The sequence below is a fragment of the Gossypium hirsutum genome, chromosome D07 (genome assembly GCF_007990345.1).
Source record: "Gossypium hirsutum isolate 1008001.06 chromosome D07, Gossypium_hirsutum_v2.1, whole genome shotgun sequence".
NCBI classification, from domain to species: domain Eukaryota; kingdom Viridiplantae; phylum Streptophyta; class Magnoliopsida; order Malvales; family Malvaceae; genus Gossypium; species Gossypium hirsutum.
Genome location: NC_053443.1, coordinates 27,384,481 through 27,456,569, shown reverse-complemented (window position 1 = coordinate 27,456,569; position 72,089 = coordinate 27,384,481). Strand labels below are relative to the sequence as shown.

General features: G+C 33.3%; 2 protein-coding genes and 2 non-coding genes across 4 annotated transcripts; 1 reads left to right on the top strand and 3 right to left on the bottom strand.

The window, feature by feature from the left end:
* Nucleotides 1-15,562: 15,562 nt before the first annotated feature.
* LOC121219662 (small nucleolar RNA R71) lies at nt 15,563-15,669 on the bottom strand. Its single transcript, XR_005916552.1, has one exon. It is a non-coding gene; the product is annotated as a small nucleolar RNA R71 (small nucleolar RNA).
* Nucleotides 15,670-27,523: 11,854 nt separating this feature from the next.
* Nucleotides 27,524-29,211, top strand: LOC107956136 (uncharacterized). The gene is made up of 4 exons (XM_016891872.1): nt 27,524-27,658; nt 28,179-28,278; nt 28,384-28,977; nt 29,066-29,211. Exons 1-4 carry the CDS (start codon nt 27,524-27,526, stop codon nt 29,209-29,211), a joined length of 975 nt encoding a protein of 324 aa, XP_016747361.1.
* A 2,315-nt stretch (nt 29,212-31,526) lies between these two features.
* Nucleotides 31,527-33,276, bottom strand: LOC107954613 (protein LIGHT-DEPENDENT SHORT HYPOCOTYLS 4). Its single transcript, XM_016890223.2, has one exon. The coding sequence runs from the start codon at nt 32,486-32,488 to the stop codon at nt 31,919-31,921; it is 570 nt and encodes a 189-aa protein (XP_016745712.1). The 5' UTR covers nt 32,489-33,276; the 3' UTR covers nt 31,527-31,918.
* A 6,717-nt stretch (nt 33,277-39,993) lies between these two features.
* Nucleotides 39,994-40,099, bottom strand: LOC121219714 (small nucleolar RNA R71). The gene has a single exon (XR_005916605.1). It is a non-coding gene; the product is annotated as a small nucleolar RNA R71 (small nucleolar RNA).
* Nucleotides 40,100-72,089: the final 31,990 nt, after the last annotated feature.

Sequence of the window (72,089 nt, the reverse complement as noted above, 5' to 3'; positions counted from 1 at the left end):
TAGTGAGGGAATGTTAGTAATGCAAAATGGAATCCAACATTGGTTAAGAATAAGCTTCTAAGAGGGTTTATATACAAACTGGCCTCTTTCCTCACTGAGTAATTGGGGTTAAGGCCCCAGTCCGTGTCTGTCTATGTTAACACTTTTAGGATAATTTTTTTATTATTTTTAATATTTAAATAAGTACTTTTAAAAATCAATCTTTTACTATTTTTACCTTCGATGAATAGTATAAATAGTATGCCTTTTTTAATTTTTATACGAAAAGAAAAACAGAAAACACTATTCTATTTTCCTCTTTGTTTCCTCCCAGTTTTTAAAGTTCTTTTCCTGATTATATTTCTCGATTTTTTTGCCTAAGTCCCCTGTTCTATTTTTTGGTTGATTGTTTCATTCCTTTGAGAAGAGCAATTCCACTTGTTGTTCTACCTTCTTTATTCGAGTGTATGAATATATAAGTACTATGCTAACCTTAAGGGCAACGTCCACAACTCAATTACACTGATCAAGATGACTTTTCTTCTAAGGTAGTGGTTCTTCAACGACACAATTATGATTTATTTATGCTAAATTTATTCTTCCAGTCAGTGCTAATGAGTTTGTTTTGAAATAGTTATTATCCAATAGTTTAGAAGCAACTTTCATACTACAGGTTAAACTTGTCTGTCCCGATGAACAAGTTCATTCCTGGCCTCTCCAAGCTCGAGCCTCTCGATAGAACCAACTATCATTGCTAGTCTCAAAGAATGGTCATATTTTTCAAGCAACTTAAAGTCGACTACATCCTCTTAAATCCACTTGGTACTGAAGAATTCAGAGACTCTATCACCTTTCTTAGAGACTCAAACATCAATGCCAGTAAAAAAGCTAAGTATGACAAGGACAACAAGTAATAAAGTAGTAATTATAGAGTTATTGTCTCCATGGGACTGTATAAGTAAGGCAAAAATTGTGAAACTATCAATTGGTGATTGAAATAATTAGAAGTGAATTCAATTAACTAATTAACCTAACTAAGATTACTCAGTATTCAAGAAAAATAAGAATTTTAACAAATAATAATGAGCAATATACAATAACACAAGTTTAATCACAATGACATCAAGGAGCTAGAATAATTGCTTTCCTTAACTTAAAATTATTAAAAACAATGTTGATAATGTTAAGGCAGAACCATGACAATTTAGCTATTTACTAACCAAGAATTTATAAGTTATTAGTCATACTTTTTAACCTTTAAGTTTCTTTAGCATACTTCCATTCAATTAACTTCAAAGTTTCATAAGTAGACATCATATTTAAGGGTTATGCAAGGTAACAATATTGCAAAATATAATTACTAATTCAATCATTAAAGGTATTCAAATATTGCTTCTACTAATTACCATCTTTTTTGGATTAAGTAATTAGTTCATATGTTTCCCTACATTATTTATGCATGAGTAAGCATGTTCATGATACCATTTGAATGAATAAACAACCAATACACATAACAACGTCAACATATTATTAATAACATAAGTTAAGGGATTGCAATCAATCTAGCATCAATATGATTAAGTCATTATTATTAATTTGAAAGAAAAAGAGTATATTGAAATGATGTTTATCAACTTGAAAAAAATAAAAGATTAAAGGAAAAGAAATTCTAAACCGATTTCGGTGCTTTTCGTGGCACTACTCTTGTTGCTTTTCCTCCTCTCTTCTCATTTGCTTGGATGCACAAATTCTCTTAAAGTGTCGAATTTGGCTGCTCTCAAAAACCTATGAATTTCTCTTAATTCTATGTTGCTTGCTCTCAAATGTGGTGTAAGTAAAGATAGATTAATGAATGAGTGATGATTGAAGTGTAGTTAGTGCCCCTCTTTTATACTAGTGAAACCCCTTGAGTCTTTACTATTTTTAGCACAGTCATCCCATGAATATCTCCATGTAGGTGGTTGGTCCTTCATTTGTGGAAGGATGTGGGCGGCCACTTTGATTTGTGGCGATTTTGGCACCTCAAGTGGACTGTTTGGGCTCCATCTTCCCTTAGTTGGTTGTCCAGACTTGTTAACCCACTTTAGATTTGGCTCAAGTGGAATTCTGAAGTCCAATAAACATCTTTGGGGCATCCAAATATGGCAACACATCAGCCCAATCCCATAGGTTTTTTGCTGCAACACTGAGAATCCATAAGTGAGTTTCAAGTCCTTCTTTCCTCCTAGGGCACTAACTACCTTCAAAACTATAAAAATAATGCATTTAGCATATAAATTAAACAAGATAACAAATTTACCTTAAAATTATCCAATAGGACAGAATTATAATAAAAACTATGAAAATTGTTATCAACCACTCAAAATTTACATGAATTATTAGTCTAAAAGTACTGAAGATAACTCTATACTCAGACATATATGCCTTAGGTCATCCCTAAGTATTTCAATACATATATTCAATTAATTGAATTTTAACATTCTAACAACCTATAATTCTAACAAACATATATGCTTTTTGTGTATCTATTTTTCATTTGGTATACTTAACACACTTTCACCTATTTACAATTTAACAAAGTGAACTAACTAGTTTTGAATATAGTCTAAGCCTACTTTAGCTCAGCCTAAGCTTTCCTATTTATAGGCATAATTAGTTGCCCTAATTAGGTCAAATACAAGCCTAAAATCTAATAAATATTAATTGTGTAAACGAAAACACCTTTGCTTAATTTCTGGCCCTCGTCACATTTGTGTCGCAACATAACTTCGAACCTAAATTCTAGAAGTCCTTCTGCTGTGCTGCAACCTTGGAAACTTGTATTACGACCCAATTATTGTTCTTGATCCTCCTAGGCTGAAAATAGTTGTCTTGCACGCTCATTTAAGCTCATTAAAACTATCTTAGGCCCGTATTGGCCCAATAGGTTAAGTAACACAAAATTATTGCGTAAAAATGCTTATTTGCAAGAAATTTAAGTTACACTAATAAAATTGAAAATGCATTAAAATAACATAACATAGCCTACAAACAAGCTCGTTAAGTGCTGGAAAGAGTCTGATTTGCCACAAAAAAATTATGGCAGGTTGTAAAATCTAAAATATATAGATATTTTAAACATTTTTTATGTATAATTTATGCAAATTTTGAGTAAATAAATCACTTTTTGTGGTTTTATACCTAATTTTGTAATATTTTATGATTTTTATGGGAATGTGTTAGCTTAGTGAAATTTATGCTAAATGCATATTATTTTATTATTTTTTGATAATAATTGGGCTACGAGAAAGTATAGCAAAATTTTTATTGTTTTAGGGCTTAGACAGGTACAACTTGGAGGAGCCAGATCTAGTCATGTTGGGCTTCAAAGCAACTTCATTCCAAACCCAATTACATGGAGGCCCAGAATTGTCCAGATGGAAGCCCAAAATCATCCACCTATCATCCATTGGACCTTGTCCATTTACCTACTTCCCAAACAGGGATGACAACAGCCACTGCTAAAATTAGCAGTCCAAAATCGGCCATACACCATCCACCACTCAAAGACCAATCATCCTACTCCCAAAATAGCAAAACTTCATTCCATTCACCCTTAAGCAAGAACTGATAACCTCTCCCCTTGATTCAAACATCAACCACCCACACTACTATTAAAAATAGCAGTCAAACCACCCACCTTTCCACTAAGTAAGGGTCGAGCACACAAAGGAAGAAATCAAGCAACCACCTTTGCTAAAAATAGCCATGATGCCACCTATTCCTCCACACATCAAGGATGACTCAACCGTAGGAGGAAATTAAGGTATTCCTTTACTAAAAATAGCAAGGGACTTTGGGACTTAACAACTATAAAAGGAGGCCTTCATTTATTAGTTAAGCACACTATTTTTTAGAGAAAAAGCATTTGAGTGCAGCTAGAAAGTGTAACTTGAGAGCGTATAGGTGATTTAACATAAAGAAGAGGAGGAGAGCCACCATGGGAAGCTGCAAGGAGTAGTCAAAAGTAACCCCTTGCAATCCAATTTTTTTCTCTTCATATTTTACAATGGTCTTGGATAACCCCCTCGACTACAATGGTCTTGGATAATCCCCTCGACTACTCTTCTTCCTTTTCTCTTTATTGTTAATTGTTTCTTTTTGTGTTAAAAAACAAGTTGGTATCTCATATTTCTGTTTTCAATTCAATAAAGCATGACTTGATTTTATTTATTTAGAATGAGTATGAATCATGATTTGAGTTTATTGGTTTTTGTAATATGAATATTATGTGCAAATGATTGTTTCATTCAATTAGATTTAATTCATATTAATACTTATAAGTGTAAGGCCAACATTTGTAGGTTAAAGAATTAGGTATTTAATCTAAGAAGAGGTAATAGTTAATAGACGAAAGATCTAAATGGTGCATAACCTGTCGATATCGAAAGATGATTGTTGTGTGTATAAACTATATGAAAAGGTCAAAAGGGTTATTTCTACGTTAATTTGACATAGACATATGCAAGGTGACTTAGGGACATAGTAGGACTTCGAGAGAAGCCTATACCTAATATAAAATGGGGTTTAATGAATTTTCATATTGCCACGATATTTCGTGATAATGAAATTACTTGTATGATTTATCGATGGATCCATATATTTGAAATGCATGTTGACCATTAGATTTTAGTTTTATTTATATATTGATTATTTTTTATAAAAACGTATGTGATTATTTTTGTTTACTATTGTAGCATCCTGTAGCTTGAGTCAAGTGTCTGGACTGGGCATGGGGTGTTACACTCTTGTTGAATAAAATACTTGTTCTAGTTTATTCATGTTATGTTTATTAAATCTTGGGTTTAATCATTTTGTTGCGATTACTTTTTTGCAATATGTGTTGTTTTATTTTGTGGGTATTTGAAATATGATTACATTCATATTATAATTTTTGTCTCTCAATAGCATTATTCTTTACTTGTTTCTTCCAAATTGTTTTATAGTTGACTTTTCAAATAATTTACAAATTTAGTCCCTATGGAGACGATAACTCTTTACTTACTACTTAATACTTGAAACGATCGTGTCCACTTGCACGTAACCCCAATCCAAGTTTTCGGCGTCGTTGTCAGGGACTATATTTTGTCATTATTTGTGAAGATAAAATTTTTGAAATTTGGTTATCTTTTGTTTTTGTTAATTTTCATTTTATTATTTTTGTGATATTTTAGAGTAAATGAATGTAGATCGAATTATCGATCTATTGCCAACTGACCTAGAAATTGAATGCACTTTTAAGCAAATAAGAAGGGAATGATTAGCCCAAAGAAAAGTCAAAGAAATTAATCAAAATCCAAAAGAATGCACAGCCAATAATACTCGAAATCTAATCCTTGTTGCTGATTACAAACATCGAGCTATTCGACAGTATGCAATGCCCCTAAGGGTGTGCAAATTTTAGATAAAACTGAATTAATTAGGTTAATTGGTCGATTAACTGGATTGATTCGATCGGGGGTCAGTTAATAAATTTTTGGAAGTTTGGTTAACGGTTAATTTGGCTTGAAATCGGGTAATTAACCGAATTAACCAAAAATTTACATTTTTTATATACATTTGACATATATTAAATTTAGTTAATTTGGTTAATTCAATTAATTTTTTATATGTTTTATACTTGTTTTAACCAAAAAAACCATATAAATTTCGGGTAATTCAGTTAATGTTGCATGTAAATAACTAATGCAATAGTGCAAGTGTACACGCATTCAAGTAATAAAGTGATAAGTATCGTCTCCATAGGGATCGAAAATTAGTAAGAAATTAAGTAAGTTATTATAATCCTCTTAACTATACTAAATAACAGGAAATACTCTCAAATTGAATAGGATGTTTGTATAATGAATTAATGAAATCAAATGCTAAAAACAAATAATTGATATGGCAAATAAAATGTAGTGGCGAATTACAGAGAAAAGCAAGAGTAATTTTGGTGCTGAATAGGGCTGGAATTAGTCAGGTGAAATGCTCATATCAAAGTAATGCCATGGCAAAATATTTTCTCATCAATTACTCAGAGAGTTACCACTGTAACCTACCTCTTTTAATAGCTTGATCTTAAGTTAAAAATCTGATTTATTGTATGTCTACAGAACTCTTGATTAATGGCTACAATGAACGTTCTTCTCTGTACAACTTGCAACATTTATGTCTAGAGTGCTACAAATATTTTGTCGAATATTCCTTTGCATCAAATGATTTAAGATTCAATATATTTAAACTTATCAGAATTAAAAATACATCAAAGAACACAGCACACAATCAACTATGTCTAGAGCTTGGATGCATGTATTTAGAATAAGCAGAAATCGAATGAAACAGTGACATAGACAATCTCAAATCATGAGCATTAAAGATGATAAAACATTCACCCAAATAACTCCAACCCAGAAAAGATTTAGTTCATAGGTGTAAAAGTTAACACCAAATTAAAATCATTCATCAACATTAAACCAGTTTTGAATCACAGAAATCAGGAAAACAAAGGTAGAAATCACAGGATTTCTCACCACACTCCAGCCTCTCTTTTATCTTCCAATTATACGTGAACCCAACTAAGATGTCCCTTCCCCTGCTTCACGTCTGTATTCTATTGTCTATAGCTGCTACCTTTTCTTTCTCTAGAATTCTCCAATAGAGTTCTTCTTTACCCAGAGAGAGGATTGTTGTCACCAATCTCTTTCTCACGCTAATTCTCCTCCTCTTTTTATTCTTCTCTCTCCTTCTTTTATTAGATAGATCCGTCCCACCTCAGCACACATTTTTTATTCCTCTTTTTAGGTTGGGTTTTCTGGTACACGCACAGTTGGCTGAGAGTGACGTGGATAGAGTGTTGAGTCATCTTCCCAGAATTTTCATGGCAAATCTATAGGAAATCAATCTCACAATTTGCCACGGCAATGTTTCACTTCCCTTATTTTCCTTCTTCACTTCTTCCTCTTCCTACACTTGTGTTCACACAAAACCATACATTTCCTCCCCAAGTGATAAAAGCAACAAATAATAACGATTATATCGCAATCCAAGCTTTGTTATGAGGTGTTCTAAAAACATCCTAAAAATACAAATGTATTCACTTAATTACAAACAAGTAATTCCATTTAGAGACCTTAAATATTACTCTTTTCAAGAGTTATCACACCCCCAAACTTGAATTATTTCTTTTCTTCAAGCAAATGATGTATGAATATGCATAAATGCATGGAATTGCCAAAACAATCATTCACCAATTATACTATCAAATCATAATGAGCATACTGTATCCTTCTATTCTCAACAATCTTCTACTAAAATGAAGAAAAATTGCTTACAGTTCTTGTAAACTTGTTTAGCAAATGCACTGCAGAAAATGGTTCCTAAAGGTAAAATTTTCTAAACATTTCAGTAATTAAAACTATAGCAAATTTCTTCTAAATATATTTGGGTTATCTCTCTCCTAAGATCTATTTTTTTTAGACACTTATGCAATTTCCAACACAAAATTCTCCTAAGGAATTCATATTGTCATATGATTTTACACTTGACAACCTCAATGGAGCATACACTAGACTGCCATGTATATATCATGTCACAATTTGAATATAAATCACTTATGAAACAAAAGCTTTTAACTAAAAAATGGATGGAGTAAACAACTACCTTCTTAGCAATTTAGCCTCAAGATTCAGTTGAGTGTCCCTAAAATATGTACAGTTTTTTTAAACAAACACTCATATCTGAACTTATTTTTCTGGTCAACAATATAATTGAGCAAACAAAACATTACTGACCTACTCAACACGTTCAAATATTGTAGTATTCATATTATTTTACCATGACATATACCCTATTACTATATTGAATTTAAGTCAAGAAGTCTTAAATTTATTCAAAGAATGCTACAATAGCCTAATTGCATTTATATTTCAATTATTCTACTTTTAGAAATTCATTTCAACAACTGTCCTATACTAAACATGCCTAAACAACTATCACCATTTTTTCTAAGCTCACAAAGAAAAGTTATTATCCTCATTAAACATCATTGATAACCATATACTTACATAATCAGACAGTTGAATGGCAAATGAATGTTATGACAAAAGGACTGTATGAACAATTAACAATGCAATATATATGCACAACACACCCCCAAACCTAGGGGATGCATTGTCCTCAATGCATGAACATGATAAAATAAAACGAATGAAAGCTATATGAATGCATGAAATAGATAAAACCCAAAATGAATGATCATGAAAATATAAAAAATCAAAGCTTGGAAGGGACGAAAATTACTTCACTTGGGTTGTATGGATTTCCTTGCAGCTCTATTGTAACATTGTGGCATGTCCTGGTCATTACTATCAGCTTGAACAGTTTTACCAACAGCCTTCTTGAATCTTTTTCTCTTAAGCTAGTTGATGGGCACCTCTTCCTCATCATCGTCGGTAACGAAATTTGGGATTTCATCAATCAGTTGAAGAACTGTATGTTCCTAGGTATTCATAGAGGCCTTAGATTGTGGTGCAGATGCAGTACTCTGAGTGGTATCCATTCCATTATCATCAGATTCAATGTGGATAGATTCTATCCTGACTTTATTTTCCTGTGAGTCTTGGTTGTGCGTGGGGGCAGTAGTAGGTTCTTCATCTTCTGCTTCAGGATTCAATAGCAATTCTTTAGGAAAAATAGGGAATGGTGGCATTGGGCGCTAGAAGTTCTTTTATAGGGATTTATGAATGGAAATATCATGTTGGCAGGCATATTCCCAAAAGATATTCATTTCCTCTTGAGCTTTGCCAAATTCAATGACAAGCATTTTCTGATGTTTTTCCAACCTTCTACAGCTTCAATCATTCACTGCTCAAACTTAGTATGAGAAGTTGAGGGGAAAACAGAAGCAATCCTAGGAGGAGAAGATGGAGGTGTACCAGTTTGCCTTGGCATTTCCTCGCCAGCCAGTTTCTATACAATGTGCATAGTAATAGCTCCTTTGTTAGGAAGGTGGTCTTCATTTTGTGACAAGGGAACCTTGAATCTTTGGCAAAGTGTAGCGATCAGTGAATATAAATTTAATGTGCCAGCATTCTTTTAGGCACAGCGATGAATCTCAAGAAAGATAATTTTTCCAACATTAATCTTTCGGCCTACCATTATGGAGTGGAGAAGCAATTATCAATCTTTAGAAATTGTAGCATTATGTGTAGAAGGAATGAGATGAGTTTTTAAGAAGTGGTACCAAATCTTGCATTGAGGCTTCAATGAGACTCTGTCGATGGTGTAATAGTATTTCTTGAGATTAACCATTGTGCACCTTTTACACAAACATCAGTGAGAACCTGGGCTAAATGGTCTGAGGACATTGTCTTCACAAAGTCAACATGCTCGTCAGGACCTTCAGACAATCCATATTGAGCATTGATAGAGTCCTCATCAAATAGAACTGATGTGCCACATACATATATAAATGCATTGTCAAGAGAAGTAATGTGGGCATAAAACTCTTTCACTACCTCTAGAAAACATCATCAGGATGGAGACAGAAGATTCCCCACCCATGCTTTTCGAAAATTGATGATATGGCCTCTGTATACCCCATGAAGGGAGCATCTAGAAAAATGAATCCTTTCTCCATGCAGAATGGTCGTTTGGAAATATTTTTATTGTATTTCTCTTCAACAAGTTTACTGAAGACGGTGCATGGAGAGGTAGAGGTTGAAGCAAAAGTTGTTTGGGAAGTCATTGAAGACAATATAGACGACTGAAAAATAAAAAAGGTAAGATTTTATTGCGGTTATAAGTGAAATAAAGAGTAAAAGAAAATAATAAAGTGGGATGAAAATGTGGCAAGAAACTGAATCGGCTAGGTTAAAACATGAGAGAGAAGAGATTGTGACGTGTGCGATAAGATTGGACTCAATCATAGGTTGTAAGCAAAACAATTGACATTTAACGGGAAAATAAAATGGAATTAGCACAAATTTGTGAGAATTAAAATCATTTGGGCTAATGGCTCCAATTTGTACATATTCTGGCCTAACGAGAAACCTGTAATAAAGAAAAAAATAAACAGTTAAATAAATTTATTGGGTAACAAATAAGAAAAAGTAAAAATAAAATAAACAAAGAAAATTTTCTACAAGAGAACAATTATTAAGTATTGTGAAGAGAAATGAAATTTCTGGCATGCATTATAGGAGCTCCAAAATAATGTTTCAGGCGTTGACCATTGACTTTGAAAATGGATCCTATTTTTCCATCTTTAACATTGACAGCTCCATGAGGATATATACACTCAACTTCGAATGGTCCAAACCATCTCAACTTTAATTTGCCAAGAAATAGTTTAAGGCTAAAATTGAATAGCAAGACCTGTTGTCCAGGTACAAATTGCCGTGGCAAAATTTTTTTGTCATGCCGTGGTAGCACCCCAGTCCATGTATAGTTTTTTGATTGCCCAAAATGCTTTGTGTTCTAGATCAATTGGCAAATGACATGTTTACCATAGTCAAGCTTGAAATGTGACATTCCTAACGATGTCTTGAAAGTTGTGCTATAAGCCCACAAAGCTTCATCCAACCTTACTGATCAGTCTTTGCGTTTAGGATTGACAACTTTCTCCAGAATCTTCTTGATTTCTCTGTTGAAAATTTTAGGTTGTCCATTTTTCTGTAGGTGATATGCCGTGGCAATTTTATGTTTAACCCCATATCTGTTTAAAGCATTGACAACTAATCTATAATCAAAATATAAGCCTTCATCACTAATTAAACCACGAGGCGTACCAAACCTGGTAAAAATATTTGTATGCAAAAATCTTAGAACTGATTTGGCATCATGTGTAGGTAAAGCCACAACTTCAACCCATATGGAGACATAATCCACCGCGACAAGAATGCAGATTTTTCCCCAGAATGGTGGGAATGGACCCATGAAATCAATTCCCCAAACATCAAATAATTCCACCTCTAAAATATTTTTGCAATGGTATTTCGTGTCTTCTTAAAAACTTACCAGTTCTTTGACAGCGATTACAGTTTTGATAGAACTTATTAGCATCTTTAAACATGGTAGCCCAATAAAAACCAAATTGAAGAACCTTTGCAGCAGTTCGCATGCTTCCAAAATGTCCACCATAAGGTGCAAAATGTCAGTGATGCAGGATACTTTGAAATTCAACATTTGGAATACATCTCTAAATTACTTGATCTAAATTACTTACATCACACACTAGTTCGAACAATAAAGTCCAGTCTGGTGTAGTAACTATAGGTGCTGTAATTAATTATTCCTTTAACTCTTTGAACGCCTTTAAGGATAACTCATCAAAATGAAATAGTATGTTTTGTTCTAACAATTGACATAGAGGTTTTGATGTCTTAGAAAAATCCTTGATAAAGCGACGATAAAATCCAGAATAACCAATGAAGCTTCTGATTCCTTTCACTGAAGTGGGTGGTGGCAACTTTTCAATGACTTATATTTTTTCTTTATTGATAGAAATTCCTTGCTATGAAATCTTACGGCCCAAAAAACAATGCCTTCACAAACCATGAAGTGGCATTTTTCCTAATTCAGCACTAGATTTGTTTCTTGACATCGGTAAAGTACTAACTCCAAATTTTTAAGCAATCTTCAAAAGTGTCACCAAACACCGAGAAATCATCCATGAATACTTCAAGGGACTTCTCCACCATGTCGAAAAAATATTACCATCATGTAACGCTGGAAGGTTGATGGTGCATTACATAAGCCAAATAGCATTCTTTTGAAAGAAAATGTTCCATAAGGACATGTGAATGTAGTCTTTCCTTGATCAGTAGGAGATATGGAAATTTGGTTATGCCCTGAGTAGCCATCTAAAAAACAGTAAAAGGCTTTCCCTGTTGTGCACCCTTTAGTAAAAGCAACAGTTTCGAACTCCCCTAACTTTATCTTCTTGGATAGGATATCTTTCATGAATTTTATATATTTAGGCATTTGTTCTAATGCTTTCACCAAAGGTATGTTGGTGTGTAATTGCCTCAATACCTCTAAAAATTTCTTGAATTGAGCATTCTATTTCGAATTTTGGAAATGTTGGGGAAAATGTGGTAGTGGCCTTCCTTTCATTTGTTGAGGTTGCTTTGCCATGGCATTTGTATTGGCTCTACGAGATGAATTTTCTTTTGTATGCTTTTGTCTACTCCCATCTTTTGTAGTTTATTCCACTTCTGGTTCAAAAGTTGTGCTTTCAGGAACTTCTGAACTTTCCTCCTTAGAAAAGGCATCATTCACAACTCATGTCAACTGAGTGCCACTCCAAAGTGTTATGGCTTTACATTGTTCCTTTCCTTGAGATTGATAAGTTTCATTGTCACTAAGCAATGCTTCTTGTTGTCTGGAACTTAATGCAATGGAATTTTGTCCCACTTGATTCTCCAGAGCTCTTAAAGAAATTTTCTAGCTCTAAATAATCGCATCATTCATAGCCATATACTCTTTTAATAGAGCTTTCATAGATGATGTTGAAGATGACGAACTTTGTTGCACATTTTGCCGTGGCATTGGTTGATTGTATCCAGGTGGTACAACAGCCGCATTCTATCTATTAACAATGTTGGCATTTCCCATTCCCTGATTACTCTAGCTGAAATTTGGATGTTGTTTCCACCCTGGATTGTAGGTGTTGTTGTAGGGATTGTTGTTGCTACGATTAAAATTCCCCATGTAATATGCAGAGGTTAGCTTGGTTGGGCATTCATCAAAAACATGATCTTCTCCATAGTATATACATGCTAGTTCTACAATTTTTATCTTCTGCACCGCAAAGGGTCTTTTTAGAGTTTTACTCATATTTGTTAAAGATGATACCTGAGCTGTTAAAGGTGTAATTGTATCAAGTTCTATTGCTCCAGCAACTCTTCTACTAGTACCAACTCTGGTAATCGGGTATCGATAATCTTTATTTGTTATTCTTTCTAGAATTTTGTATGCTTCATTATAGGATTTGTCAAGCAACGTCCCATTAACATATCCATCCTCCACCATTTGCTTATGAGCATTTAATCCATTGTAGAACATTTACATCTGTGTCCAATGCTGAAACCATGCATCGAACATTTTCTAATTACTTTCTTGAAACGCTCCCACCCTTCGTATAATGTCTCATCTTCAGATTGCTTGAACGATGTAATGTCGTACCTCATCTTGGCATTCATGTTGGGAGGATTTTCCCTAAGTAGAAATCTCTGACACAGTTCATTCCAAGATGCCACCGTACCTGATGGTAATGCATTCAACTGTGATCTGGCACGATCTCACAATGAATAAAGGAATAATTATAATTTAAGGGAATATTCAAGACCACCATGCTGCCTAAATGAGTCACAGGCTTCAAGAAAAAGTCTCAAGTGCAATCTAGGATCTTCAGTCGATAAACCACTAAATTGTCCTACCATCTGCAGCCTCTGAAACATTACTGGTTTTAATTCAAAATGTTGAGCTTGAATATGTGGCCTAACAATTCCTAGAGTTAGATCATCCAAAATAGGCCCTACATGTTCTCTGATGGGTCTGTCTCTGTCATTTATGATTCGAGGAATATCAACATTCCTTTCATTATGCAGTACTTGGTCTTCTCTGATTGGATCATTTATAATCCTCTCCATTTCTCTTAACTTTTTTCTTCTTCGCCTTAATCTCCTTTCAATTTTGGGATCAAAATAATATTCTGTGTCATCCTGAATACTTCTTCTCATACACTAATACAAACCTGAAAAATCAAATCAAATATAATTAATTGTTCTAACAAAATAACAAGAATAATAAAAAATAAACTTTTCACCAATGTTGTTGATCCCCGGCACTTGCGCCAAAAGCTTGTTGCGTGTAAATAACTAATGCAATTTTGCAAGTGTACACGTCATTCAAGTAATAAAGTGATAAGTAAGTATTGTCTCTATAGGGATCGAAAATTGGTAAGAAATTGAGTAAGCTATTATAATCCTATTAACTATACTAAATAACAGGAAATACTCTCAAATTGAATATGATGTTTGTATAATGAATTAATGAAATCAAATGCTAAAAATAAATAATTGAGTTGGCAAATAAAATGTAGTGACAAATTACAAATAAAAGCAAGAGTAATTCTATTGCTGAATGAATAGGGTTGGAATTATTCAGGTGAAATGCTCATATCAAAGTAATGTCATGGAAAAATATTGTCTAATCAACTGATTAGAGAGTCACCACTGTAACCTACCTCTTTTGATAGCTAGATCTTAAGCTAAAAATTTAAGTTACTATATGTCTACAGAACTCCAGTTTAAAAACTACAATGAACATGCTTCTCTATACAACTCGCAACATCTATGTTTAGAGTACTACGAATATTTTGTTGAATATTCGCTTGCATCAAACGATTTAAGATCCAGTATATTTAAAATTTTCAGAATTAAAAATGCATCAAAGAACACAGCACACAATCAACTATGTCTAGAGCTTGCATGCATGTATTTAGAATAAGCAAAAATTGAATGAAATAGTGACATAGACAATCTCAAATCATGAGCACTAAAGATGATAAAACATTCACCCAAATAACTCCAACCCAGAAAAAATTTAGTTCATGGGTGGAAAATTTAACACCAAATTAAAATCATTCATCAACATTAAAACAAGTTTGAATCACAAAAATCAGGAAAACAAAGGCAGAAATTGCAGGATTTCTCGCCACACTCCAGACCCAGGTTAGATGTCTCTTCCCCTACTTCACATATGTGTTATGCTCAATGTAGCTGTTACCCTTTCTTTCTCTGAAATTCTCCAATGGAGTTCTTCTTTGCGTAGAGAGAGGGTCGCTATCACTAGTCTCTTTCTCATGCTGATTCTCCTCATCTTTTCTTCTTCTCTCCCCTTTTTTATTGGGTAGATCCGTCCCAACTCAACACACATTTTTCATTCCTCTTTTCAGGTTGGTTTTTCTAGTACACCTACAGTTGGCTAAGAGTAATGTGGATAGAGTGTTGAGTCATCTTCCCGGAATTGCCATGGCAATTCTATTGGCAATCAATCTCAACATTTGTCACGGTAATATTTCACTTCCCTTATTTTCCTTCTTCATCTTCTTTCTCTTCCTACACCTGTGTTCATACAAAACCACACATTTCCTCCCTAAGTGATAAAAGTAACAAATAATGACCATTATATCGCAATCCAAGCTTTGTTATGTAATGTTCTAAAAACATTCTAAAAATGCAAATGTATTCAATTAATTACAAACAATTAATTCCATTTAGAGGCCTTAAATGTAACTCTTTTCAAGAGTTATTAGTTAACCAATTGAATTAATTGAAAAAGTTCGGTTCAAATAATTTTTTAAAAAAACTCAGCTTGGTTAATTCTTAAAGGTTTAAAAGGGTTGATTAATTCGGTTAATGGTGGTTCAGGTCGGTTAACCAATTGAACACCTAGTGAACTCAATCTAGGGATCGTAAGACCCGAAATTGAGGCCCCTTAGTTTGAGTTAAAGTCGGTGATGTTCCAGATGAAGTACTTTCCACCAAGTAAGAATGCTAAGCTTAGAAATGAAATTACTACGTTTCAGCAATTTGATGATCAGTCCTTGTATGAGGCATGAGAACGATTTAAGGAATTATTATGAAAATGTGCTCATCATGGTATTCCTCACTACATCCAATCGGAGACCTTTTACAGTGGCCTCAATACTCACACAAGAATGGTAGTGGATGCTTCAACTAACAGAGCTATTCTTTTGAAGTCACACAATGAATCTTATGAGATTTTTTAAATAATTTCAAGCAACAACTATCAATGGCCAACCAATCGAGCAGCCACAAGAAGAAGAGTGACAGGAGTTCATGAAGTCGATGCTCTTACATCTTTAGCATTTCAAGTATCTATTATGACTTCCATGCTTAAAAATATTACTACTAATGGTTGCAACACTAACCTGACAAGTCAACAACCAAGTCAGTTTGAAAACATCTCGTGTATGTACTGTAGAGATGGTCATATATTTGAGGATTATCCATCAAACCCAGAATCGATCTACTATATGGGAAACCAACATCAAAATAGGAATGGTATAGGTCCATAATCGAATCATCACAACCCTTCATGGCAAAATCATCCCAATTTCTCCTACAGTAATCAAGGGACTAGCATAGGTAATCCTTGTATGCCTTCATGATCAAATCATTTGCCAGGTTTTTCTCAACAAATGTTGAAACCTCAGAGAGCTAAGTCTTCAAGTAGTTTGGAGAACTTACTAAAAGCATATATGGCTAAGAATGATACAACTCTAAGGAATCTAGATAACCAAATGGACAGCTAGCCAACAAGCTAAAAAATAGACCTCAAGGTGCTTTGCCAAGTGATACAGAGAATCCAAGAAGTACAGGCAAAGAGTAGTGTAAAATTATCACTTTGAGAATCCAATAAGGTTGCATTTCATCTTTATTGTTAATTGTTGCTTTCTGTGTTGAAATACATGTTTGCATCTCATCTTTATGTTTTCAATTTAATAAAGTATGACTTGATTTTGTTTATTCAGAATGAGTATGAATCATGATTTGAGTTGATTGGTTTTTGTATTATGAATATTCTGTGCAAATGATTGTTTTATTCATTTAGGTTTAATTCATATTAATATTTATAAGTGTAAGGCCAACATTTTAGGTTAAGGAATTAGCTATTTAATCTAAGAAGAGGTAGCAGTTAATAGACAAAAGGCCTAAACGGTGCATAGCATGTCGGTATCGAAAGATGATTGTTGTATGCATAAACTATATGAAAAGCCCAAAAGGGTGATTTCTACGTTAGTTTAACATAGATGTATTTTTCTTAATAAATGAGTGAACCATTATTTTTCTTAATAAATGTTACCGAAACATAACCACGACACGAAAGTGCTATCAAGAGTACCGAAGTACAACAAGGGCACGTAAGTGCAATCAGATGTTCCGAAGTACGACAGGGGCACGTAAGTGCGATCAGGGTACCAAAGTACAACAGGGGCACGTAAGTGCGATCAGGGGTACCGAAGTACGATAGTGGCACGTAAGTGCGATAATGGATATAATTATATAATAATTAACTACTTGATTATAAAATACAAATACATAAGGAAATAAAATAATTAATAAATGTTACCGAAACATTACCACGGCACGAAAGTGCTATCAAGAGTACCAAAGTACAGCAAGGGCACATAAGTGCAATCAGAGGTGCCGAAGTATGACAGAGGCACGTAAGTGCGATCAAGGTACCAAAGTACGACAGGGGCACGTAAGTGCGATCAGGGGTACCAAAGTACGATAGTGGCATGTAAGTGCGATCAGGGATATAATTATATAATAATTAACTACTTGATTATAAAATACAAATACATAAGGAAATTAAATGATATAATTTAATTACTATGAACTTACTTTGACACTATCGCGAAGGAGTACGATCGACTAATCCACAACTTTCTCCTTCCCTCGATTTAAATCCGGTTGAGATCTATCTTGATCTAAATAAATAAATTCAACCAATTTAATAACTAGCCTATTCAATTCAATCCAAATTCACATGTTAGCAAAATTACACTTTTGCCCATACACATTTGATTTCTTTTCAATTTAGTCTCTAAGCTCAATAAATGAAATTCATGCAAATTCATCCCTAACCCAAACTAATAAAATTTCATATAGGTCCTTATCAACTCATAAAATTCATTATTTCACAATTTACACCATTAAATTTTCACATTTTTCAATTTGACCCTTAATTGATAATTTTATCAAGAATCCCTTTACAAAAGTTGTTTATCTATCAAAAACTAATCAATGTCTTCCATCAAACACGAAAAAAAACCTATATTCATTTATGACAAAACTCTAATACTTTAACAATTTCACAAATTAATCCTTAGGCTAGCTAGATTAAGCTACAACGAACCCAAAAAATAGAAATCATTAAAAACGGGACAAAAAATCATACCATGCAAGCTATGAGAGATGGTCGAATGTCAAAGATTCTTCAATGGCTTTTTCTAAAGCTAATTTCGGTTGAAGAAGAACATAGAAAAATGACAACCTTTGCTTTTTTAATTATTTTACTAACATGTATTATTAATTTACTAAAATAACCTTATAATTAAACTTTAAATTTTCATTTTTAATGGCCATAATTGTCCACTCAAAATATCAATGGTTTATTTACAACATAGACCCCCTAAACATATAATTGCATAGCTATTAAACCCCTTTATCTTATAGAACTCAAGTTTTGCAACTTTTGCAACCTAGTTTTTTTTACTGAATTAAGCATTGGAAATGGTAAAATTTCTTTATGAAATTTTTATACAGTAATACTATCATACTGTAAAATATAAAATAATAAAATAAATATTTCCACATCAAATTTGTAGTATCGAAACTATTGTTTCGGTTTTACTAAAAATGGGTTATTACAATAACCTTGCATGCACTAACTCTTTGCATGTGTTTCCTCAAAAATGAACAGTGATAGCAAAGGAAAAAGCCACTTACCTGGTTATACAGTGATAAAGATTAAACATATTTATGCAGATACCAGACAAAAGGTACCAAGTTACTCACCAGAATACTTTACTTAGAGCTGTGTCTACTCTACTAGTTTTTTCCCTTTAATACTGGGACCTTCTCTCGTTTCTTTAGCTAAAATAATAAAACAACTCCTTTAAACATAAAAAATGACCAAAACTTTACAATATAGTAAGAATCTATAGACATGCAAATAGTTTCTGGATAGAAGTTCCCTTCATATCCATTATTCAAAGAAACCCTACCAAACCTCTCTTTCATTAGCTTTTATCTATCTAGTAAAGCTTAAAGGAAGTTTGAGAATTTACCAACAAACAACAAGCATAGAAGCTTTCCTTAAGCTTTAAAAGTCAACACCTTCGTTAGCAAAAAAGAACTTTCCTGGTTTCTGCGATGTTAACAAAGTCTAGCAAAGAAAATGAATCAAAAATCTTCACTCCACTATCATGCTATCCTACTTATAGCTAACCCATGTCCAAATCTCATTCAGGATTATTTCTAATCATTACTCGTTCTCGCACGTTTCCACTAATTAATCACATTCTACGAGGCCCTCCAAGTGTCTTAATTATTGACACATTACCTCTACTAGGAAGCTAAGTGACGTAAATGTGCCCCACAAGTTATTATACTCACTTTAGAAGTGACCCAAAACACGAGTGGTGATATTATTAACAGGAAAGTCTGCCTCGTAAGGTTCTCACCACAATCAGGAACTTGCCACACTGCGAATTAAAAATTCATTGTATTGGTGTAGTTTTAACGAAGCACTTCGCCACAAGGTTACCCTCTTCATCCTATCCAAGCCTCACAACTTAAGTAGTCTTCGCTAGCGTAGTCTTTCAAATCAGGTCAACTCACCAACCGGGGTGTGACAGTAAGGCCTCTCAGCCTTCTACTAATCTAACTAGTCAGTAAGAACTACTTATCTCTCGATGTCATAATTCAGACCAGGATAGGCTATGTGATGCTCGGTAGACTATACTGATTTCGGGTTCATATCTACTTAAATAACTTCCTAAGGACGTCAATCCTAGGGTTTAATTGCACTCAACCCGATCCAACAATCCAAATTAAACTCTAGCTTTCAATTATTTGATTAGGTCAATATAGTTGAAACATGCGAAATTTGTATAATGCATAAATTGATTCTAATCTTTACACAAACATTCAATTAACAATGTTAAATAAAGAGATATAAATAATAGAATAAAGGAAAGAGATGCTCATAGATTTCATCAATGTAAGAGTGCAACTCTAAAACAATCTTCACTTGCAATCGTCTAACATCAGAATAGGATTTTTCAATTACACAAACATAAAACAAAAACCCTAAAACTATGTACATATAATTTTGTCTGCAAAAGCTCCTAATGTGTTGTTCTAAGCGAGTATTTATAGATTACATGTATTATGACCTAACTAGGTCAAGTAAGGATAGCTAAGGATGTCATATTTGATTGTGTAGAAAAAAACACCCTTGCTCATTAAATTGGCCTCATTGCAGCTGTTGCATGACACCCTCAAGCCTGTGTCGTGACATCGAAGGCAGTTTTCTTTGTTCTTTGTGTCTTCAAGGTTGTGTCGCGACACAGAAGTCAGAATGCTCCTTAAGTAGTCGAGAAGGTGTGTTGCGACATCCCAACCTTGCGTTGCAACATCGAGAATAATCCACTAACTCCTTGGCCTAAATTAATGTTCTACACATTTAATCAACATGTTAGTATTCTCTTAGGCCTAGAAGGCTAGAAAAACACATAAAAATGCTCCTTTTCATTAACTAAGTCCTAAAAAGGGAAACTTACTAAAAACTATATTAATTTGCTATAAAAAAAAGCTTGTTAAGTATAGAATTGGGACTAATCTGCTACAACAAATTGTGGCAAATCATCTATCTAAATAACTTCCTAGAGTTGTCAATACTAAGGTTTATTCCGCTTAATCTACTCCAACTAACTAAATGTAAAACCCTAATTCCCAAGTTAACCAATCCCACTTCAGTTCATCAACCCTTCCTATGGTTTTAGTTACGGCTCATTCTAAATGCAAGGGTCCCTAACAGTTTATTAAACATTCAAAAAATTTAAAATAAAGAGTAGAGAAGAAATTATTAGAATTCGTAAATGTTGTCATGTTCTTGATTCTTTAAACACTTAAATGATTTGTTGATTAATGAAATTGGCAAAGTAAAGATTAATAGAAACGAAGTAGAAAAGAAAGTAAAACTAAAACTAAAATTGAAATAAAAAGAGTGTTTACAACCAAATGGAAATTAAGAACTAGATCTAAACCCTAAGAATAGAAAAATAAAATTAAACTCATAAACTAAGATCTAACTCTTTGAAATTAAGTCCAAAGAGTTGCTCCACATGTTAATTATGATTGTGCAAACAAAAAAAAACCATTGGTTTTCAATTGGACCTTGTCAGACCGGTGTTGCGACATCCTATAGTTGGTGTAACGATATTGAACATCGAATACTCCCCCCTTTAGGTTCAAAGTCGGATGTTGCAACATGGAATAGTGGTTACTGCAACGTCGATGACTAAATGCTCCTTTTATAGGTTACAAATTTTGTTGTTGTGACATTGAGTGGTTGTTGTTGCGACATTGAAGGCTGAATGCTCCCTTTCTAGGTTTGAAATTTGTTGTCGCGACATTAAGTGGTTGTTATCGCAATATTGATGGCTGAATGTTCTCCCTTTAGGTCTGAAGTTCAATGTCACGGCATTCCCTCTAAATGTTGTGACATCCAAAGAAATCCACTAACTTTTAGGCCTAAAATGTTGTCCTACACACTTAATCAACATGTTAGTTTCCTCCTTAGGCCCAGATTGGCCTAACAGGTCATAAAACACACTAAAAAACTCATTTTATTGAATTCAACTGCAAAACTACTAAGTTTACAAACTGAATAAAAAAATATCAAATTACTCGAATACAAGCTTATTAAGTGTTGAAAATAACTTAATTTGCCACTACAAATTTTGGTAGATCATCAAGGTATTTATAGAGCGAAAGTCGACAACCATGAAAGTCAACTTTCACTAATTAAATAGGTTGGTAGGGACAATGGACAAATAAATTCCCTAGTTAAAGTTCAAAACCCTAAACTTGACACCTATGGATATTGAGGTATTGTTGACTGTATTTTACAGTATTGACTCTCAATATGCAAGACATTGACTCTTGTGGTAATTTGAAAACGGGTAAACTATACCCAAGGTCACCAAACTATTATTAATTTTACGTTTTGGTCACTCAACTTCAAAAATTTACAAAATGGTCATTGAACTATTCAAAAATTTTCATTTAAGTCTTTAAACTATTTGAAAGTTTTTTTTATCTATTTAAGTCATTGGATTGTTAAGTTTTGTTTTAAAAAAAATTTTGGCTAGTGAGCTCCAAACGATGATCGACGATCAATATGGTGGATCAATACTCATCGATAAGTAGAAGAACATAAGTTAGATCCAAGTCGATATGACAGTTAGTGTCGAAGAACGGAGAAAAAAGTTGTTTAGATTTTGGTTCACAGATTCATGGCATTTAAAGTTGTTTAGTGAAAAAATTAAATTATAGAAAAGTAGGAGAAAATAGCTTTTGATTGGTGTAGATAGTACAAGTGGAGATGACCATATACAACAATTATTTTAACATTTCAGTTAATTAAATGAAGACTTTCAAATAATTTAATAATTATTTTATAATTTTTTAAAGTTAAATAACTAAAATATAAACATACTAATAATTTTAACTATATTAAATATAGTTTTTGAAAGAAAAAAAAGAATTTGTCACTTGCTAATATGGAAATATCTCTAAAAAAAGTTATTTAAAAAAAAACTTCTGTAGATACTCATTTTAATAAATAATATTAAAATTTATTATGTCAAAAACAAAAGGGATGGTAACTTTTATAGATACTCATCATTTTATGTAAAAAAAGGAAAAGAAAAAAGAAAATGGTCTAGCCGACAGAGGTGACAGGTGTGCACGTGGCAGTGGCATGGTGGGTGGGTCCAATCCCGTGTTTCTTTGCTTTTTTATTTATTGTTTTAACTGTTAATCGTCAAATCTGACGTCCCATCTCATTGACCGTAGCCCGTAGGATGCGGGATTCTCGTACCTCCCTCTCTTTGTTCTTCCCCCACAGCCCTTTTTATTTTTAATTATTTTGGTATGCATGCATGTATATTACATGTCACCAATTATATATACACATAATTCATACATACGTATTCCAACACAAATATTTTACGTGTCCCCTGTTATACACATCTTCCTTGAACCAATTTTTTACTATGGATCGATAACTAAACATCCCTTTTGCTATTTAGTTTTCTTATGAAGTTTAGAAAATTCCAAAATATGGTGTGAATAAAGATATTTTAATTAATAACCCATTGGTGATCTAAAAATAAATGAATATTATGAGAGGTTTTTTCTGGATAGATAGTATATTTATCGGTAATTAATATAAAAATAATTATAATAATGAGATTAAATATTGTGATGTGTAATAAAAATATATATATTAAACATATTATATTAAAAATAAACACTTCTCTAAAGAGTTTAATATTAAAAGGCGAAGAGAGGGGAGGGCAGTGGGTAAGAAGTCTACCTTTGCAGAAAGAGCAACTTTTGTTGAGAGAATACTTGGATGAGCATAACTCAATTAGGCTTATTGGAAATGTAAACTTTGGGCTCCATTTCATTAATTTGTGTGTAATCTCTCATATATTCTATCTTGATTAACATGGGAGTACAAATTTCTCATGCCTAAATTGTTCTATATTCGTCTAACGTACCGTCAAGCACCTAAACCACACTCCTCTAACCCAAAACTAAGTAATCAATGCCTATTATATATATGATCACATATTCATGACAAATTAAAATGGGTATCACAACAAATTCATTCTTTTTTATTTAAGTTTTATTATTTTACTATATGAGATTAATTCTATTTAAGTTAAAATGATATTTAAGTAGAATTCTCTAATAACAATAATTTCAAATTTCAAATTTTAAATTTTATCCCAATATATTAAAAATAAATCAACTTAAGTTCTTCCAATTACTTCAAGTTTTACTCTTAGCTGCCCTACATGATATAATCAATTCCCGTAATGATATTATTTATTTAAAATTATAAATAAATAAAAAACCCAACTAAAAAGACAATTGAAGGCACAAAGCAATCCTCCTCATCTGGATAATTAATTTGATGGGAATTGAATGAGTAGTGATGCACATGTATTCAAGTAGAAAATAACCATGATAGTACACTAATTATTTTTTGCTAACTTTTGCAGAGTGGATAAAATATTATATTCACACAGACATAGGCAGCCAATTATATGGGGAAAAGGCTGTTATGAAATGACACTTTTTGAATCAATAATCAACAAATTCTGCAATTTTTTTTTTTTGGTAGGAGGAAGCAATAAAGGCTTGTATAGAAAATCGAATGGTAGTGATATATGATCCGTATTACCTTTCAATACTCAATTGGGTTCATTGGTTCGGGATGTGCCATGCATCAGTGTAACTCTCATCTCCTCCTGCTATGATGATCCTATTAGGTTTCATTCAGACATTTTCACCAACAATGGAGTCCATGTTGCGATCGATCCTCATAGCAAAACCCAAATTATTGAAGTATATAGTTTTCAATGTCTCATTTTGATCATGGAAACATGTGTAATTCAAAGTTGTTTTCTTTTTCAAATTAAAGTCGTGTCCATTAATTAATGTATGTACGCAGCTGAATTTGACATTGATCAAGAAATAAGAACCCTCCATTTCTATTCCATTTTAGCTTTTAAACTGAAGCTTCATATCGTGAAGGCAAAAAATGTTGAAAACAAGTTCTCCATTTTTTAAATGAATTTAATTTAAATTAAATTTGATGTATTGTTAGTACATAAGTCTCATACACCATTGCTGAATAATAACATGATACTTCATCATTAAAATAAAAAAATATGGAGAACTTATAAATAAATACTAATAATTTTATTTAAACATTAATTGTAACTATTATAAATATTAATAACTCTTGGATATGGGATTTAGGGTCTAAGATCTCGAGTTTAGAGTTTAGCATTAATTTAGAACTAATTATTATTTCATTGTGTTCAAATAAAATTATTAGTATTTATTTGTAAGTTCTTAATTATTTTTTGTTTTATTTAATGATGATGTGTAATGTTATTATTTACCGATGTTGCATAAGAGTGTACCAAATATTCTCTCATTTAATTTATGAAAGAAGTGTTACAATTTTTGTTTTCTCGCTATTTTATCTATATTACACTAGCTTTTCATTTTGTCTCTCAAACAATGATGGATCCCGGGAGTCACCCCCTTAAAATTTTTAGATTTTTGAATTTTATATATAACTTATCATGTATTTTAGATTTAATGTCCACATTGTATAACATTTGCCCCCTTGACCAAATTGTATTTCATATAATTTGCCCCCTTAAACCATCAGGTTATACTTTATATTCACAAAGTATTTTTCAGTTTTTAATTATATAACTTTAACAATAATCAAATGTTAATGTATGATTGGCCTTGAGAGACTAAACTTAGAGGCCCAATATGAATTTTAAAGCTAAATTCTAGAATTAATTAATTTGGTCCATACCCATACATATTAGATTAGTGACTTTCTTTGTAACACCCCCAACCCGTATCCCTCGCCGGAGCTGGATTACATAGCATTACTGGAGTTTACAGATCAAACAGATAGAAATTTCAAACATTTCATATCATCAAAACAAGTCATCAAAGCATCATTTTAATCTAAATTATAAACATACCAAATCCAAATCAATTTGCCTAGTTCATGAGCACTTAAACATAGAATTAAATTCACATGAACCTATCTAGATTTAGTTCAATTTATCATACCATAATATGACTTCAAAAACAAACACATATTTATATGTATAAAACCAACCAAAATTAAACTTATAACCTCATTTACAATCAAACTACAAAATAACTATTATTTAGACACCCTAGGTACATGCCGACACAAAGGATAAACATCACCACATTTGAGTTCGGGATCATTGTTGGATGTTGAATTTGTGATCAAAAGTTAAGTACCTAACCTGCATACGGGAAACAAAACCGTACGCTGAGTATAAACTCAGTGGTATTTCTATAATCCAAATAGTTAAAGATAGGAAATTACAAATATACAATTGAAATATAAACACATATTAGTATTTAATTATTACAACAACTATATACATTAAATTGAATTATAACAATTAACAACTAAATTCGGATTATTGAAATACAAACCAGAAATTCCGAGCTATTCCTCGTCGACTTTATCTTTCTCCTTTTTAGTCGAGAATTCTAGTATGACGTTAGCAATTGAACTTGGAACTTTGAAACCCTAGTTTTCTCCTTTCTTTCTTTTTCTCCTACTTCGTTTTTGCTTCTCTATTTCTGTCTCTATTTCTTTTTTTTATTTCTTTGTTTTATTATTATATAATATAATATAATATATATACTTAAACACTAAGATATAATATTATAATATTATAATATATATTTTAAATTTAAATTTTTTAATAATAAACACTTATGCCACCTCATTTATGAGCAATGACATAATCACTTCTTTAGTCCTTTTACTTTTTCTTTAATCTATAATTCAACTTTCACCCTATATGCAATTTAGTCCTTATACCTAATTACTTTTAATTCAAGCAAATTCACTTAATCGAAACCTAATTAACTACACAACTAGCTTCGTAAATATTTATTGAAAATATATACGAGTCCAATTTACGGGAACGGAGTCCTGGGAATGCATTTTTTTTAATTTTATCCTTTTTAATTAATTAACCATGGAAACGTTAAAATTTCTTAACAAAACTTTAATACCACCCTAATGACACTCCGTAAATATTTATAAAAATATTTACGGCTTAGTTTATAAAAACAAGGCCCCGATACCTTATTTTCTAAAACCACTTGAACTTAATAAATCACTTATATAACATAAATTATCAAATCAAAAACCCTTTTAAAAATCACATTTGACTCGTAAATATTAAATAATAATATTTACAAACTTACTCGTCGAATTTGGTGGCCCCGAAACTACTATTTCTGACACCACTAAAAAAATGGGTTGTTACATTCTTGTATTTTGATTTGTATGTCTTGCTGAGAAATTATCTTCCTCTATTAAGGTGTTGGCATTGCCGAGAGAAAAAGATAAGAGTTTGATGCCGAGATTGAAAGCACAAAGTAAAAAATACAAATTATCTTCCTCTCGACTCCTTATGCAAAAGATCTATCAATAAATTTTTTGTATAAATTATGTTCTTTATTTATTTGAATTATTAATTTTTTTCATTATATGTTGTTGTTTAATATATTATTAAAGTCATTAGATTTTTCGATTAAATTGTGGTAAACAAAAAAGATCAAATATTTTTTCAAGAAAAAGATGTCAAAAAGCAATAATGATCAATCGATTCCTCAACGTTCTGTTATTAGTGGAGAAAAATCAAATATTGGATCTTTCCATGCTCTTGAATGAGATATCAGGTCTTCTCAAACCCAAGATCTTGAATGAGATATCGAGTCTTCCTAAGCTCCTAAACGAGATATCAGGTCTTCTCAAGTTCCTAAATGTCCTCGTAAGGTGTCGAAAGTCAAAACAAAGGAGTTTGATGCTTCTTCTTTAGAGCGTGATCCAAGACTTTGAAAATCTATTTGGGATTACCCTCCAAATCAACAGGACAAAGTCTGTCGAGCTTACATTAAGTTTGGGCCATATCAATCGATCCTTCTAAGTGAGGCTCCAATATCTCCTTAGTATATTGAAAAGAATGGACGTCAATTTCTCTCATCTTGGTACAAGTTATTCCTAGATTAGCTCGAGTTTTCATCAAGTAAGAATGTCGCATATTGCCTTCCTTGTTTTCTCTTCAACAAGCCATTTGGGCATCATGGAAATATGTTTACAAGCCAAAGATTTTGATCTTGGAAGAAGGTCAGCGAAAGATCTGAATGTCTTTTTGCTACTTATATGGGTAAGGATGCAAATTCTTTACATAAGAATGCAATGAAAAATTATCTCGATCTTCAAGATTCCTTGCAAAATATTGAGAGGATTATTAAGAAACAAAATTTTGAACAAGTTGCAAGAAATCAACTGCAACTCAAGGTGTCAATAGATGTTATCAAGTGGCTTGTATTTCAAGGTTGTACCTTTAGGGAATGTGATAAAGCATGAGATTCAAGAAATCGAGGCAACTTTCTTGAACCAATAAAACTTCTGCCTTCTTATAATGAAGATGTGAGGGCAATTGTCTTAGAAAATGTCCTTCAAAATGCAAAGTATCTTAGTCTGACTATTTAGAAGGACATTCTTTTATTTTGGTGAGAAAAATCTAAGGATTCATTTGAGAAAAGATTGGAGATTCAAAATTTTGCATTATAGTGGATAAAGCTCATGATAAGTCAAAGAAAGAAAAAATGGCAATTATATTGTGATTTGTTGATAAATAAGGTTTTATATGTGAACAATTATTTGATTTGGTTCATGTAAAGAAAACCACATCGTTAGCTTTGGAGAAGGAAATCTGTAAAGTTCTTTTATGTCATTACCTTAATGTGGATGATATTCATGGTCAAGGATATGATGGTGCAAGTAATATGCATGGAGAATGGAACAACTTGCTAGCGTTATTTACTAAAAAATGTTGATTTGCATACTCTGTTCACTACCTCGCTCATCATCTCCAATTATCTCTAGTAGCTACATCCAAGGAAGTTATTCCTATTTGTCAATTTTTTTCATACTTGACTGGTATAATCAATTTGGTTGCTTCTTCAAGCAAGCGACATGATCAATTAAGAGACATTGAGGCATCTCATATCACAAAGTTGATTGATAGTGGTGTGCTTGAAATTGGCAAAGGGAAAAATCAAGTTGGTACTCTCCAACGTCCAGGTGATACCCAATGGAGATCTCATTTAGCTTCTCTCAATAGCTTGATGAGGATGTTCAATTCTGTTTGTGTTGTATTACAAGATATCATCAAGTTCGACAACCTTACTCAAATGAATAAAGCTGATGGAATAAATGATGCAATGGCATTCGTTGAATTTGTTTTCATCTTGCATTTCATGATTGAGATGTTTGGAATCACTGATGATCTCTATCAAGCATTGCGGTATAAATTGCAATATATACTAAACATGAGGCAACTAGTGTCATCAACTAAAACGCTTCTCCAGAAATTCATAGAACATGGGTGGAATCCTTTGTTTGAGAAAATGAAGTTATTTTGTAAAGATCATGAGATAGAAGTCCTCAATTTAAGTGTTTCATATAAAACTAGTCGAGGTCGGTCTCATATTTAGAGAGAATCTCACAATTGAGCACCACTATCAGTTTGATATATTCATTGTTGGTATCGATTCATTGCTAGCAGAAATGAATTCTCTCTTTAATGATGAGGTAGTGGAGTTACTTATTCTTATCTTCACTTTGGATCCACGTGATGACTACAAATCTTTTCGGGTGGAAGATATCTGCAAGCTTATGAATGATTTTTATTCGAACGGTTTTATGGAGTAAGAAAAGCTACACATCAAAGCACGGAGTTGCAGAAAGCTTCTACAGTTGCCGAGTTGTGCCAAGTGCTAGCTAAGAAAAATAAGTCAAGTATTTATCCTCTTCTTGATAGGATTATTCAACTTGTGCTAACTCTTCCCACGTCTACTGCAACAATCGAACGAGCATTTTCAGCCATGAAAATTATGAAAACAAGTATTCACAATAGAATGAAGGATGATTTTCTTTCAACTTGGTGACATACATCGAAAAAGAAATAGCTCGAGAATTTTCAACAGATTCTATCATTGATGAGTTCGATCTTATGAAAAAACGGAGGGTGCAATTTAGGATGCCTAGTATTGAGAAATAATACTAAGGCCAAGATTTTTTAAATTTAATTTTTGGAATTATAATGATATCAATGAAATTTTTAGTATAGTATTAATTATTTTTTTTTGCATATTGGAAAGAAATATTTAATTTTATATAGTTTGGTTCTTTTCTTTTAACTTTTTTACGGTTAAATCATTTGTGCTTTTTAAAAACACTAAATTGATTTGTTTGAGAAGAAAAAAAAATATTTGAGAAGAATTGACAGTTTTTAGCTTAAAAAAATCATTTGGATTTAAAAGTTTCACCCCTTAAGAGTAAAATTATGGATTGGTCCTTGACCCCAAATATCTTGTCTAATCCATGTATCTGAACTAAATTTATTCATAGTTAATTATGAAGCATGTTGTTCTAGATGCATGAAAACAAACTTTTTCAATAGCAAGTATCATTAATATAACTATATCACTGAAAATAAGATTCTTGACGTTGTCAAGCCATTTATACACAAAATAATAAAAGTACAAAACTTGGTTTCTAAGAAGTGGTGAATGCAAGCACAGCCTAAGTTCCCAAAAATGTATACATTGATGAAGATATAAAGGGAAATTGGCATTAACTAGTTTCTTTCATTTCAACATTAGGCAATCCCAATGCCAAGGAGAAAAATTATATGTAGACTCTTGCCTTACTCCATTTCAATGGTACTCTAGAAATGATCAATAACATTAATTAAATAAATTCCAAACGATGATTCTACAAGTTCAAAAGAGATAAAACATACTTATGCATGTCGCAAGAAATTTAATGCAATTGGAGCATGGAGTAAATATTGATAGAGTACAATATGCATAATTTGGTTGAAACAAGTAGATATTCTCTGTATATATGTTTGAGCGAATCACAAAGTAACATGGATCTACTTTTTAATTTATTTATATATAAAATAATAAAAGTACAAAACTCAAAATCTTAAATTTTGAAATATCTTCTAATTCCAGTTATGTGATTATATATTTTACTTATAATATCGAAACAGGATTATATTTGAAAATTTTAAGATTCAAGGAAGAAATTGGATTGCATCAAACTATACTATTGGTTCTAAAGTTCTTAAAAAAATCAAATGAGTTGATCCAATAGCATTAGCATCAATCTTGTATATATATATATATATGAATAAACCAAGATTCTAAGTTCTTACCATAAAATGCTCACCTCTAGGATCAAATTAAGAATTGACTGCAATGAATGTTAGTTTTCTTTAAATGATAGCAATATATTTTGTTTTAATTGAAAAATATCATCATACATAGAATTTCAATATTTTTATAATTCAATCATTAAATCATTAAACTACTCAAACATATATATAAATATAAATTCTAGAAATATCTAGTCCCTTATTATGATTCTGTAGTGAAACATAAGCAGTTAATTATGATATAAGAATATAATTATATACTGTAATACACGTATCACTAGTGGTGCATCATCCATTTTTGTACATTGAAATGACAGCACCAGCGGCTAGCTAGAAACGGCGAATCAGCACACATGTTTTAATTACTAATTAACCACTGCTGGCTACTAACTAACCATCTTCTGAATCTCAAATCACAGAATAAATAAAGAAGAAAAGAAAGCTAAATAGTGGTAAAAATCTAATAGTAATCAATTTAAAATCAATCTTTAAATGGTTAATTTGATGTTGTTCTTATAGTATATCAATTAATTCCGGATGGTCAAGCATAAAATTGAAGTGCCAATCAGGGAAAAAAAGCAGAGAGTGAAACTAACTACCATCTGTAACTGCAACAAAGCCATTAAAACAATTTAAGTATAGTGCTAGACAAATCTGACACATGAAATGAACCTCATGTAGAGCTGTTTCGAGCTCCAATAAAAGAAAAGGAATTTAAGAGAATAGGGTTAAAGTGGAGAACGATTCAGAGAGATGAACTGCAAATATAAATATATTATATGTTTAAAATATGGAAGGTCCATAAAAACTGAGCAATTAGATGCTCTCAGTTCCATTTAAGCAACAAACTGATAGTACAATCACTTCTTGAATGACTTTTTTCTTTTAGTACTAATGCTACTAATAGTTCATTACTGATGATACTAACACTGTTTGCATCAAAAGTAGTTTACAAGGAATCCCCAAAAATCACTAAGACATTACCAGTTTTTACCACTCTAGCAGCAAACAGGAAGCATAAAAAAAGTTAAAAAAAAAATTAACCTAAAATATATACCCATGCCTCAATATGATACCTTATGGCCAAAGTACAGAAAATTATCCCATATATGTAGTATTAAATAGAGTGAAATGCTAGCTTGCATATGGGGTTTTGTTTTGTTTTGTTTTGTTTTGGAGATGCATATATATAGTTTAACTTGCACCTGTTGGTGGTGGTGGCGGCAATGGTAGAGTCGGGATCTGTTGAGCTGGTGGTCGCTTACGCTTCTTCTTCTCATAGCTAATCCCTCTTGCTTTTGACTGCAAATCACGAACTTCACGAAGGTAAAGCCTCACAGCTCGTGCCCCAAAAGGGTTTACTTCAGGTTTTCCTCCATTTTCTTCGAAGGCAGCTCGGAGGCGGCCGATGAGAGCATCGAGGCTACCCCAGGCTTGACGGAGCGGGCAAGGGCAAGGGGCTGGTGGGTTTGGGTGGCCATAGAAAGGGCAGATTGGAGTGTGGACTTTGGTTTTGCCGAATTGGTCAAGGTAGCGAAGGAATTCTAGGACGTGAGCTCCACTGCACCTGGAGAGCGAAAGTGGGGGCCTATGATTCTTCAGGTACTGACCAAAGGTGTTCCAGTCACGGCGCTTTTGGTTCTCGTAGCGGCTTGAGGTTGGAGAAGAAGACGAGGATGGAAGTGAAGTGCCACCGTTATTGCTCACGTTGATGAGGCTGACATTTTCGGAGTTGGAGCTATCGGTTTCTCGAATTGAATCCATGGAGACCAAACAAAGCTTTCAATAGGTCTTGTTCCAAATATATAAGCAAAAAGATGTGTTGGTCTTTGCTGTGGTAGGTTTGATAAGATCTTAACTACCTAGGGTTTCGTCTTTCCTTTATAAAAAATACTTTTTCAGTGACCATAAGACAGTGTAACATAGACCTAACAAGAAAAGGAGAGATCAAAGTCGAAGAAACTGTAAAAAAATTAATCAAGGAACCAAAAAATTTTAGTTTTACACATATAATTTAGTCTCTACTCTTTTCTCTGGCAGATAGAACTGTTGATATGAAACAACACCGTCAAGAAGAAAACCCAAAGTAAAAAAAAAAATCAGAAGTGCTTTGCTTTAACAAGGAAGGGAGAGTGGAAGACCTTGCCGACTATTGATTTATATTAGACACAATTTCCATTTGTGAGGAGAGTTAGGCAGCTAAACAAAAGAAGATTTTGGAGTTGAAATAGCAGTTTTAATGATTTGTGGTTGTTAGATATGAGGGAAAGTGTGGATGATCTGATGAGATTGATGGGAAAAGAGAGAGAAATGATCCCCCGAGTTTTTCTTTACTTGGAGCAATACTAGAAGATTTTTGAGGGTTGTCTTTTTTCAGATTGAGTTGCTGAAATATATAATTAGTAAGTGATTTGGGGTGTAAAAAAATGATGGAAGGGAGAGGGGTATATATATTGCTTTGTTAATGGAATTTTATTATTGTTATTATTATGGATGACATTGATTCTTAAGAAAGAGAAGAGAACTCTGGTTTAGGGGTTGTGGAAATGAAATGAAATGAAATGAAATGGAAATTTAAATTGCAAAAAGGGTAATGGCATGCAATAGGTTGAGATGGAGACATTGAAAAAAATAATTTTTTTCTTTAAAAAAAGTTTTGAAAGGACAAAATTTAAGAGAAAGGCATGATTTTTTTCCCTTGAGCTCTGTAGCTTCGAATGACAGTTCCTTCTCCATTCACCACAGTACCATTTTCCAAATTTCCCATTTTTGAAATTAAAAATTTTAATATTATTTTGATAAAAATCCCATTTTTTTTCTTTTTAAATTTCTCATTGTTATTCAAAAAAAAAAAACTACAGCTATGTTTTTGTTTTATGCAAAGTTAAAGATTTTGTACCTGATCTTAACATTTGGTTGAGTGAGGTATATTACTTATTTAACACAAAATACTTAATTGAGTTTTGAAAAAATATTATAAACAGTGGTTTACTAATTTTTATTTATTCTTTATTTGGACGCAGTACTTCCTGTCCCCTTACCCCTTACAAGGACTAAAGTTTATTATTTGGAATTGTACAAGCTAAAAAGTAATTTTATTATTTTATTGATTATGAAATTCTTCGGAAAGGAGTTTAATTTTTTATATTTATTTTTAAGCATATTTTAGTTCTTAGAAATGTACCGATGATATTGCTAACTCTATTTGTGGGTAAATAATATAATTTTCTTCGAGTTTAATTATTTCTCCTAAATAGATTTTTATCATTGGATGGTTTCGGACCTGGAGTATATTGGGGTTCAGAAGCAAATTCATACAAAGTCAAAACTCACCTATACGTAACCTCAAATACATATATTAAGGTAAATTACAATATTAGTAACTCAATCATGCGTGAGTTATCCAACTCCAATTAGTTCTAATGGCTAACAAAAAAGTGGTATGGTATTTTCTTCAATTGAAATAATAATAAATTTAACACTCAATTATTATAGTAATATGACTATTTTTTAATTTATATGATAAATTCAGCCGTTAACAATTACAAGTTATATTAATTTGGTTTTTATTTTTTAAAAATAAACTAATAACATTTACATATTTTATCAACTTGGTATTGATTCTAAATATTCAAAAAAATATATAAAAAAGCCATATTTTTTAATTTTTTTAAAAAATTTAAAAATATAGATAATAAATTAAAAAATACATAAATTATAAAAAATATAAAATATAAAAATACATAAAAATTAGTTATATTTTTTAAAAATATTAAAAAAGGTGAAATTTAATATTTATATTAAAACAATTAACAAATGTGGTTGCAACTTGTGAACAACCTTGGTTTAACACCCCTAGAAACATTATGTTATAAAAGTAGTATTAAATGAGAATTGTGCGTAATGGATTTTTCGGTAAAGTAAAATAAAGAAAATAAATGATAAAAGAGAAGGTTAATGGATGCCAACAAAAAGTTGAATTAAAAAATATGTTGTGATATATTAATTTAAGACAGACTAAATTGTAAATATGTGAAAAGTTTTGTGACTCAAGTGAAAATATTTAAAATTTATGGTGGCAAAATATAAATATGAAAAGTTGAAGGACCAAAAGTGCAAATAACCTAAAATTCCTTGTGACGCAAAATTGATAAATAAAATTGAATAAGTGGAGAAATATGAGGGACTATAACACATTTTTACCAAAAGTGAATAGTGATTCAATGATAGAATTGTAGAGAAATATGAACAGCAAAATGGTCATTTCTTAATTTCGATAAATATTAAGAGTAATGATTAATGGTGAAAAGGTGTTGAGAAATAATTGGTTGGATTATTTTAATACTATTTTGATATTATTTTATTTCATTAATTAAATAATTAGGTATTTGATGAGAAAATGTAGAATTTTTCCTCATTTATCTTCCATTCTCATGCCACTTTCATCTATGTATGAGGGAAACTTTCATTTCCATTAACTTTAGTCCTTTTCACTATATCTATCTAATCTAAGCTAGAAACCATCAAATTTTCTGTAGCACCCTATACTCGACCCGATTTATCGGATTCAAACATAAGATGTCACAAAACTTACATCCTTAGCAAATTTTACAATTTATGAAAGCCATATGAATGTACCTCTTATTTTTTTTGAAATCATTCCTATGATAATAAGTTTGAATAAAACATTTATCATTTCTCCTAGACTTTTAAAGGTATTATAAAACCTTACAACATAAATGTTTGATTTAACAGACGAATTCGTAACGTGCATTACTATTTGTCATTTGAAAATATATATTTCTAAGAACATACCCCTGTATGCATAATATTGCCCTCGGTTTACCACCAGGGCGCATTCTCTGGCTTGGTCCCTCCTAGCACACTAGTTCGATTTACAGATCTGCATACCAAAAGACGCATAAGTTCAAAGGAACTTAGTGGGCCTTAATCAATATTACCTTTAAATGGTGTTGTAGAATTTCTTGACTTAGGTTTTGGATTCCCTCTCAGACCTTGGCGGATACTCTTCTGATTCTTGGTTAGCGGATAACCATACGCCTACCTTTCCTCTTGAATACCTTATAGACGATCCATCTGACTAGTGGGTTACAATTTCACCCCATAGTTTGAATCCTATTTCACCATCCCTATAAAGATAATATTTGAATACTTTACCCAAGGTAATATTCCTATGGGTATTACTCTTTAAATGATCTTCCTACTGGCTTTGACAGTGACCAAACATAGTTTATACCAAATTTTACAATTAATCCAGGCAACATACTTACTCAGATGATTGCAAGGTTTTGATCACCCAATAGCAGCCTAGATAGCATTAATACATAGGGTGAGAATTCGCAGGTTTGGCGAACTTTTACACCACTGTACCTCCAGATACGACAAACTCACCATCATGGTGGATTACTGAGGTGGTTTCCTCAGTTGAATACAATGCTGAAAACTCCCTTAGAATTTAATTCCAAGACATACCTAGATTTCTTGGCATGGGAGGTCTAACCACTCACCATTTAAGCGTTACAAAATTCGGCACACAGTCTTTCCAGATAATACTCCACAAAGGCTTTTTACAAGATTAGACACAAAGGCTTTTTAGATAATAGGCCACAAAGGCTTTTCACAAGATTAGCCACAAAAGCTTTCCAGATAATACGCTATAAAGGCTTTTCACAAGATTAGCCACAAAGACTTTCCAAAGAATTCTCATGTTTGCAGTCCCAGTGGACTACATCTTTTCCATGATGGCTTTCGAGTTTACTATCCCGGTGGACCAACACAATGGATGCCAATGAGCCTCACTCACATGGTCTCACACTGTATCTCCATCTTGGTATATTATCAAATGATGCAATGGGGTCACAGCCACATGGTTTTACATATATCGTATTTGCGCTCTGACCATGATTTGCCAATCCAATTTGCAATGAAACTGCCCTACCGGAGGCATCACAAATAAAACTTTTTTGTCCACATTTTCATATGACATAGATTTTTCAATACTGGAATCGTATAACAAAAGGTATTAGAAAATGATCATACCTACGCATACGACACAACTTATTACACCTACCCAGACTCCATGAGCCAACTCATCACAATAGAGACACTTATGAAAATCTCATTCATATTTATAGTGGAATCATACTTTCTAACACATAATTCCAATACAAGTATATCACACATCGACATACCATCCCACACATTATATTTACATCACTTTACAAGAGTACATACTCGTTCACAGGAATAATAACTATAACATAATCAACATAAAATGACATGCAAGATTCAGGTTCAGAGATTCACTAGAGACCTACCTTTCCTTCGACCTGCAGTTTCTGTTTCGATTGTCTTTCCTAACCCAGTAGCAGCAACTGCTTAAAAAGTCATAAGATTTCTATTAGAATCCGTATTATGGACATTCTACATGCGACCCCCATGCAGGGCCTTCCTACATCACTCTTCCCTTTTATAATCGTAACATGCAAAGTTGTAAGACTTACCAAAAGGCAGATTCATCTACTCATTAGATGAGATCTTAGTTCGATCTTATTGAAGAATAATAAGAGAATGTTGCGGTTAGAAAGAAGAACCTGAAAATTAAGAAGATAGAAAAACCATCTGAAAAGGTTCCCTATAAATATACTCCCGGTCCCTGGAAACTCGAAAATATACAAACTTTTTCATGCCCTTTTAACTCAAATTCATGCAGTTTCGGTAAAATTCTTCTCGAAAAATAAATAATAATTATAAAATAATTAAATTGCACTCAAATTGTGAACATGTTCAATTTTAATTAATTTTATATCAAATTTTGATTAATTTTAATTATTTTCGACAGATTTACACAAAAGGCGAAAAATAGCTTGGTAAACACTACTAGAAGCGCAAAATCGAGAAGCAATTTTGAAGCATTAAGGTGAATTAATTTTTCAGCTTAAGACGGTCCAAATTATGTGTATTAATTCATAATATAATTAATTTTAATTTTAATCCAATTTAATTTGGGTTAAATAAATTATTGTTAATTCATTATGAAAAGGGGCTTAATTGAGGTGAATTGAGAAAATCAATCCAACCGAGCACTGGGCGGCCCAAAATCGTCCCACATGCTGACCAATTCAGCTTGTTTGGCTGATTATTTAGCTTGCAAAATAGCCCTTGAAGACTTCTTCAAATTGCATTCAAACCCCTCCACAATTTCTGCCTTTCTAGTTTTGCCCTTACCTTAAAATAGAAAGTTTGAAACCTTCAAACTTGCCACATGTGTGGCCGGCCATGGGGGCACTCTATGGCTGCTGATTTTTACTAATTTTAGCAGCCATCCCAACCTATAAATACCCCCTTTGCTTATCACTTCAAACACATCTCAAACCCATTCATTTCTTTACTTCTCTCTCATTTTTCTCTCATCATTCCCTTCCATTGTTCTTCATTTTCTTCCCTTATTCCTTTTCCGATTTCTCCTCTTGAAAAAGAGTCCTTCAACAATCATTTGGAATAGCATTCAAGTGTTCGTGGAAGCCTCAGTTCAACAAGAACAAGCGAAGAAGTAAGAGTGGAGCAAACTAGTCAAGCCTTAGAGAAACACCAGATTTGATTCTTGTTCCTTATCCTTTTTAATTTTATTGTCGTTGTTATGAACATGTCCATGAATAATTGTGTTGTTGATATGTTTAATTTAATTAATATGGCTTAAATTTAATTCGTGTTAGGTTGATTGCATTTTGTCTACTTAATTTATTAAAATTGTGTTTGTGTTGTTATAGGCCTCGGTAAGATGTTTGATTAAGTAAAATTGTGACTCAGTTATTCTTGCATTACAACTATAAGGTAACTAATGAAATAATTATTTAAACGGATTGAAATTGTAATTAATTGACACGATACTTAATTAGTGCATGTTTAATCATCTAAGGTAGCTAAGGGTTAAATTAGCAACCGTATCTAACGATACATTAGCCTTGTATAACTTGCAAGATTATTGTGATTAAACTGTTTAAAGATAGAAATACATTGTTACCTCACATAATCTTTTATGTGCTTATGAGATTGAATTAATTATTTGAATTGACAGAGAGATATGTAGAAGAGATTATTTTAATTTCATAAGTATGCATGTGCATTAACATATTTACTTATTAAAATTTGTTTAATCGGTTGAATTTACGTAGAGATATTGTCAAGAGATAAATGGATTTTGGTAGTTGAGTATGTTCAAAAGTTAGCAAATTACCAAGTTACCGTGAATTTATTCGTAACAACATGAACATGAGTTTAATAATTCTAAGTTAAGAAATGCAATTAATCTAACACAATTATGTCATCTTGATTAAAATCATCTTTTGAAATCATGCATTGGAACTTTTAATTTATTTTTATTTATTTTACATTGTTAAAATCCTAGATTTTAATCACCTCTTCAAATCAAAATATGTTTCTTCACCAAAGTGTTTTTAAAATTGCATTCATAAATAATTCTTTTCACAGTCCCTGTGGGTACGACCACTGGACATTTACTTGTCACTTTACTACTTGTTACGATTGTGTACATTTGCACATTTCCATCATTCCAAGTTTTTTGCGCCGTTGCCGGGGACTGTTTTAAAAAGTCATTATTTGTGAATTTGTTAATTTTGCATTTCGGTTAATTTTTCTGTTCAATTTTAACTTAATTAATTTTTTTGTTTATTTCAGGTGTTTATGAGTATTGATCGAATCATCGATTTACTCCCCATAGACCCTGAGATTGAAATAACTTTTTGACAACGAAGAAGACAAGCAAGTCAGAGAAGGACCGAAGATATGAAAATCGAGAATCCGAATCAAGGAAACGAAGGAAACCCTGCTCAAAATCCTATCCTTATTGCTGATGATAGGGATAGAGCTCTAAGACAGTATGTCGTGCTAGTGTTTCATGATCTTAAGTCGAGTATTAAGAGACCTGAAATTGAGGCACAACAGTTTGAGTTGAAGCTAGTCATGTTTCAGATGCTTCAGACAGCGGGACAATTCATTGGAATACCTACCGAAGATCCTCACCTACACTTAAGACTGTTTATGGAGGTGAGCGATTCTTTTAAGTTAGTTGGAGTACTCGAAGATGCACTACGATTGAAGTTGTTCCTATATTCGCTAAGCGACAAAGCTCAAGCTTGGTTGAATTCATTGCCACCAAATTCAATTTCCACATGGCAAGAGCTAGTAGAAAGATTCCTCATGAAGTATTTTCGCTTAGAAAGAATGCTAAGTTGAGGAACGAGACACTGCTTTCTAACAAATGGATTATGAGTCCTTGTATGAGGCATGGGAAAGGTACAAAGAATTATTATGGAAGTGCCATCATCACAGAATCCCTCATTGTATCAAACTTGAGACATTTTATAATGGTTTATATGCTCACATGAGGATGGTAGTGGATGCTTCTGCTAATGGTGCTCTCATTTCTAAGTCTTACAATGAAGCTTATGAAATCATCGAGAGGATTACCAGTAATAATTATCAATGGCCAACCAATCGAGCAGCGTCAGGAAGACGAGTTGCTGGAATACACGAAGTAGATACTCTCACTTTACTCACATCTCAGGTATCCTCGATTTCCTCGATGCTTAAAAATTTTACCACTAATGAGTTTAATAGTTTTGCAGCACAACCACCGAACCATTTTGAAAATGTAGCCTGTGTCTATTGTGGGGAAGGACTTATGTTCAAAGAATGTCCATCGAACGCATAATTCGTTTATTACATGGGTAACTAGAACCAAAATCGAGGATTGCAAGGACTAAAATCCAATTCGTATAACCCATCATGGCGAAACCACCCTAATTTCTTCTAGAGTAACCAATGGGTTGGACTAAGTAACACATATGCCCAACCTAGACCAACCTAGCCTCCATTTTTACCCAACAACTGCAGAAACAACCTCAAGCTGAACCATCCAATGGCTTAGAAAATTTTTTAAAGGCATACATAGCCAAGAATGATGCCTTAATCCAAAGCCAAACAGCTACATTAAAAAACCTGGAAAATCAAATGGGCCAGCTTACAATTAAACTCAGAAATCTACTACAAGGTGCTTTACCTAGTGATACGGAGAATCCGAAGAATCTAGGAAATGAACATTGTAAAGCGTTTGCATTGAGGAGCGGAAAGACATTAGAGCCCAACGCAATCAAAGTTGAAAAGGAGCCAGCTGATGCTCAAGACTCATAGGAAGTTCAACCGAGTGTTAAAATTTTAGTTTTATCGAAACCTGAATCTTAAAAATCCAATAAGGTAATTTCTAAACCAATCAATTATGATAAACTAATAAATTTGTTAGATATAGAATCACCATAAAAGACAAATTAACCAGTTCCAGTAAAGAAGCCTCCACCACCTTATCCTCAAAGACTTTAGAAGCAAAAGCAGGAAGTTCAATTCAAGAAGTTCTTAAATGTACTCAAGCAACTTCATATCAACATCCTGTTGGTTGAACTACTGAAAAAAATTCCGAACTATGTCAAATTTATGAAGGATATCCTATCTAAAAAATGAAGACTTGGAGAATTTGAGACGGTAGCCTTGACAAAGGAATGCACTGCACATCTTCAAGACAAACTACCCTCAAAGTTGAAGGATCCTGGGTGTTTTACAATACCTTACAATTAGAGCAACATATTGTGGTAAGGCGCTATGTGATTTAGGTGCGAGTATCAACTTGATGCCCATGTCAATATTTAGGAAGTTGGGGATAGGTGAAGTTAGACTTACTACAGTTACACTTCAATTAGCAGATTGATCCTTAGCACATCTAGAAGGAAAAATCGAGGACGCATTGGTACGTGTAGACAAATTTATTTTTTCTACTGACTTTGTTATTCTAGAGTTTGAAGTAGACAAAGAATTGCCAATCATCCTAAGAATACCTTTTCTAGCAATTGGAAGGACCTTTATTGACGTGCAGAAGGGCGAGCTTACTGTACGTGTTTAGGACGATCAGGTAACATTTAATGTTTTTAAGTCTATGCGATTTCCTAACAGAATTGATGATTGTTCTGTAGTGTCTGATTTAGAGGAATTGACCATGGAAAATGAACTTAACTATGCTGAGGACCCATTGGAACAAATTTTGACATCAGACCCTCCAAATCATGAAGAGGAGGATGAATACTTAGATTTGCTAGAAGCTAATCAAAGGTGATTTAATCCGTAATCCCATTTTAAATCTTTGGAGTTAGAGAATAGGGATTATGCCCAACTAAAAGCGTCAATCAATGAGCCACCTAAATTAGAATTGAAGGTACTTCCCTCACATTTAATATATGTTTATTTAGGTAACGCTTCTACTTTACTTGTGGTTGTTTCGGCGGAATTAAACATTGAGAAATTAGAGAAACTCATCCTAGTATTGAAACAACTCAAAAAGGCTATCGGATGGACCATAGTTGATATTAGAGGCATTAGTCTATCTGTATGCATGTATAAGATCATCCTGGAAGATGGTGAAAAAGGGATGATTGATGGACAACAAAGACTGAACCCCATGATGAAGGACGTGGTAAAGAAAGAAATCATCAAGTGGTTAGATGCGGGTATAATTTGCTCCATATCAGATAGTTCGTGGGTAAGTCCGGTCCAGTGCATGCCAAAGAAAGGAGGTATTACAGTCATTGAAAGAGAGAATAACGAGTTGATACTGACTAGAACGGTTACAGGATGAAGAATTTGCAATGGTTATTGGATGTTGAACAAGGCGACTAGGAAAGATCATTTTCTTTTGCCATTTTTGGACCAGATGCTGGATAGACTCGCGAGGTGAGACTATTACTATTTTCTTGATGGATAATCGGGGTATAATCATATTACCGTAGCACCAGAAGAGCAACACAAGACAGCATTCACCTGCCCGTACGATACATTTGCATTTAGACGCATGTCATTTGGTTTATGTAATGCACTTGCTACATTTGAAAGATGTATGATGTCTATTTTTACTGATATGGTTGAGAAATACTTGGAAGTTTTTATGGATGATTTTTTAGTATTAGGAGATACATATGATGATTGCCTAGCCAATCTAAGCCAAGGTACTAAGGCGATGCGAAGAAAAAAACCTCGTACTCAACTGGAAAAGGTGTCATTTCATGGTACGAGAAGGTATTGTTCTAGGGCATCGAATAACGAGACATAGAATCGAGGTAGATAAAGAAAAGGCAGACGTTATTGAGAAACTCCCACCTCTACATCTGTAAAGAGTGTTAGGAGCGTTTTAGGCCATGCCAGTTTCTATCGAAGATTTTCAAGGACTTCTCCAAAATTGCTAAACCTTTATGCAAATTATTAGAGAAGGACATGACATTCAAATTTGATGAGGAGTGCTTAAGAGCTTTCAAAGATTTGAAGAGTCTGTTAGTATCAGCATCTATAATCGTCACACCAAATTGGGATTTGCCATTTGAATTAATGTGTGACGCAAGTGACTTGCGATAGGAGCTGTCATGGGCCAGCGAAGGAACAAAGTTTTTCATCCAATCTACTACGCAAGTCAGACTTTGACAGGAGCTCAAGTAAATTATATGGTACTAGAGAAAGAGTTACTTGCTATTGTGTTTACTTTTGATAAGTTTCGATCCTATCTTGTAGGTACCAAAGTGAGTGTCTATATGGACCATTCGACAATTAAGTATTTACTTCCCAAGAAAGACACTAAGCTGAGACTAATCCAATGGGTACTTCTACTTCAAGAGTTCAATCTAGAAATTTAAGATCGAAAGGGAGTAGAAAACCAAGTAGCAGACCACTTGTCCAAATTGGACTGCAAGAAGGGAATTCTCCACTTATACCCATTCAGGAGAGATTTCCAGTTGAACACATACTGAAGGTAAATCATGTCCATAATACCCCTTGGTTTGCTAATATTGCGAACTATTTAGCTTGTGGTTTGATGCCGATTGATAAGACGTATCATCAAAAGGAAAAGTTTCTTCACGATGTGAAGTACTATTTCTGGGAAAAGCCATACTTGTTTAAAAAGTGTGTAGATCAAATGATCAGGGGATTGCGTGGCAGAAGATGAAGTACATAAGATTCTATATAATTGCCACTTAGCTTCGAGTGAGGGACACTTCAAAGGTACACGTATTGTGGCCGAATTATTGCAAGTCGAATTCTTTTAGCCAACACTATTCAAAGATGCGTATGCTTACGCAAAGAGTTGAGATTAATGTCAAAGGGTTGGAAACGTCACCAACATAAATGAGATGCCCGAGACAAATATCATTGAGGTAGAGTTATTCGATGTTTAGGGTATTGACTTTCTCAGTCCTTTCCCTCCATCTTTTGGTCACAAGTACATATTGGTAGCAGTAGACAACGTGTCTAAATGGTTTGAGGTAGAGGCATATTCGACGAATGATGCTAAGGTTGTGATGAAGTTTTTGAAGAAGTATGTGTTCACAAGGTTTGGAACCCCGAGAGCTATCAACAGGGATGAAGGGTCCCATTTTTTGAACAAATGGTTGAAATGGTTACTCGACAAACATAGAGTGAAGCACAAGGTTGCCACAACTTACCATTCGCAGACGAATGGGCAAGCTGACCTGGCAAACAAAGAGGTCAAAGGTATACTCAAGAAGGTAGTTTGCCAAAACAAACGAAATTGGTCCAAAAGATTGGATGATGCTTTATGGGTTTACAGGACAGCATACAAGACACCTATAGGGATGTCACCCTATAGGTTGGTCTTTGGGAAAGCCTGTCATCTGCCCTTGGAGTTAAAGCACAAAGCTTACTGGGCTCTCCAACAACTTAACTTGGATCTTAAGCTTGTTAAAGAAAAACGGATGCTCCAACTCAACTAGTTAGAAGAACTTCGAATGTTCTCATACGAGGATGCCAAATTACTCAAGGAAAGGCTTAAGTGATGGCATTACAAGCACATTCGGGTTTGAGAATTTGAACCAGGACAACAAGTCTTGTTATTCAATTCTAGATTAAGGTTATTTCTAGGTAAGTTAAAATCACGTTGGTTCGGTCCATTTACAATTCACTAAGTTTATCCATACGGAGTTGTTGAACTTCAAAGTAAGGGAGGTAATTTTCGAGTCAATGCTCAGCGCTTAAAACATTACTGGGGAGATAAAATTGAACGGGATCAAATTTCGTTCATTTTATCAGATATTTAATTTTTCTTATTTTTCTTTTTAAATAAATGATTTAGGGTATATTTTCGGGATTAGTATGTTTAAATAAATTCTGTTTAGGAGATTGAAACTTAAACGGGACTGCTTGTAACCCTTCCAATCTTTCTTGGGAATTGATTTTAACATAATCTTCTGAGAAATTATACCCTAAATGGCAAAATAAATTTTCAGTTACTAAAAAAAAGGGTCAATTTTGATCCAAGTTTTAATTGCAACTCAATTTCAAATTTTCTTTAAGTCTAGGTACTTAATTGAACTATTTTCAAAATTTGGTTGCTCTTTTTGTAAATACTAAAAATTAGATGTCTCTTTTTGTAAATATTTTCAAAAGGCATCTAGAATAAAATTTTTTAATATAAGTTAATAAATAAATGATATTCATTAATATATAATTATATCTATTATAATATATATATTAATTGTTATCAACTTTGAATAGAATTAGGATTAGTTTAAATTTGATCATATTTTATCTAATAAGTATTTATTTTTAATAAATTAATAGCAAATAATAATTTAATATGCATTATATTAATTATTAATTGTTGTTAACTCTATGTAGAATTAGAACTTAGAATATTTTAATTATTAATTTGTTCTAAGAATTCTAATTAAACTCCTACTCCCTAAACTATTAATTTCACACACCTTTTCCACTTTTTCACATCACCTTAAACTAGCCACACCAACACCCACCTTCGGCACCAGCAGCCTGCTCCTTCTTGTTGCAGCTGCCCGCACATCCAGCTTCAGCAGCCTCTGCACCAACTCGTGCGCCTAGTAGCTCGCTAGGCCTGCTCGACGCACCTACTTGCTGCCCACTCTCCCGCATTCGTGCGGCACACGCATACCCTGCTGCTCCCTAGCGTACTACTGCTGTCTTGCTACTCACTCTTGCCTATCACACCACACCATCAAGACACCCTACAACCATCCCTAAACCAACCCTTTTTGCTTTATATATTTTTTTGAGTTCTTAATTTTTAGAAAAACGTGGTAAGACAAAATTTTCTACTAAATTTTAATTTTATTTAATTATTTAAAATTTCAATTTATTGAATTATTAATATTTTATACTAATTAAATTTTTGAGAAAATATTTGTTTCCATCTTATTTTTAGGTTAATCATGCCTCGCAAGAGAACTCGTGCCTCTGCTCAAATTGACGAATCACAAAACAAATTCCACTCTGAAGAAGCCAAAGTGAGATACGAAAGTGTTTTCAAGAACCAACAGATGCACCCAGAAAAAGGCTTTACGCTAAAAGAAAGCAACTATATTGATTTCATGGCGTGCATTCGAAAAATTGCTGAAGCTCTCAATTGGGAATTATTTTGTGAGAAAAGACCTAGTGCATATGAGGAGTTAGTTCATGAACTTTATGTGAATTTGACCTCAAGCGAGTTGACAGATGTTTCTGTTCATGGAATCAAGGTACCAATAACATCAAATTCTATTAATGAATTCTTTGAATTACCTGATTTCGAAGAAAACGAATATTCTTCCTTGATGAGAAATTTTGAGTCTGAAGATCTACAAGAATTTCTCGAGGAACTTACAGTTCCAGGTTCTAAGTAGACTGTGTCAAAGCAAGGAATTCACAGTTGTCACAAAGAATATTTGACACCACTAGTGAAGGTATGTTTTTATTTCATTCAATTCAGTCTTATGCCCATTTCACATGGGACTACAATTTCATTAGAGCGAATGGTCTTATTATACTCGATTTTAACTGGAAAGACCATTGATGTGGGAAAAATCATCCTGAGAGAAATACGAAATTGTGCCACTAGAAGAAGTAGCCCAACTTACTTTCCCTTTACGATAACAATTTTGTGCTTGAAAGCTAAATTTCTTGCAAACGTAAAGAAGACAGGTTATAGCCAGGGCACAATCACAGATTGGGACCTCTACTGAATAGTTGGAGACTCTGTTCTACAGTAACAAGTTGAAGAGAGCAAGGATCCCGAAGAAGAAGAAGAAGAAGAAGATCCCACAGAGATTGAACCAATGTAGCCAGCTGAAATCCCTGATAAGGTAGAACTAATAAAACCAATAATCGAACCTGACGTCACAACTTCAATGTTCAACACTCAATTGCCTCGCCTAGATCTTCGAGATGAGCTACCAAAGTTGATGGACATCATGCAACATATGTAGTGGCAGCACAAGCTTACTGGAGATATTCAAAAATACGAGATGACTCAATGAGAAGCGCTCTTACAAAAATATACAATGACCGATTTATTTTTGTGCCTGAGTTTCCAGCTTTCATATTTGAACCATGGAGTCCACTATCGAAGAGGGAGCGAAGCGATTCATGCAAAAAAAAGGTGATGGAGCAAAAGATGAGTCGAATTTGGAGGGATCTGAAAATAAATAAAAAGGAGGATATTGACTTTATTTTATTTCTGTTATTAGGTTATTTAATAGGATTAGGTTTTATTAGGAATTTTTATTTTCATTTAATAAAACAAGAGGTGGAAATCATAAATAAAAATGAACAAGTTGCAAAGTACAAAGTGTGGCAATAGATATATACATGTCTAGGATTGGATATAGAGAGAGCTTGGTACTTAAGCAGTGAAATTGACTCACCTCATCTTTTCTAGAATCTACCTGGTTTATAGTATCTATTCACTTTTAATAATGAGGACATTGTTCATCTTAAGTAGGGGGACTGAAAAATTGAAATTATTTCCACTCAGAATAAAATTTTCTTTTAATTATGTTTAGGATATATTTTGTTCAAAACTTTGAAATTTTGTTAAGTATGCTAAACTTCAGTATAAATAAAGTTCGATTATTTCAATAATTGTTATGTTAGCTTAATAATGACATAAATGTATTTTTAATAAAGCATGCAAATCATACCATAAAATTTAGTGGAGAGAAATTGCTATGTTCAACATATGAATGCATAAGTTAAACTTAATGATTGCAGCCTAATCTTGAATAAGGGAATAAAATCAAATTGATAGGGATTTAACATGTCTTTATTAGGAAGAATTTAGTCTATTTTTGCTATCGTAAGAATAATTGAAATTAATTTAAACGATATGTATACTTAAGTAGCGTAAATCACAAAATTCTTGTTCTTGAGCATAAGTATACTAAATTCATAATTTTGGGAAGAATGTTGTTCTAAAAGAATTTTTCAAAGGTGTTTTCGAGAAATTCTTTTCAAATTTGTGCATTACTCGGGACGAGCAATGAATTAAGTTTTGGGGTGTGGAAACACGAAAATACACACACTTTTCATGGCTTTTTTCTCAAATTCATGCAATTTCAGTAAAATTCTTGTCGATTAATAAATAATAATTATAAAATAATTAAATTGCACTCAAATTATGAACATGTTGAATTTTAATTAATTTCATATCAAATTTAGATTAGTTTTTTTTATTTTCGATAGATTTGCACAAAGGGTGAAAACCAGCTCGACATACAATGCTAGAAGCTCAAAACTGAGATGCAATTTTGAAGCATCAAGGTGAATTAATTTTTTAGCCTAAAACGGTCCAAATTATGTGTATTAATTCATAATATAATTAATTTTAATTTTAATCCAATTTAATTTTGGTTAAATAAATTATTATTAATTAATTATGAAAAGGGGTCGAATTGAGGTGAACTGAGAAAATTGATCCAACCGAGCACTGGGCGGCCCAAAATCGTCCCACATGATGACCAATTCAGCTTGTTTGACTGATTATTTAGCTTGCAAAATAAACCTTGAAGACTTCTTCAAATTGCATTCAAACCCCTCCACAATTTATACCTTTCTAGTTTTGCCCTTACCTTAAAATAGCAAGTTTGAAACCTTCAAACTTGCCACATGTGTGGCCGGCCATGTGAGGACTCTATGGCTTTAGATTTTTACTAATTTTAGCAGCCATCCCAACCTATAAATACCCCCTTTGCTTCTCACTTCAAACACATCTCAAACCCATTCATTTCTTCACTTCTCTCTCACTTTTCTCTCTTCATTCCTTTCTTTTGTTCTTCATTTTCTTCCCTTATTCCGTTTCTGATTTCACCTATTGAAAAAGAGTCCTTCAACTATCATTTGGAATAGTATTCAAGTGTTCGTGGAAGCCTTAGTTCAACAAGAACAAGCGAAGAAGTAGGAGCGGAGCAAACTAGTTAAGCCTCAGAGAAACACTAGATTTGATTCTTATTCCTTATTCTTTTTAATTTTATTGTCGTTGTTATGAACGTTTCCATGAATAATTGTGTTGTTGATATGTTGAATTTAGTTAATATGGCTTAAATTTACTTTGTGTTAGGTTGATTGCATTTTGTTTACTTAATTTATTAAAATTGTGTTTGTGTTGTTATAGGCCTCGGTAAGATGTTTGATTAAGTAAAATCGTGACTAAGTTATTCTTGCATTACAATTGTAAGGTAACTAATGAAATAATTATTTAAACGGATTGAAATTGTAATTAATTGACACGATACTTAATCAGTGCATGTTTATTCATCTAAGGTAGCTGAGGGTTAAATTAGCAACGGTATCTAACGATACATTAGCCTTGCATAACTTGCAAGATTATTGTGATTAAATTGTTTCAAGGTAGAAATACATTATTACCTCACATAATCTTTTATGTGCTTATGAGATTGAATTAATTGTTTAAATTGACATAGAGATATGTATAAGAGATTATTTTAATTTCGTAAGTATGTATGTGCAGTAACACATTTGCTTATTAAAATTTGTTTAATTGGTTGAATTGATGTTGAGATATAGTCAAGAGATAAATGGATTTTGGTAGGTGAGTATGTTCATAAGTTATCAAATTACTGAGTTGCCGTGAATTTATTCGTAACAACATAAACATGAGTTTAGTAATTCTAAGTTAATAACTGTAATTAATCTAGCACAATTATGTCATCTTGATTAAAATAATCTTTTGAAATCGTGCATTGGAACTTTTTTTGTTACTTAGATAAAATCCTAGTTTTTAATCACCTCTTTAAATCAAATTATTTTTCTTCACCAAAGTGTTTTTAACATAAATAATTCTTTTCACAGTACCTGTGGGCACGATAACTCGACATTTACTTGTCACTCTATTACTTGTAGCGGTTGTCTACACTTGCAAAGATGCTATGACATCATGATAGAAATGAGTAAGACCATAGCTGACAGACGCTCTAACATCCTTTAATAGTCTACCAGAACGGTAAACACGGGGTTATATTGTGTAAGACTATAGTTGAAAGATGCTACGACATCATAAATAGTCCGACGGGACAATAAGCACGGGATAGCCTGATGAGATAATAAACACGGGATAGTCCGTTGGAACACTAAACACTAGGTAGCCAGTAGGGACAATAAAAATAGGGATCACGAGGTGTAAGACTATAGCCAAGCTATAGCAACTAATGGAGTCCACCAGTACATTAAACATGGGGTATAGTTTTTAATACCATGGCTTAGCTATGGCAGCATAGAGAGTCCGCTGGAACTATAAACGGTTGAAAAATCAAAACAGAAATAATGGGACAACCCACAAACAAGGAAAAAAAAGGGTTGGAAGGAAAATGAAAATATGGACATGCAATATTCGACTATTGAGTCAAATTAATTCACCAATGAATGGGAACATAATGGAAATGAGAAAGGATTATAGGAATAGTAGTCGTGCAAAACAACAGGGCATAAGAATGTGAACCAATAGGAAGGAGACACAGGAGTTGACGTACTGCTGGTGCCTAATTTATAGGCTAACGAGAAATGATTTAATCAAGGATAATATATAAGGATCCGCCATTAAAGAATGCTGAGGGCGCTCAGAGAAACCTTATAGGCTAGTGACTTCTTATACGTACGTTGATTAGTCCATAAGGAAAAAAGGGGTGAGCTAAAACCCATCAACAAATGTCTCTCAGGATTGTTTCTCTTTAAGGGGAAAATCATCTAGGTATCCCAAAGGATGGGATGACAGTAAGCCCAATAGGACTAGGGTAATAGTAAGAGTTTGCCTTGGACTATTCAAATTTGGAATGATCACGAAAGGAAAAATACCCAAGAGCAGTTAGAAGGGTAGACCGCAGGACTACATTATAGGGATGTGGTGAAAAGAAGGCTTCCACACTAGGAATAATTGGAAGAGAGAGAATAAGTAAAAGAAATGATAGAGCCTACAGAGATGGTGAAACATTTAAGGGAACTGACAAGGCTAATCAAAGGCTATGGGAATGGCTGGATGGAAATCACTCAATGATTTATCCATAAATGGGTAGGATAGGGAACAACATAAAGTCCACCACGACGAGTTTTAGAGAAAATTTCCAAAAACGAGTAGGGAGTATATTGTATCTAGTTTTAATATTTAAACCTAGCAAGACGGGGACTAATTATGTGATAACTAGAAACTCACTAGGTTTATTGAACTTACCAAAGTCTGACCTATGTTTTGCAAGGTTCATGGAATAATGAACTCGAGGAGAGACCAAGCCAAGTTGTTTGGAATCAAGGATTCATAGTAATTATAGAGTCATGCACATAGGAAGAGGGGGAAATGGGGGTACCTTTAAAGACTCCTCCGTGAGGCGAATAAGTATATTGTAATTATGTGGTTCCCTTAAAACCTGGGGTTCATATAGTAAATCTTTATGTCTATAACGACCCGAAAGTTAGTGGTATCAAAAAATGAGGTTTCAGAACCCCATTTTCATAAGTTAGACTCGTAAATATCAGTATTAAATATGTACGGAGTTATATTAGAAGTGAATTGAATTTTGGATAAATAATTTTGGCGAATTAGTAAAAGTGTCAAAAATTTTATTATTAGTGGATTATTAAGTAGAACTTGGCTGAGGGACTTATGAGGCAATTAAACCAATGTTAAATTATTAGTGGGTGGGTTTCATATGGTTAAAATTCTAATAAAATAATTTATAAACTGAAAAAATTTAATTAATTAAGTAAAGATGATAACCTTAATGGATTGAAAGAGGAAAAAATAATTTTCTCTTTGCATTTCAAAGTTTCGAAACCTTGGGGAAGAAGAGAAGATGAATGGCCTAGTTTCCTTTAAGTTTCAAGCTTCAATTGGTATGCTCGCTTTAGTTATTTCCTTGTAATTTTTATGATTTTGTAATCTTGGATGCTCAAACTAACTAACCCATATCATATTTTTTAATACTGTTAAAGTTTGAGGATGTTTCCAATGTTGAATAGTTGAAGTTTTAAGGACCAATTTGATAGATTTTAAATTTAGTATTAAAAATGACTAAATTGTAAATTCAATTGATGATTTAGTGTAATAGGGACTAAATTGCACAAATTTTGGAATTTGTTGTAGAAATGAAAAATATGATGTCAATTTAGGCCTCGAGTAAAATTGACATAAAAATTTATGATTAAATTTGAAAGTTATGTTAGTATCAGTTTTAGGGACTAAATTGAATAAAATGAAAAAGTTATAAAAATAGAAATTGAATGTGAAAATGGTTGAGTGATTGACGAAATATCTAGTCTGTTTTAATCCGTAGCGAATGTTAACTCGAATTTTTTTGAAAAATAAAGGAAAAGACAAAATCGTCAACGAATAGCTTAGAGTTTATGGTTTGTGTTTTTATAATCCAAACTAACTTGTAATTGCAGCATAGTAACTTGAATTGATTTAAATGTAAGGTGAGATCCTTGTTAAAATGAGATGTATTGGGTTGATTTGAATTGATTGATGATTATAATGATTAAATTGAATATATTTAAAAAATTGTGTGTAGTTATGCAAATGTGAAATTGAATATATAATAAGATGATTTTTTTGCCATATGTTGGATAAATGTATTCATGGTGTAAATTGGTGTGAATTGAAGTATTGGTTGATAATAAAATATGTAATGGATACCCTATTAATTGTTCGAGCAGAATCAGATATAGTTGGCATGCCATAGGATAAGAAGAGTACATGGTTACTTCAACTACGAGTCGATGAGGAATTGGGTGGAAATTTGCTTCGGTTATATCGATGACATATTGGGTGCAACTATTTGTTTTGGATTTATCCGATGAGGCACTTGGTACCACACTGGTGTGTTGGTTGGATACGCTAATCCGTTCGAGTTCGAGTCGTGTTAATAAGGAAATAATAGATAAAAGCAAGATGTTATATTTGAATTTATGATAATGAATAGGCCTTGAATCCATGACATCAGAGAATTGATATGAGATGTGGTAATTGATGTTAAGATAACAAATGGATATGAAATGGAAGAAAAATGTCAAATGGAATGTCTATTTGTGACATGATTTGAACAATGGTAGATGCGCTAATTGTATACATGGAATTGGGAATAGAAATACCAAATGATATCTGAAATGGATTGCTATGAATTTATATCAACAAGATGCGTTAGTTTGAACGAAGAATATATGTGAATTGGCATTAATGATAAGTTAATTTTATATTACCATTTAATTTTAGCTTATGCATTTAAAATGATTTATTCTATGTTTAATGTTTGGATTATAGAAATATCACTGAGTCATACTCAGTGTATGATTTAGTTTTCCGTGTGCAGGTTAGGTATTTTACATTTCGATTGTTGACTCAGCATCCACCAGCAATCCCGAACTTAAGTGTTGGTGATGATTTATTTTGGTATTGGCATGCACCTAGGAAGTCTTATGGTTATATGATGTTCATTTTGGGCTATGTTGGCAATTTGAGAATCATAAGTATATATTCATATGTGTGATGGCAATGATATTGATAATGATATTTTGTAAGTGGTTGATGTGTATGTTATTGACTTATAAGGTAATGAAGTGATATGGCATGAAATAGACATGGAAAGATGATGCTTATGCCTATGACATGCTTGAAATGACTTGGTAGATTTAGTGCATAGGTTATAAGGTTGATATGAAGCCAATTGTGAAATGGTTAGAATGGTTAAACGAATGCATGTTTGGGTTATTGTTTTGAGGTGCCATTGGAGGCATATTGGTATGGTTTATTATGGTATTTTGGTTGGTTTTGAATTGTTGATTAAGGTGCCAATTGTTGCATATTGGTTAAGCACTTAGGATGATTGTTATAAGTGATTTTTTATAAGATTTTGAAGCTTTTGAATTGGTTGAGATATCGTTAATGGTTTCTTGAGGCTTAAGTGATTTAAGATAAGAAAACTTGCATTGAAAGGTATTTTTAGGTACACATAGTCTGGTACACAGCCTAGCATACGGTCGTGTGCCTTACACAACATTAGACACGGTTGTTTGGTTTAAAGGTTTCTGTTTATTTTTGGTGCACATGGTCGTAGTCTGTTACATGGCCCAGCGGCACGACCATGTGCATATTGTGAATATTTGCACTTTTGACCCACAAGACACTAGTGAGTTTACACGGTTGTTCGCATGACCGTGTGACTCCAACCCCACACGACATCAGTTTGTTACCCGACTTGCCTACACGATCATGTGTCCCATCCCACACAGCCTTAGCCTTCTACACAGTCAGGGGACACAGTCGTGTGACATTATTTGTAGATTTTTCCATCTTTTTATTTTTATTTCTAATTGATCCTTGCTTGATACCGAGTTGGTTTTAAGCTTTTGTAAGCTCGATATAAACCCAAAATTTATTGAATTACATGTTTTACTGGATCATATGTGATGTAATGGTATGTAACTAAGATTTTGATTAATAAATTGCATGTAATCGTTTTGTACTTGTTTGTAGCATCCTATTACGCGGGTTTGGCGATTGACCAAGTAAGGGGTGTTACATTTATTAGTACCAAAGCTATAGATGTAGCCAATTTTTAGACTAAATCGAGTGTAACGTCCTGAATAATTTATTTCTATTTCTGTAGATATCTGGCACAAGTATGTATCTGCTTCAGTGGTTAAGTGTTTTGAGTGTGTGTATGAGGTCTTGGGTTCAAATCCCACCTTTAGCAAATTTTGTTATTTTTGATCCAAGCCTTACCTTTGAGGAGTGGGCTTACATAAAATTGTCTCTTAATTCATATTAGAATAAGCCTGTTGGTTTGGGTGGTAAGGAAGTTAGTGTGTGGAAGGTTCTGTGTTCGAACCCCTTTTGATAAACTCTCTTTCATTTCTTTGATTCGGATTGTAAATCCTGCGTTCAATCGTTGTTACTGTGGGTTCCTGTTCTTTAGTTGGTTGGTAAGTAGATTTTGCATCACCTTTAACTATGGTTTGGGTTTGGCAATGTTATATTTTGGTGGTTAATCGATAAAATCCATGTTTAGGTGAAGCTTGTGAGCAAAAGATTTCATTACAGCGGCTTAATTCGAGGTTGTGGTCATTTTTGTTAGCAGTGAGTCGGTTTTTGTGTTTTTGGTTAATCGTGTTTGACTCATAAATAGGTTGCTAAAGGTTTCACGACAAAAACGTACCAGATGTGTACCCAAAACGTAGAAAATTGAGTTTCGGCGAAAGCCAAAAAACCTCACTAACGACACCACACGGGCGTGTGCCTGGCCGTGTGGTTGGCCGTTTGTGAGATATGGCCATGTGATTGATGAGGGCATGGCCGTGCACAAGACACGACTGTGTGGTGGTGTGAATGTGGCCGTGTTGGTCACACGAGCTAGGCCAGTTGGGTGTGTGGTCCCACGCATGCATGCCACACGGGTATGTATGTTTTGGGCCAGGCCGTGTAGGCCACCCGGGCAAGGCCAATCTAGACGTGTAGGCCATACGAGCTTATGGGCCCATATTTCTAAAATTTTCCCTAGGGTCGCACTGGTCATTCTGATCGACTATGGGCCTATCGAAAGGACGGTAAGGGCTAACGAAACCCTAGATTATGTGATCTGATATTCTGATAGTATGCTCTAAGTAGGATACTATTATGCATGTCTGATTATTCTCCTATATGTATATCTGATATCTGTACACAAGCATGATAAGCATGTTATATCTGTTTCTATATCTGTATTACGTATTTGTATTTGGGTTAGGATTGTATATATGGAAGAAGTGTTCTGTATGGCGACCTTTGCTTATATTCTGGCAGCTTGGTTGTACTTTATTTGATATGTTTCGTAGTGGCACGATATGGTGTGTAGGGATGGGTGGGGGTTTCTAACCCCACATGGTGTAATGGGATGGTTGGAGTTGGTGTGTAGAGGATGGGGGTAGGATTCTGTATATCTGATCTGCATATCTGCATATCTGTAACTGTTATCTGTCTCTAAAATAGACATGAATCAGAATCTATATCTGACTGTATATGGGATTTCTGTATGCTTTGCATATCTATTTCTGTGGGTTACACACTGAGTTTACGTAAACTCACTACTGTTTGTCTGTTCCGTTCGGTAATCCACAAGCTTAGGCGGATCGGAGTGGTGGAGTCTCGCGATGACCACACGTCTATGAACTTACTTTATGATTATGGTTTTAGTTTAAATTAAGGGTTATTTTGGGAGTTTTGTAAAAATTGGACTCTTCGGACTGTTGGTTTTATTTTGGATTTGAGTTTTCGATTTAAATATTTTATTTGAGACGAATAGCCTAAAACATGGTTTTATCAAAACAAAGGGTTTCTGAAAACTCAAACGAGATTTCCTAATTAAACGTTTTATGACTTCCGCTGTACTTACGTTTTGGTAGATAAATAAATTAAGAAAATGCTTTCAAAAATAAATATAAACGTATATGAAATTTGAAACTTTAATGACTTGACGAAACGACTCCGTTTTCAAAACCCTACCTTAAGACATCTCAGGATTCGGCCATAACGTCTAGGTCGGGTTTGGGGTGTTACATCGAGTCTAGAGGTACATGCCAAAGTTGTGTCGAGTCTGAGTCAGGATTTGGATGTTGATTATACTATTTTTATTTTATAGTTGAATAATGTCGGGAGAATCTAGAAATGAAGTTAATCAGAGTATTCATAGTAGTTGTTACTTAGTTGAGAATGAAATTAGGGTCGAATCAGTAGCATTGAACGTTGATTCCGTTGGTGCTCAACAAACTTGTAATATCCTGATTTTCAGTGATGTTGGAAACAGTGGTTCGAGGCCACCCAATCCGACAAGTAAGCTCGTAAATTTTATTATTTACTTTTTACGAGTCAAATTTAGTTTTAAAAAGATTTTTGAATGGGTAATTTATGTTTTATAATGAATTATTAGGTTTAAGTGGTAAAATCCTAGGTCAAGTGGTTTTAGAAAGTTAGGTATCGGGACCTCATTTCTATAAATCGAGCCGTAAATATTTTTATAAATTTTTATGGAGTGGCATTTAGGTGGTATTAAAGTTTTGTTGAAAAATTTTAACGTGTTGATAGTTAATTAATTAAAAAGGACTAAACTGTAAAAGATGTAAAATTTAATCATTATTTGATTAAATGGGTAATTGATAAAGGAAAAGGGACTTAAATGATAATTAAACCATGGTTAAAGTTTCCAAGCAGTGGTGTTATGACTGATTTCACTAGCTTGTGGATTAATTGTTCTTTTAGTCCTAATAGGTTTGGGATTCAATTGTAAATAAGTTTATTTAGTTAGAATTTAATTAAATTGAAGGACCAATTATGAAATTAAACCTTCCTTTGATGGTAATTGTGCTATATATTTATGTAATGGACAAATATGGGGATAGATTTGGTGTTTTAAATTAATTATTAACCTAGGGTAATATAGTAATTTGATGAATTAAATTAAAATAAGTAAAATATGGGCATAGTATGGAACGAAAATGTATTGTGACTTGTTGGAATTATATTGGTGGCCTGGTCTAAAAAGTGAGATAGTTGAGTTCATTCCAAAATGCTTGACTTGTTAACAAGTTAAGGCAGAACATCTGGTTCCCACCAGACTTCTTCAACCTATTTTGACTCTTGAATGGAAATGGGAGCATATAATGATGGATTTTGTAAAAGGGTTATCGTTGAATCCAAGCAAAAGAAATGCAATTTGGGTGATAGTTGATAGATTTACAAAATCAGCGCATTTTGTTACAACTAGAATTGGTTAGTCCCTTCCGAAGTTAGCTGAGGTATACATTCGGAAAATCATTAGATTGCACAGTGTACCTATGCTGATAATTTTTTATCGGGATCCCCGATTCATTTTGAGATTCTAGAAACTGTTGCACTCTAACACCCTTAACCCGTATCAGTCGCCAGAATAGGGTTACAGAGCATTACCAAAAATTTTTAACATAAAAACATTCATTCTAAAACATTTCATAAATCATATCATATTTCAAGCAAACACTTGCATAATGTCCTTTTTTCGAGCCCTCGAGGCCTTAGAAACACTTTAAAAATGATTTGAGACTAAATCGAAAACATTTAGAACTTCATGGAAAAATATAGAAAAAAATTCATACTATAGGGGTCACACGGCCGTATGGGCATTCGAAGTAGGGACACACGGCTGTGTCCCAGCCTGTGTCCATGCCCATGTAACTCTCTAACTTGGTTCACACGGCCAAGTTACACGCCTATGTGCTAGGCTGTGTAACTCTTGAAATGCAACCTATAAAAACTTACAAGGGACACACGGTCGTGTCGCGTGACCGTGTGTCACACACGGTTGAGACACACTTCCGTGTGTTAGGCCATGTGGACGAAAGATGGGCCATTTTCAAGCCATTTCCGTCACCCTAATTGTACAACTCGTTTTTAGTAGTGTCAGAGAGAATGGTTTTAGGGCCACCAAGTCCGATGAATAAGTTCGTAAATATTACATTTAATATTTACGAGTTAATTTTGACTTTGAAAAGGTTTTTGATATAGTGATTTTTGTTTTATAAGCGATTTATTAAGTTCAAGTGGTAAGACCCTAGGTTTAAGTGGTTTTAGAAAATGAGGTATTAGGACCTCATTTCTATAAACTGAGTCGTAAATATTTTTATAAATATTTAAGGAATATCATTAAGGTGGTATTAATTTTTTTTTGAAAAGTTTTAACGTTTTTATAGTTAATTAAGCGAAAAGGACTAAATCGTAAAAGTTAAAAAATAATTCAGTCGCTATTAGTTTAAAGGTGTTAAATTGAATAATGTATATAAATGGATGGTTTAATATGGAAAATTAATCATAATTGGTGGTAGCGGGCAGAAGTGTGGTTGATTATTCATTTATTATTATTATTTTATTAATTAAATTTTAAAGTATTAAAATAATAAAAGAAAAGAAAAAGAAAAAGAAAGTATCATCTTACCTTGTTATTCACCGAAAAGAGAATGAAGAAACTCCATTTGAGAAGCTTTAAGTTTCGACTAACAATGGTTCCTTGCATGTAAGTCCTTAAACTATCCACTTATTTTAATCTTTATATTTTTGAGATCGTTGCAACTAGGTCTAGCTAGCCCGTACCTTTGATTTTGAAGCTGTTAAAGATTTTGAATGTTTCCATTGATGAACATTGTGATTTTTTATGTTAAATGATGAATTTGAGTTATTAGTTGTCATGTGAAAGAATTTTGTTAACTGATTTTTGATGAATTTACCAATAAGGGACTAAATTGTTAAAATAATAAAATTACAAGGATTTGATGGGAAATCATGACAATATGGGCTGGTATGGGCACCATGAATATTTGAATGTTATAATTTGGCATTCAAAATAGTTAATTTGCATGTTCTGGAGAGAAGGACTAAATTGAATAAAAGTAAAAATTTAGGGGCAATTTTGTAAAAATGTAAAAAATGACCAAATTGCATGAGATATATTGTTTTACTGTCTTAATTGATAAATTGAATGAAATTATTAGTTTAGTTCCAAAAAGAATTATGTTTAACTTCACTAGCTTGTGCCTATAGTTGAATGATATGCTCACGTGATATGCATATGAAACAGGTGTGGAAAGGTAATGAAATATCAAATTCATACTTGAAGTGAAAAATGATGAAAAAGGGAATGATGAGTTGAATTGATGTTGCTATTTAAGCTAAAGATAGTAAATGCAATGGAAAGTAATGAAATGAAAATGAAAATAAGAAAATTTGAAATGGGTTTAAAGTTATTTAAAATCCTACTATGTTAGGGATGATAATTATAAGTGATGTTATGGATTTATTCACTTTGTGAGTTATTGAATATGACTTTATGAATCTTGCGGTATCGGTATAGGATTATTCTTGATATGTATAAATTTCATATTGGAAAAGGATTGATATGACTAAATTTTATATGAGCTTACTAAGCATTCACTGCTTACGTGGTTGTTTTTACTTACTTTTTAGATTATCATAAGCTTGATCGGATTTGAAGCTATTCAGAAATCCATCACACTATCCATCGGCTCTGTTGGTACTTTAGAATGTTTTGATTTTTGTTATAGTGGCATGTATAGGCATTTTTGGCTAATGTTTGGGCTATGTGTTTTGATTTTTGAAATAGCCATATGGTTTGGATTGTGTTATGGTATCTTGCTTGTGATTATGGTATTTTGAATGTTGACAAATGTTTGGTTTTTGGCATGTATATAAATGGCCTTAAACTGGTTGATATCATAGATTATTATGCTAAAAATGTTTAAGTTAGAATGATTGATTAAGTATGTATATTATAAATGTCTTGTGGTTAGTATGAATCTGGTAACTTGGTACATTTTCTATAAATGACATATGTGATCTTTGGTGCAATTTGTTGAATGGAATATTTGGTATGTTTTGTTAGGTAAAGTAAACGGTTTGTTGTTGATGTAAGCTTAATCAAAAGTTAAGGGAACATTTTGGCTAATTTGAAAATGTAATGGTACATGTTTAGATAATGAGTTTGAGGTGCCATTGGGCATATTGGTTGTATGTTGTTATACCTTATTTGAATGGTTTGATTATGCATGGTTTTGGTGCATTTTGAAGGCTTGTAATATGTGCAAAAGTGCTAGTAGGTACATGCTAGGTTGGGTGAGAAAAATGGCTTCAAAATGGCCTATGTTCGTCCATACAGGCAGAGATACAAGCGTGTGTCTCAGCCGTGTGTCATGGTCGTGTGTCCCTTGTAGCTTTCAAAAGGTTTCAAGTCAGGCTGTTACATGGCCTGGCACACAGGCATGTGAGGTTACTTTGAAGGGTACACGGCTTGGCACACAGGCGTGCAGCTTGGCTGTGTGACCCAAGTCGGTGAGTTACATTGTTATAAACATGGGCTGGGACACAATTATGTGTCCTTATTTTGAATGCACACACGGCCTAAGACACGGGTGTGTCTTTTGATCGTGTGAGTTACACGGCCTGGCTACACAGTCGTGTGACCGTTATAGTGTTAAAAATTTTTAATGTTTTCTAAAAAGTTTTTTGAGTTTTTGATATAGTCCTGACTTGTTTCTAACTCATATTTAAGGTCTCGAGGGTTCGTATAAGGGACAATATGTATGATTTGACTTGGTTTTAATATGTTAATTGCTATGATATGAAATGTTTGAAATTTATGTCCGTTTGAATTGTAAACTCCGGTAATGCTTTGTAACCTTGTTCTAGCGACGGATACATGTTAGAGGTGTTACATTTATTGGTATTAGAGCTACGATTTAGTCTGTTCTCGGACTGAACGTAGCATGTGTGAAGTCTAGAAATATATGTCATTGTATAACCTGTGATAGTGTGATATCTCCTGACTTTGATGAGATTTGTTTTACTTATAGATGGAGATGCTTTTCAACCGAACTAATTCTGATAATGCTGAAAGCGATACTCAAGTATCTGATTAAAAAGTTTCTTATGATGAGTAGAGACTCATAAAGGTATGAATAAATGCTTTAAAATGTATGTTGATAATAAATGTTATGTTATATGTGTGTATATATAAGAGCCAAATTTAGAGGCTTTATGACCTTTACCCCATCACCTATACAGTCTTTTACAACGAAATTCACAACATTCAATTGATTAAGCCCAGAAGTGTGAAACTGAAGAGTTCAGTGGCTGAATGAATAATATTGCAGTTAGAGCTAAGATGGGTTAGCAAGTAAAGACAGTTCTAAAAGATATATTAGATTCTTCTGAAGATCATTTGGATTACGCAATGTCACTGTTAAAGAAGAAGTTAATCTCGAGTAATCAACTTATTCAGGTATGGTATCTAAAGAATAGGTTAACCATAATTTATTTTTAATTTACTTCTTTAGTGAAACGGGATAATGTGGGATTATTGATGATTGTAGTAGTTAGTGGAATAGTGTTTGAATTGCAAAGATATTTGAATGCAGCGATTATAGTCGAGTATCTTATGACGAACTCTTTAGGGTATTATGTATGTTCTCTTATCTTTAGAAATATATGCAATTTTTCATTTTCAGATGTGATTCTTATCATAAGAGAATTCTAGCTGACCATAACGTTAGACGAATGTATTGTTAGTCTGGTTGATTTATGATCGGCATTGCCCTATCTTTCTTTAGCATTCTATTCCATTATGTTTGGTAGAAAATTTGACGATAAAACTCATATGATGCTATTATTGTGTTTCTACAGGTTGTTGCTATGCTTTATATGTATGCAAATTATGTTGTCTCTGTCATAATTGATTCCAGTGCGTATGAGAGGTATTCTTCTTCTGGATATTCTCTTAGGAATTATCGATCTCTTTATCATTTAATATGGGTTGTAGCCTCAGAAATTCAGCATATTTTAAAATCTTAGACTTCATTATCTCGATTTTCTTATCATTTATATGGTCTAATCTTATTTATCAAAAATGGTTCATTTGTAAAGGATATTCGTTGGTCGGAGGTAATTACATTTATTACAATTATAAATCCTAGTTTGATCATGGGAGCTCAGTGATATATATCTTAGATTATAGAGGTTGTGTTATTGCACTGGTTGTTATTGGAACTACATTCGGTTTTTCTCTTTTTTTTTTGAAATGCACTATTGATGGTTGGGTATTATCTATCTGTACGATTGAGACGTCGATCTTATTACAACACTATGGTTTTATTCTATCAGATGGTTGTGGCTCCGGTCTGGTTCAAAGCTTCAATGTTAATAATTGAAGTAACTTTGTTATATTTCCTTTCTAGCTTTCGTGAAGGGGTAGACATCGGCAAAAGTGTAGACATTGGAAGATCGAGCTTAAACTTGTATATTGGTTCTCATTCACCAGGTAATCTTGATTTATGTCAATGAGTTAAGACGAGATGTTATGTTTCGTTTGAGTTAATACAGTTTGTAGAGATCTTTGATTGGTATTCTGAGGGAATTATGATAGACGGTATATCTGGATAATCTCGACAATAAGAAGAAAGAGTTATTCTAAAATGTTGTTATTCGATTGATAAAATAGACTCAGTTGTTTTAATTAAAGCAGGTTATGCATTTGAAAAGTTAATTGAGTTATACGCATTTGAGTTTATCCTCAGGTCCGAGAATAAATTTTGTGCATTCACGGGTAAATAGGCAGACATTCTGAATGAAGAATTCATATTCTAGAAGACATGATATAGAAATATATCTATCAGGTCAGTTCTAATAGGGAAATGTTATTATGGGTTAAAGTCGTCCTGATTGTTAAAGCTATCACACTTATGTAAAATGATATTGCTTGACACTTTCCAAGAAAAGGGGGAACAAATATCAGTTGAAAGTTACAGATGGAAACATGTTAGAAGCATCAGCGAGAGTTCGATAATTCAGGTTTCTCGATTATGATTCGATAGACGATTACTGGGAATTTCTTGGTAGTTATAGTACTAATGATAAGTGATGACGAGAGAACACCATAACTGCTTAGTTAAGTTTAGATATGGTATCAAGTTTTATAATGAGTTATGATGCGAGTTCTGAGGTTAGTTAAAAATGGTTTACATGTGGATTACCATTAAGAAGATGACAAAAAGAATCGACTTGATGGCTTGTATTAAGTGAGAAATTTTGAGGACGAAATTTTCGTAAGGGGGAAAGTTGTAACAACCCATTTTTCAGTGGTGTTTGAAACAGTGGTTTTGGGCCCATTAAATCTGACAAGTAAGTTTGTAAATATTATATTTAATATTTAAAAGTTAATTGTGACTTTGAAAAGGTTTTTGATATAGTGATTTTTGTTTTATAAGCGATTTATTAAGTTCAAGTGGTAAGACCCTAAGGTCAAGTGGTTTTAGAAAATGAGGTATTGGGACCTCATTTCTATAAATTGAGCCATAAATATTTTTATAAATATTTACGGAGTTTCATTAAGGTGGTATTAAAGTTTCGTTGAAAAGTTTTAACGTTTCGATAGTTAATAAAGCAAAAAGGACTAAATCGTAAAAGTTGAAAAAATATTCAATCGCTATTAGTTTAAAGGTGTTAAATTGAATAATGTATATAAATGGATGGTTTAATATGGAAAATTAACCATAATTGGTGATAGTGGGCAACAATGTGGTTGATTATTAATTTATTGTTTGAATTATTTTATTAATTAAGGTTTAAAGTATTAAAATAATAAAAAGAAAAGAAAAAGAAAAGTATCATCTTACCTTGTTATTCACCGAAAAGAGAATGAAGAAACTCCATTTAAGAAGCTTCAAGTTTCGACTAACAATGGTTCCTTTCATGTAACCCCTAAACTATCTATTTCTTTTAAATTTTATGTTTCTGAGATTGTTGCAACTAAGTCCAGCTAGCCCGTACCTTCGATTTTCAAATTGTTAAAGATTTGAATGTTTCCATTGATGAACCTTGTGATTTTAGATGTTAAATGATGAATTTGAGTTATTAGTTGTTATGTGAAAGAATTTTGTTAAGTGATTTTCGATAAATTTACTAATTAGGGACTAAATTGCTAAAATAATAAAAGTAAAAGGATTTGATGTGAAATTATTACAAATATAGGCTAATATGGTTGCCATGAACATTAGGGGTAATTTTGTAAAAAATTCAAAATGATCAAATTGCATAAAATACATTGTTTTATTGCCTAAATTGATAAATTGAATGAAATTATTAATTTAGATCAAGACCGGGTGGAAATTTGAGGAAAATAGAAAATTACCAAAATACCCCTACACTTTGGTAGTTTTGCAATTTAGCCAGGTAAGTTCGTATGAACTGAATTCTTTATAATGTTGATTAAATTAAATGAATTCTGTATAATGTTGATTAAATTAAACGATATTGTGTGATTTTATTGTGATTAAATCAATATATATATGTTATTATGCACGCTATCATGTCATGAGACAATGGAAATTCAACAACGTATGACGACTATCAACGACTATCATTTGTAAGATACAAATGAAATGCCATTAGGGTTTACATGATTCAGTTACTGGTTTTAAACGTCCTACCGATGGCTGAGGTTCTGCATGTGTTGCCGATACTTTACAACTCGTGTGAGCAGCACCATGTAGTTATGTTCTGACCTACAGCTTGTGAGAGCATACCGATTTACAGCTCATTAGAGCATTTCGATCTACAACTAGAGTGAGCAAACCGATTCACAGATCGTATGAGCATACATGTATAGGATTTGACGGATTACATGTGACAGCCCTAAAGTGACCCTAGTCAGAAAGCGGTTTCGGGACCGCTAAACCGAGTCACCAAATTATTTGAATATGATATTTATTGTCTAAAATAAATGTGTGAAAATTTTAAGCTTCGATTTAGTAAATTGCATGTGAATTTAGTCAATAGGACTTATGTGTGACATTTTTGAAATGTGATAGATCAAAACATAAGGACCTATTAGTGCATGTTGAAAAAGGGTTGGACTTGTATGTCAATTTCCCCCCCATCTAGTAGTGGCCGGCCATGACATTAGGATAGACAAAGGGTGATGGGCAAAACATGTCATAGACATGTTGTGTTGGTGCATCATGGGAGGAAACAATAAAATAAAGAGCATGGGCAATAAAATTTTAGTGTTAGTAGGATGAGAAACAAAAAAAAAGAAAGGATATGTGTGATTGTCCCCCCATTGCCGTGAGTTGAAGGAAAGAAAAAAAAAGTGTTCATCCTTTGGTTCATCCTTGGCCGAAAATTTTAAAGAGGAAGGAAGAAGAAAGGTTGAAGAGGTTCGGCCATGCATGTAACTAGGCTAAGGTATGTTTGATGATGTTCCATGAGATGCATGCATGCTTTAGTTGTTAGCTTGAGTTCTTCCTAGCCCATGGTCTAAATCTTGCTATGTGATGGAAATGACACTCGGCCATGGATGCATCATTCTTGCTTGGTGTTGATGTTGTGTTGGTGAGATATCAAGTTATTTTTGTGACCAAGTTGAGATTTGAATTTTTGGAATGAGTAAGGTTTTCGGCTATGGTAAATATAAGGGTGATGGATGTTGTGTCATGCTAAATCTAGATGAACAATGTTAGTGCTTATATCTCGATATTCATGAGTTTCTTTCTTGGTTTTACCTCAAACCCATGAAGTATTTTAATTGGTGTTGTTAGAGGTTTCGGTCATGGGATTATAAGCTTGTTAGTTTTGATGATGAAATTTATGCCTTGCAAGGGTAAATGGTGTCTTGATGCATTCGGCCATGGTAGAAAGTAGATGTGAAATGGTAGTAAGATAAAATGCAAAATGTTAGTATTTGATTACTAGTGTATAAATGCGTATTAGCCGAGTTTTGGATTTGAAACGAAACGGTATATAACCAATACAAGTAACCATACTTGTGGGAAGTATTAAGCATATAATTGGCCTCAACATATACATGCATACTCGGCCACATGAGAAGATTAGTGTTGCATGCATTCGGTTAGAGGCAAGCATATTGATGCCTTTATCTTGGTTAGGACAATCGGCTAAAAGGGAGAGTGGGTTAATATGTTGAGTTGATGCATGATTTCACATGTATGTGACTTTAATGTCTAATGTATAAATATGGGCTAAGTGCCTTGTGTTCCTCTTTTCGATGCTCAAATGATTAAATCAATTTATTTGTTTAATTAAGCTCAAGAGCAAAGAGGACCAAAGTTGGATAAAGGAAAGGAAAAAGTGATCGAATAGCCGCCAAAATCGTTCAACAACATCCGAGGTAAGTTTTAAGTGATTAAACGTTGAGTAAATTCAATTATAATAGGACATGATGAGTTGATTTAATAAGATATGATGTGGCCATGATATGTTCTAAGCTCAAATGGTAAGTTCTTAAGTTTTTGAGCTTGGGAATTCAAGGGTAATTTGAAATAGTCTGCTTAGGACAGCAGCAGTAACGTGACTTTAGAAAATCACCATAAATTTATGGATTTGAATTAGAGGCTGAATGAGACATGAAATTAAATCTTAATGAGTCTAGTTTCTTATAAAAGAAACCGTGTAAGCAAAGGAATTTCCGATAATGAGATACTTAAAGTTGTGTGAGACAGCGCAGAATGACACTGTAATCCTCTGTTCTGTTTTTAGAAAATAATTATAAATTGTACACAAATGGTTATAAGATAATATTTATATGCTTAGACTCCTTAATGAGTCTAGTTTCAAATGAAATCAAATACAACACATTTTGAATTCTGTAAAATGAGAAATTTGATTTGAAGTGAAGAGTGGTCAGATTAGTCAAACAGTGAAATAGGGGAAACTTTAAGAAAAATCTGGTATTGATTGGCCAAACCTAAAATTCTGGAAATTTTGTGGATGGAAGATATACGAGTCTATATTCAGGAAAAATTAACGGAAAGTGATTTGGAGTTTTGTATCTCCAGTTATAAATAATTTAGTGACTATTGCTCAGGAAAAATAGCTTGTGCTGAATTTGAGATTGTGTTGTAAACCTTGATAAACTTGTTTTAGTTGCTCATAAGCTATTGATTAAACCCATACGTGAATTCTAAATTGTGATATTGGAAAATGATAGATGTAGATTCAGCCAAGACAGTGTGTATACGTGAAAGTATATGTGGTATGTGAAGTATATTTGGATAATTGTGATGTGAATACATGAAAATCTATATTTTGATTTAGGATTCTATGTGATGGATGTGAACATGCATATATGAGATATGGCCTAATGGCCGATGTGATGAATGTGAAAGTGTATATATGTGATAAGGCCTAATGGCCGATGTGATGAATGTGAAAGTGTATATATATGTGATAAGGCCTAATGGCCGATGTGATGAATGTGAAAGTGTATATAGATGTGATAAGGTCTAATGGCCGATGTGATGAATGTGAAAGTGTATATATGTGATAAGGCCTAATGTCCGATGTGATGAATGTGAAAGTGTATATATGTGATAAGGCCTAATAGCCGATGTGATGAATGTGAAAGTGTATATATGTGACAGGGCCGAGTGGCCAACGTGATGGATGTGAAAGTGTATAAATGTGATAAGTCCCGAAGGGCTTTTGTGTCAGTACTATATCCGGGTTAAAACCCTGCAGGCTTTATGCGAGAATATTATCACTGATTAATGTCCGTAAGCTTCATGCTCGTACTATATCCGAGCTCTAAAGACCCGATGACTACGTGTGGGGATTTTGTCCGGGTAAGACTTCGTAATAAGAATTGCTTATAAATATATTCAATGTGAAAGGTTAAACATGTATGTACTCCAAGTTTATATGTGAGCTTGATTTGCACTAAATCATAAGGTAGTTATGTGATGCATACGAGAGCAATCTATGAGACTATTCCTATGATTATGTGACATCGGATCAGTGTGAGAGGTTATGTGAAATCATACGATATATCTATGTCACATGAGCTCACTTTTATGTGAAAGTTTATCTGCCTATTGTATATGATGAGATGTGCATATTCGGTAAAGGGATGGTATGCCCGAAGGAAGAGTGAAATAAAAATACGAACAACTATGTTATAATTTGATTGTTATCTGTTGACACTGCTTAAAACTTACTAAGCATTGTAATGCTTACTCCGTTTACTCTGTTTCCTCTGTTTTATAGATCTCATTGCGAAGCTACAGGCTCGGGGATCGTCAGCAACTCGTCACACTATCACTATCCATTGTTTGGTACTGCTACGTTTTGGATTATCTTATGGCATGTATTGAATAGACTAGTGGCGGAAGAATATTTTTGGTTAATGTATATAAGCCATGCGAAAATGGCATCTTTTGAATGTTTACTTAGTGAAGTTTAAATTTTATCTCTGGCTGTGCTTAGTACTTATTTAAATGAATGATCTTTATTTCAAGAAAAAGTTTAAAATTTTACTGTTCTGACATGAGTTACAAGTCCGGTAATGCCCCTTACCTATTCTGGCGACGGTTACGGGATAGGGGTGTTACATTTTATTGGTATCAGAGCTACGGTTTAGTCGATTCTAGGACTAACGTAGCACGCGTGAGTCTATTTATACATGCCATAAAGTGATAAAATGATAGTGTGATGATTTTTGGCTATTAAAATGTGTTTGCTGTATTGTAATGAATCTTGATCCCGATCGAGCTGTAGCAAGCTTCTGACTATGAGAATTTGTGATATAACTTCATTTAGATATGCCTAAATTATTAAGTTGATCAGGTACGTATCATGTACTCGTATTTGAATTTCGATTTGGATTGAATTATAAGGGTATAAGTGATGCAATTTTGAAGGAGTGTTATGACTATAAATGTGATTTTTGTATGTGGCTATGGAACTGGAAGTTGAATGGTCGATAAGCATGTTGTGTTTGTATTCAAGTAATGTAAATGATATACTAATGTGTATTGCTATATGTGTATATGTACATGAGAATTGAGAGTGATGTATCCGGGCTAAGTCTCGAAGAGCATTCGTGCTAGTGATGTATCCGGGCTAAGTTCCGAAGAGCATTCGTGCTAGTGATGTATCCGGACTAAGTTCCGAAGAGCATTCGTGCTAGTGATGTATCCGGGCTAAGTTCCGAAGAGCATTCATGCTAGTGATGTATCCGGGCTAAGTTCCGAAGAGCATTCGTGCTAGTGATGTATCTGGGCTAAGTTTCGAAGAGCATTCGTGCTAGTGATGTATCCGGGCTAAGTCTCGAAGAGCATTCGTGCTAGTGATGTATCTGGGCAAAGTCTCGAAGAGCATTCGTGCTAGTGATGTATCCGGGCTAAGTCCCAAAGAGCATTCGTGCTAGTGATATATCCGTGCTAAACCCCGAAGAGCGTTCGTGCTGGTGTTATATCCGGGCTAGGTCCCGAAGAGCAATCATGCTGGTGACGTGTATTCGGGCCTTCGTGCCTAGTAGGCTTCGTGCCGGTAATTTGAGCAAAGTTTAAGTGTTCATTACTATACGAATTCAAATTTAAATGAGATGATATGTTTACAAGTGTACATACATGATGTTTATAGACTTGGTTAAGTCATTTCAATGTGTAATAATGAATGAATAAGAGCACTATGTGTGTGAATGATTAGAGGCACTGTGTGTGTGCGAATTCCTTTAACCGAGCACTATGAGTGCGGGATCGGTCAATGGGCACTAAGTGTGTGAAGTGGAATTCATGTAAGACCTCGTCTGGGACGAATGCATTGATTTGAGATAGTGTGTAAGACCATGTCTGGGACATGGCATCGGCTCGATATGTGAGAATATGTAAGACCATATCTAGGATATGGCATTGTAAGAGCTATATGTGCTTAATGAGTATCCGTAATGATTTCGAATGATTCAACGGGTATATTTAAGATGGTAAAAAAAGTAAGATCAGAATAAGTGATACAGGTATGTACGGAAGGTATGTGAAAATCAAATGAAGGTAAAAATTTGTGAGTTCATATTATATTATGTTATGTATACTAAATAAGTGAATACGTAAAAAGATGGTGGATATGTTGTTAAGAAATGAATTCATGTTGTAAATGTGTTATGAATTTAGTCTATGGAATGCTTGGTATATGAAGTCATATGTGCTATTGCTAAATGACCCCTATTTTTTTGTTAATCATATTCAAGAAATTATTTCGATTAAGTTTGACATTTGAAAGTCTGTAAGAGTTTGTGATGAATGCTGATAATTTTGGATATATGGGTTATGTGCTAAAATAAATCCCATGCCGGTATACAATATGAGGCTTGATGCCAAATCGATTGTATACGGGTATCATTAACGGTGATTGAATGTGCTAAATGAACTCAATGTTCAGGTATGTGGAAGTTGATTTTCTGTTGGAAATAGGTTAAGTTGAATAGTGAGATATGATGGAGTGATAAAGGATATTTATTGGGATGTTTGAGTATATGTGTACTTTCGGTCAAGTTACAGCTTATACATGAATGAAAATGTGGGTTACAAAAATGTGGGTTGATGATGTGAATTATACATATTAATATGTGCTTAATATGTGTTTGAAATGCATTTGTGAATTAAATTAAGTGATTATTGCTTATGAAATCAAGAAAATGAGATATATGTGCATACTTGTAGAAATGTTTATGTATTTGTTTTAAGATAAGAAAATGATTTTATAGGTCGATGCGAAATCAGTAATGAATTACAATTGCTATCGATGAGCTAATGTTTATATGGATATAATTCAATAAGAGGACGTTATCCTAAACTATGCATCGGTAGAAATTTTCGAGGACGAAAATCCCTAAAGGGGGGAAGAGTTGTGACAGCCCTAAAGTGACCCTAGTCGGAAAGCGGTTTCGGGACCGCTAAACCGAGTCACCAAATTATTTGAATATGATATTTATTGTCTAAAATAAATGTGTGAAAATTTTAAGCTTCGATTTAGTAAATTGCATGTGAATTTAGTCAATAGGACTTATGTGTGACATTTTTGAAATGTGATAGATCAAAACATAAGGACCTATTAGTGCATGTTGAAAAAGGGGGGACTTGCATGTCAATTTTCCCCCCATCTAGTAGTGGCCGGCCATGACATTAGGATAGACAAAGGGTGATGGGCAAAACATGTCATAGACATGTTGTGTTGGTGCATCATGGGAGGAAACAATAAAATAAAGAGCATGGGCAATAAAATATTAGTGTTAGTAGGATGAGAAACAAAAAAAAAAAAGAAAGGATATGTGTGATTGTCCCCCCATTGCCGTGAGTTGAAGGAAAGAAAAAAAAAGTGTTCATCCTTTGGTTCATCCTTGGCCGAAAATTTTAAAGAGGAAGGAAGAAGAAAGGTTGAAGAGGTTCGGCCATGCATGTAACTAGGCTAAGGTATGTTTGATGATGTTCCATGAGATGCATGCATGTTTTAGTTGTTAGCTTGAGTTCTTCCTAGCCCATGGTCTAAATCTTGCTATATGATGGAAATGACACTCGGCCATGGATGCATCATTCTTGCTTGGTGTTGATGTTGTGTTGGTGA

Coding starts and splice junctions, on each gene's coding strand:
- LOC107956136 (XM_016891872.1), top strand. CDS start 27,524: ATGTCGCATATTGCCTTCCTTGTTTTCTCTTCAACAAGCCATTTGGGC. Junction 27,659..28,178: donor TCTTTTTGCTACTTATATGG/GTAAGGATGCAA, acceptor GTTCATGTAAAG/AAAACCACATCGTTAGCTTT. Junction 28,978..29,065: donor TTCATATAAAACTAGTCGAG/GTCGGTCTCATA, acceptor CATTGCTAGCAG/AAATGAATTCTCTCTTTAAT.
- LOC107954613 (XM_016890223.2), bottom strand. CDS start 32,488: ATGGATTCAATTCGAGAAACCGATAGCTCCAACTCCGAAAATGTCAGC.